Source organism: Nesoenas mayeri (genome assembly GCF_963082525.1).
Source record: "Nesoenas mayeri genome assembly, chromosome: 5".
Taxonomy (NCBI): Eukaryota; Metazoa; Chordata; class Aves; order Columbiformes; family Columbidae; genus Nesoenas; species Nesoenas mayeri.
Window position 1 is genome coordinate 8119270 of NC_137548.1, and position 70380 is coordinate 8189649.

The window sequence follows — 70380 nt, forward strand, 5'->3', positions numbered from 1 at the left end:
GGACTTAATTGTCTTAACCATAGGGTTTTTGTAGCATACATTATCTTTGAAAGTCTTGTACGCTGCATATTTCTGTTTGCCATACTGAATTTTATACCCTGCTTTTCACACCATGGGAGAAATGGCTGTGCTGAGGAACTGCACCCATGTCATTTAACAGAGGGAGCAAGGAGGAATCTCCTTTGCTTCTGGTCTCCCTCCAGAAGCGCTTACCTTGTCTTTTGCTGTAAACTATTCCTACAGGCACCTGAGCCACATCAAATTTCCCTTCTACAAAGCCCAGCTGTGACTACCATGTTCTACTGCTGATGGAAATCCAACCCCTGGATATTCTGTAGGGTCTGGATCTCTGGCTTCTGCCACATGTCTTTTGAACCATTTTATGCTAAACAATAAGCACAGTTAAACTGTTGACGAGCCTTGTTTCCTAAGGTACCTTTTTGCTGAACAGAGGCAACATAAATAGTGATCAAGTGACTTGTAGCAGGTTTTGTCCGCAGGCCAAAAAATCATTTTGTAACATAAAAATATCATTGCTGCCAATTTTTTAACTAATACAAATAAACTGGTAAATACTTCAACTGCTTTTGGGGCTTTAATGTATGCACTGAGATTATTGAAGTAGAACTTATTTCTGTGATTAGAGGTACACAGCAGCAATCCTTGTATTGACAAGTACAAGTGATTATTGCAGTAATAAGTTCCCTGCAATGCACCACTGTGTGTGTGTGTGTGTGTGTGTGTGTGTGTGTGTGTGTTTAATCTTGTTTCCTTCCCTAAATGATGTGTGTCATCCATAGGAAATAAACTACCTGAATTATTCCATGAATTTTAGATACTCACAGCTGACTGCGAAAGATCTGAGTTGAGACTTGCAGAGCCCATCTGCTTGCATCGGAACTGAATCTAAAAACATCCCGATTTGGGTGAGAACTGAGAGAATCAGGCTGTAGGTGTGCACCAATGTAAGGGCGCATCTGTAGTACACAGATCCTGTGTATATTTATGGAGATATCTGCATCACTCAAGTTATTCAAGAGGGGAGAATAATTGTATAAAAACTACCTGGTTGTCACAGGAGCAGACAGAACAGCTTAAATCATCATAAGAGCATTTGAGATGCATTCACAGCCTGTTAAAATTCTCTTTTCCGTGGTGTTCAGCTGAGGAGTTACTGGCCACTTGGAAGGGGTCAGTGTGCTCCCCAGTTGCTGCCTCAGACCCTGTGCCCAGCTGAAAGCACCTTGTCACCTGTGTCACCTTGTCCCAGCCTCCCCGTGGAGCACGTTGCCAGAGCTGCCGCTGCCAAGTCTGCTGTCAGCTCCTACGTTTCATCTTCCCTGCCACGCTGCTTTCCTGCGAGCGCTCTGTGTTCCACCTTCGTTTTATGCTTATGAAAGATGGGATAAGTGCAAATTTATGCTAAGATTAGCCTCCTTTTAGTTTAGCATGAGCTCATCGACATGTGCTTGAGAGAGATGGTTCAAGAGGTCGCTCGTCCACCTCCTGCAGTGAGGCAAAGCAGCGGCTCGCTATGCACAGCGGGACTGGTGGTGACAAAGCATAAGGGCCATAAACCAGCCCCAAGGGTACTAGAGCTTAGTGGGGATGCTTTCCTAACCTCCCCTTTCAACCTAGGGGGATGTGAGCTCTCCAGCAACCCTACTTTGGTCTTCTGATACATAAACAGGTTGTTTTTTTCTTGATTCTCTCCTTTGCAACTAAGTATGCTGGCTAGTTCTTGCCCTATCAAATAGGACACAAATGACACTTCGTTTCTTCTAACTAAATATAGGAAGGTTGTCTTCTCTTCTGTTGCCTAGAGAAAAAACTAATTATGCGCCAATTTGTTCTCTGTGGGCTGTTTGTGGGCCCAGAGATGTTACGGACATCCGTTCCGCCAGCTGTGCTGTAATGAGAGTCCTGCATCACGTCATACAAGAAACAAATCTGTGTTTTCAACTAGTGATAGGGACAAAAGGAAAAGGAGAAATTGTTGCTTGGCTGGCTTGCTGGATGTCGCCAGCACTTCAGTGTGGGCCCAGAAAGAAAACCAGAGCCTATGGCTGGGCCAGGGTGGGCCTACATTGAATCACAGAATCACAGAATGTCAGGGATTGGAAGGGACCTTGAAAGCTCATCCAGTCCAATCCCCCTGCTGGAGCAGAAACACCCAGATGAGGTTACACAGGAAGGTGTCCAGGCGGGTTTGAATGTCTCCAGAGTAGAAGACTCCACAGCCTCCTTGGGCAGCCTGGGCCAGTGTCTGTCACCCTCACTGAGAAGAAGTTTCTTCTCAAATTTAAGTGGAACCTCTTGTGTTCCAGTTTAAACCCATTACCCCTTGTCCTATAATTGGTTGTTACCGAGAAGAGCCTGGCTCCATCCTCCTGACACTCACCCTTTATATATTTATAAACATGAATGAGGTCACCCCACAGTCTTCTCCAAGCTAAAGAGCTCCCTCAGCCTTTCCTCACAGGGGAGATGCTCCACTCCCTTCAGCATCTCCGTTACCCTGCGCTGGACTCTCTCCAGCAGTTCCCTGTCCTTCTGGAACTAAGGGCCCAGAACTGGACACAATATTCCAGATGGGGTCTCACCAGGGCACAGTAGAGGGGAAGGAGAACCTCTCTTGACCTACTAACCACCCCCCTTCTAATACACCCCAGGTACCATTGGCCTTCCTGACCACAAGGGCACAGTGCTGGCTCATGGTCATCCTGCTGTCCACCAGGACCCCCAGGTCCCTTTCCCCTACACTGCTCTCTAATAGGTCATTCCCCAACTTATACTGGAACCTGCAGTTGTTCCTACCCAGATGCAATACTCTACACTTTCCCTCGTTATATTTCATTAAATTTTTCCCCGCCCAACTCTCCAGCCTGTCCAGGTCTCTGGATGGCAGCACAGCCTTCTGGCGTGTCAGCCACTCCTCCCAGCTTCTTTCAGGCTTATCCATCTTCCAAGCAGATCCTCTGCTTGCTACAGACCCTATCATGTATTTCCCTTGCGCCACAGCCTTTGGTGCTGCCATCTTCCCCTGGAGCAGCAGGAGTAATTGAATTCCGTGCCAGGCGTTTCAGAAGGGGGTTGATGAGGCCTGCCGCCCTCACGTCGCCCCCAAGGCAGCACACTGCCCATCCTCGCATTCACCATCCTCTTTAGCCATCCTCGTTACCGCTGCCCGCTTTCCTGCCTCCAGCTGCCACGAGGGACAATCTCCTCTTGCTGAGGGGCCTTGCTCAGCTTTAGTGGAGAACCGGATCGTAATTATAACCACTGCCCACCCCGAGAGAGAAGCCATTTCTAGATGAAGATTATTACCCTGAGTGAACATGAGCAGACACATAGAGGAGCTTTTTTAAAAAGTGATTCCTTATTGTTGCTTGATCCACATTTCAGCCCAACAAACCCATTTTGTACCTTTTTTTCCACAATGAAACTAGAGCGGGAGGCCATGTGTATATTTCTAAGGCTGGTGTGCACTGGAAAGCACTTGCAGGTTCGAGTGTGCTGCTTGCCTGATTTCTTACGTGCAAACACGCTGTGAAGTAGTTAACGTCCTTAAAACGTTTGTGGGTGTCAGTCAGCTCCCCGTGGAGATGAATGGGGACATTCAGGCATCTCAAACTATAGCTCCATGTAGCTCAGCAGCTGTACTCGGCAGTCCTTTTTCCAGAGGCCCTCCCATCAATCATAACAGCTGGAGATGCAATTTTTTAAAGTCAGATCTCAGCTGCTATGGAGGAAAAAAAAAGGCCTATATGAAAGTGGTACTTTCTCTGGTGTGTTGGACGAAGATTAGCTTAAACCCAAGAACTGGCTGTCCTTGCCACCAGCTCTGAAGGTGTAGCTCCTGTGGTGACCCACACTGTGTGTGTTTAAAGCTACAAAGGTATTGGGTAGGACAAAACAAAAACAGCTGCCAAGAGCGAGACCCCTCGGTTCCCCCACAGCCAGGCAATTGCCGGATTCTCAAATGCCAGCGGTCCCTCTGGAGCGTGCGTGGGGATCCAAAGTGAAAACCACAGCTCAGTCCCTGGAAGACCTTTTGCCTCATGTGTGTTTTTTGTGTGTGCTGCTGCTGTGCACAGCCTGGGAGGGGAGGAAAGGTTCTTCTGCGAGAGGGAGAGGGATCCTGCCCCACAAGCACAGAAAGATCATAGAATCATTTTGGTTGCAAGAGACCCTCAGGATCATCGAGTGCAACCATCACCTAACTCTAGTACTAAACCATGTCCCTAAGAATCTCGTCTAAACACCTTTTAAACCCCTCCAGGGATGGCGACGCCACTGCTTCCCTGGGCAGCTGTTCAGTAATGCTGCCTTGCAAAGAGGGCTCCTGCCCCACAAGCAGAGAAAGACGCTGCCTTGCACAGAGGGGTGCTGCCCCGCCAGAAGTGGGGGTGCTGTCCCATTCGAGGGCGGGACGCCACCTTGCACAAAGCACGGGATGCTGCCCTGCAAACGAGGAGAGACGCTTCCCTGCAGGAGGACGGGGGATGCCCCCCATGCGGAGCCGGGGTCCCGGGCGGCCCTTCCTTCCCCAGCCCCGCTGCTCTCCGGAGCTGCGAGCAGCTTCCCGCAGCACCGCCCGGTGCCGGGGGGCGGGCCGGGGGCTGGCGGCGGAGGGCGGGGGGCTGCCGGCAGCGCCCTCCCCGCCGGCCCGGGGGGCGCGGCTGCGGCGGGAGGCGGTGGCGGCGGTGCGGTGCGGAGCGGTGCGGAGCGGAGCGGAGCCGCAGGTGAGGGCGCGGGGAAGGCGAGGGGCGCGGCGGGGGCGGGCAGCGCCTCGGGATTCCGCGGGGGAGGTGACACGCGTGGGGTTCCCGGCCCGGGCCCTGCAGCCGCGGTCGCTGCCCGAAGAGCCCCCCCCACTCACCAGCACCCCCCGGGAGGGGTTCGGCTTTCGGGGGTGCCCGTTGCCCGGGGCGGGGGGGACTCATGGGGCGGCTCCCGCGGACGCCCCCGGAACTTCCCGGGCTGGGGGCTCCGCTCGGGGCAGCTCCGGCTTCTCTCCCTCACACCCGCCTCTGTCAGCTCATTTTCCCCCCGCTCCGCGGGGGAGCACGCCCCGCCGGAGCCCCCTTTTTAATCATCTTACTACTTGAAAGCAGAGTACAAAACCCTGCGTAAAGATTTGCCTAGAGTCACTGAGCCAGTCCCAGAGAAGTTGGACTGTTTGCAGTAACACGTTTTTGCATCTTTATATCAAAAAAGGTTCCGATGATATTTAAGGCAGCGCTTTTTTTTTTTAAAGGTGACATATATCTTACAATGTCATTTGTTTGATGAACACATGCAGTGTTAATTGAGGTTGCCATGGAAGGCATGCACGTAGTATCAATAAGCTCCCTTCTTGCCATGTGATTTCGCTTTTGTATTCCACAAGCCTCCTTTTTGTATTCTGTGTTTTTGCATATTGTCATATGGTGCATTAAAGATAAAAATATCTGCTGTCTCAGGGTGTAATTTCCCTAGCTGGAACTATGAGTGCATATGGAACAGTGGGGAAAAGATTGAGCTAACTGTACAAGAAAATATATGCATTTGTGTGTATAATATATGTTAGCCATAACATGGGCAGTTAAAAAAAAAAAAGTCCCCTTTTACCACACAAAATAGCAAAATAGCATTTTTTTTTCTGTGGAACATCACTGAGCATCTTGGTGGCCTTATTTTGCCTTTGGATAATGATGCTAATTAGTGGAAAAAACTGCCATGGTGCATCCAGGCGTAGAACTGCTTTTCCAGCCCTGGTCTGCCTCCCAAAATGAAATATTTTTAAAAAGAACTTATTAATACTTTAAAAAAAAAAATGCTCTGCAGGTCTTATCATTTGTTCATTGTGTTACAGATAAGAGATGGAAGTGTCGGCCACGCTTCGCAGCAAACCTCACACAGCCTGCGAGGGGAACTGAAGCAGAGAGCAAAGCCGAGACTAAGCAGCGTCTGACCTTGTCACTGAGGGGCAGAAAACAGCCACTGGCTGCCGCTGGTTTTACTGGTGCTTCAATCAAGCTCCCTGTGCAATGTGGAATTACAGATAGCTGAGAAAGTGCAAGTTCTTTCCAGGTCCGTGGGGTGAATAAAAACTGTTACTCTTGGCTTGATTTGTCATCCTTTGGGGAACAAAAAAACCCAACAATAATGTCAGACTGGCAATTAAATAGTTGTGTTGTTAGACCAAGCTCAAGTTAAGTGGATTGTCCTGGAGGTGAGAGTGACTCTGGCCAGCAAAGCCAAGGAGAAGCAGGTTCAGCTTCACATCTACCCAGGATTCCTTGGAGAAGTGATAAAGTGAGTAATAAGACAAAGTGGGAGTTACAAAGTGGATGCAATAGCTTCAGCAGAACTTCTCTTCACTGCCACATCCGCTCGTTAAAAAGCAACTAACATTGTTTTGGAAACAATTTTGGGGAAACAAAATGCAGTTTGAGCGTCTCTGCAGTTCCTGTGTCTGATGCACTAATCAAGAAAATCGGTGATATAACACAAACAAAGGAGAGGAGTGAATATGGCGAAGGCAGCTAAGGAAATTCAAATGGAGAACCCAAGAGAGGTAGAGACTCACAGCACAGGGGCAACGTGTTCCCCGTCAGAGGAACGGACAGAAAAACCCTCCATGCTCTGTTTTAAGAAGCGGAAGAAGTCGTGTAAGAAAGGGCAGAGCGTGAAGGATGCGTGTGAAGAAGCCTCGGAAGAGAAAAGCCAATGTATCAGCACCGACCAAGGGGAGGCCACAGTTTCTAATCAATCGCGATCCTCCAGAGGAGCCTGGGCAGCCATCAAAAACCTCGCAAGACCTCGGAGAAGGCAAAAATCCTCCTCGCGGAAGAAGGTGCCCTCCGATTCCCGAGTGCAGCTGGAGGTGGATGCTGAGGACGGCCGCGCACAAGGCGTCCCAAAGAAACGGGTCAGCTCTGGAGTGAAGATGCCCTGTGTACGGTTCTCCAGAAGCAAGAAAAAGCTCAGCCCCTCTGAAGCCGTGGAGGATTCGGAGGGCAGCGTGCAAGCAAATGAGGTGATGGGCATTTCGAATAAAGCTAGTGAAGAGACGGAGGATTTGGCCCCGCCGGATAAGTCTGAATCCTTCAGTCCAGTCTCTGCGGAGGAGGACCAGGAGACGGTGAAGGAAAGCGCCAACTCTGTTGGGAAGAGCGAGCCCGTAGAGCCCACACCCGATGCAGAGGAACATACAGAGTGCCCGGCTCAGTCAGAGGTAACTGAGGCAGAGACAGTTAATGAAACAGCCCGGGAGGCACCACCGGAGGGGACCCTGCCCCAAAACACAGTCCATGCGGAATGTGGGGAAGCTGCTCCCGAAGCGCCTGTTTGCAAGGGTCAACCCGACAGCACCCCTGAAACCACGGAGCTGCAGGAAATCCCTGATGCCTGCAAAGAGCTGCCTGAAGGGGATGAATCAGAAAAGAGTGTAAATCTTCCCGAGGAGTGCAAAGCCGAAGAAACTGTAATGGATTTCAGTCAGTCGGCATTTAAAGATGATGTGAGCGTGCAGGGCTGCTCCAGCCAGCAGGTGAGTTTAGCAGCAAGCATGGGCACTGGAGTTGGCATTGTCATCACTGTCACCGAAGCCGAGGACTCTGACAACACTGACTCTGACCAGGCCTACGAGCCATCCCCGCTTTTGCACCGCAAGAAGCAAAGAGGGAATAAAAAATCAAGCGAGAGCTTTGATTTTGGTACAAAAGAGGGCCCTGAGGCTGGTGGTGGTCCCCAGGCAGAGGAGAAAGGTCCAGGTGACCATGGGCACAGAACTGGGGAGCAGTACGAATTGCTCCTCATTGAAACGGCATCTTCCCTCGTGAAGGCGGCCATTCAGTCATCCATCGAGCAGCTAGTCAGCGAAATGGCTCTGGAACAGAATAAACACAACAGTTTTCTGTGATGGCAGTGATGACCCCAAAATAAAGAGTACAGGGAGTGATTTAAAACTCCATTTGGCCTGGGGGGGAGAAAGCTTGAAGGGCTCCCGGGGCCGAGGTGTAGTTAATTCTGCATGCCAGTTCAGTTGTGTGTCTATGTGAAATGGATCCTGGGCTGTGGGACGGACCCTGCTACGCACAGCCTGTCCCCTGGGGCTGGGGCTTCAGGCAGTGCCATCAGCCGCAGCTGCGGGAAAATGAAGGTGTTGCAGCAACTGTGTTTTCATCTAGTGGTGTTTTTAAATTAAGGCCACGTCTCTGCCACCATCCATGCCAGGTATCCCTGCTGTTCATGCTGTAGATCTGTATGCACCATGTGTTTAGCAAAAGGTCTCGAGAGGTGCTGAGCACCCAACCTGCTGCTGGGCTGGATTCGGGGCACGTTGGACAGGGCTGGAGGTTTGCCCTGGGCTTCGGTGGAGACGAGGGAGGATGAAGTGACTGCAATGTTAACACAAAAACATCAATGCCTGACATGCTCAGGCCAGTGTTTAGTATTGCAAACAGGTACTTGCTACGTACAGATGCCAGAAGCTGCGTCACCCCTGCTGTCACGTCGCATGAAGCTGGATGGTTGCAGCGAGCGACGTTTTCCATTTGTCCTCTTCCCCTGTCACAAGCAGCCTGTGCATTACCAGACACGTTAAGGCACAGCATCAGCCGCTCGCCTTGCTGACCCCAAGCTGCGCGAATGCCAAGAAAACGACATCGCTTCGTTTGCTGGGGGCTCGTTCTCGCACCATTAAACTCAATGGGCAGAATTCCCAGCGGCATTGGTGGTGCGGGCTGGGCAGGAACGTGCCTGCTGCAGCCAGCCCCTCTGCATCCTTCGCCTCGCTCCACCCCAGTCACGATGTCGTGGTGAAGCTCTCCTTGGATGGAGCATATTTTTGATATAAGGCATGTGATATAAATAGCAGTGAGCTGCATGCATGTTAGCAGTCAGCTAGGCTGAGAGATTGGGGTTGTTCAGTCTGAAGAAGAAAAGGCTCCAGGGAGACCTTATTGTGGCCTTTCCATACTTAAAAGGGGCTGATGAGAAAGGTGGGGACAGACCTTTTAGCAGGGCCTGTTGCAATAGGACAAGGGGTGATGGTTTTAAAATAAAAGAGGGGAGATTCAGGCTAAGAACGAGGAATAGATTTTTTATGAGAGGATGGTGAGAGCCTGGCCCAGGTTGGCCAGAGAGGTGGTGGATGCCCCATCCCTGGAGACATCCCAGGCCAGGCTGGACGGGGCTCTGAGCAACCTGATCTGGGTGAAGATGTCCCTGCTCATGGCAGGGAGGTTTGACTAGATGAGCTTTGAAGGTCCCTTCCAACCCAAACTGTTCTATGATTCTGTGATTCTATGATTCTCTTGCCTCCGTGTTTACATAGTCTGGGTAGCTGTGATGTTCTGCTGGCGCTGGGATGGCTGTGAGTGGGGAGGAGAGTTGGTCTGAGCACTGCCAGTGTCCCTGGGTGCTGGGGGCAGCCTGTTCCGCAAGGCTCCCCCCGCACAGCAAAGCCCACTCGGCTTCAGTGAGTCCGCGCATCCCCTGGGAAATGTGCATTGCTCCAGCGGGCTCCGGCTGGCTCCGGCACGCCATGTAGCTTGCTCTGAAACACGCAGGGAAATGCCAGAGAGATCTTACCAAAGTCCTCAGGGAAAACATCTAGATGTGAGAGCCTGGGGACACGGCTGTAAACTGCCTAGACAGGCCAATTGCCATCAAAAACCCACCAAATACCCTTCTCTGACGGGGTTTGCACCAGCATAGTGTGTGTGTGTGTGTGAGCGTCGCCTCTAACTACCAGCTCTCCAAGAGAAAAGAGCCTTTTAATAATTTTGGATTGCATCTGAGCAGCTGGGATTTATGTACAGCTGCAGGCAAGTCAGCCTGTTCTGAGAAAATTCTCCTGTGTATTTCTCAGCCGATACAGAAATAGCAGCCTCGCTTGGCAATTGCTCACTGACCATAGGCGGTTCACTGAGATTTCCCTTCCCAGCCTAGGATTTGGATTTCTGTTCAAATACAAGGGCTGTAAACTTTCCTGGTACCTGGTGCGCAACCACATTTTAAAGTTTGATAAAGCCTCTCTGTTGTTACGAGAGGACTGCGAGCAGTGAGTGCCACGGCTTGTTTCTGTGCAAGTAAAACTTAAGGAAAAATCAGAGGATGTAGAAAAAACAACAACAACAAAAGGTTTCTTCTTCTGTGAATTTATTTGATAATTTATCAGATATTGATACTTCAGTGTGTACAATTTTCATGGCTCCGTACTTCACACTGGTTCTTCCAAGTATTTTGCCGTGGTTTTGAGAGGCACTCTCTGAGGACCTTGGTATGTACTCTGGAGCTGCCGCAGCACTGTGGAAGAGCCGTGCTGGTGCTGGAGGCTGCTGACGGGATTGCACGGGATCACACCGGGCACCGCGGCCAGTTGGTGCCAAGCAAAGGGCTGCAGCATCTCTGTGGGACCCCGCTGGTGTCAGCTGCGGAGGACAATGTCTGGGGTTCTGGTGAAGAAACCCAAAATGACCCCGCGGGGCCAGGCTGTCATCTTCTGTCAGCCCGCTAAGCAGTTTTGAGATTTCTTGTATTTCAGTATTGCCTTTTAGGAGAAACATGTCTTCAAAAGTAGGAGAAGGGCAGAAATGCTTTGGTCCAGCGTGGCCCCTGCGCCTGTTGCTCTGTATCCAGGGTTGTGTTTGCACCCTTTCTGTAGCTGTTTTTTCCCCTCGGTTATAGCTGTACATATAACTGATGATTATTTCATTAAAGCTGAATGTACCTGTTGTTTTCTTGCCTTGTGATTGAGTGGGCAGCTCTGGAGAGATTTTATATATGAAAGGATAAACTTACAGTGGTGCTCTGATGTGCCCAGCTTTTCAGGCAGCCGTTCGGTGAGCAGAAAGAAATCTTAAAGCTGGTAGCAGACCTGAATTGTTTGGACGCTTGCTCCTCCTATGCTCCTTTTATAAGGTTTCCTTTTGTTTGCTGGTCAGTAATTTCCACCGCAGATTCCTGCCTGCCCAGGGACTGCTATAAGGTATTTGTGAAGGATCACAGATCTCCAGTGGCCAAGAAAAGCCGTCCTGCTGCCCAACAGTTCAATGCCCTATTGCACACCCTGGAAAGCGTTGAGGCTCTGCAGACAGACCAGGATCAAACCCCGCTGCACGTGGAGTGACACAGGTCTTGCCCATCCCACGGGGTTGGGTTGGGTTGGGTTGGGTTTTCTCCACAAGCTGCTGGTTCAGGCTTTCTGCTCCCAAGGCTCCAGGTTGCTATTCCCAGATGTGGTTTGGTGGTGAGCGGGACCGCGGTGGGGCCAGCACCTCGGGATGGGGAGCAGCGAGTTCGGTGCTTTGGCACGTTCTGTTACAGCGCAAAAAGATCCCACAACCTATTTATTTTTTTTTCGTAACATCTTTCACTTTATAACATACAGAAAAAAAAACATATACTTTTTTAGTAGTATTAATACTATTTGTTCTTTCAGGTCTACAGAACAAAATACAGACTCATAACAGCGGCTAATTACTTAATTAAGACTGTCTACTCCTTCATTATGATTAGAGAGTTGAGCATTAATAAAACATTTATTCTTTCAGAGGACGAATGATAAATTTACTATCGCAAGGGAGTATTAGGCCAGGAAACCTGTGAGAACACGAGTGATTGTGCCAGAGCACCAAAGGGTGACCTGGCTTTAGGACATTCCTCACCAACAGCTGAAAGAAACTGGAATAATACATGAACTTGGTTTCTTATAACCTCATTCAGACTGCTTTTGGGGCACCTGGCTCCTCGTCCAGGAGTTCTTTGCTTGCTGCCCCTTGACATTATGGAAGTGGTTGCTTTGCAGCAGCATCTTAAATTATTTGGTTCTTCTGCTCACCCCACGGCCTGTGCTGCTGCTTTTCTCCCAGATGTTTCCATCACCCTCCTCGGCAGGGACAATCCAGCTTTATATTCAGCAAGTCCCTTATCCCTGCTTTGCCGTGTCATTCAATATTTTCATTTCCCACAGCTGTTTTATATTAGTAGCAAAGAAAAGAGTGTTTAAATAGTATAACTTGTGCCCAGGGAGGCTTCCAGGGAGATAAAAAGCTTTCCTGTTATGTCAACACTGAGCGCAGCAGAAAACAAGTGTATCCCCTGAAAAGTTCCTTGTGGAAATTGCTGGTAGACAATGGTGGCATGAACAAATACTGCATTCTCTTTCCTGCCCTGGGACGCCAAAAATGCATTAAAAATGTGCAGACCGCTTAGGGCCAGATCTCCAGCTGCTGAAGGTCACGGCAGCTCCGTAGACTTCAAAGGACCAAATCCACAGCAGCCAGGAATCCAGCGTTTGAGTTGAATGTGCTGTCTCTGCATAAACGATGAGCATTTTCTTATGTGTGATTCTGTATAAAAATTAAAATATAATATTTTGGTGGGGTTTTTTGTTTGTTTGCTTTGTTTTGTCTTCACAAATGCGTATAAGAAATTGAGTAGGTTTGTGAAATACACAGGAACCCCGTTCTGTGCTTGGGATGGGTGGATGGAAGCCGGACCCTGCTGATTACCCCATGTGTTAGGAGCAGCAAAGCCCTAACATTGCCTGTCTTATACATGCAGAGTTTCAACATGAATGACTCAAAATGAAGAAATGCTCCCAGAGAACAGATTGATTTAAATAATTTGCTTTAATATTGTTCTACATCTACAGTTTTATTTGCCAGAGAAATGGTTCTCGTTAGCCCTTGTTGGGTGGTATTAGAGTCATGAAATACTTCCGTTTGCAACCAGATAAAATCTTTATATAATATTAAATATGATTTAAAAAAACATATAATCAGAGGATGTTATTTCTTATACAGTTATTTCCGCAACAATATAGGTTAACTATTTTAGCAGGCACAACTTTCACGTTTCTTTTTCTTTGCAGAGAGTTGTGACGGGTGCAGTTCTGTGCCAAATGACGGGATTTTCTTGCAATGGGGTGAAAGTCCATTTAGCTGGAAAGTGGATTTCAGCAAGAATACCCAAACCCAGCATTTTAAAATAGGTTTTGTTACATAAAAACTGACAAACAGGCTGGATACAAAAGGGAGGGAGACGTTAAGTAAACACGTTTTGCAATTCAGATTGCTGAGATGAAAGTATCATCTGTCGCTAGAGCTGACTGGCAGTCACCCCATCAGCCCATGAGTTACATTTAGCTGAGATCACCCTTTCTAATCTCTTTATTCTGGAAGAGGAGACACCCCCTTGCTAAGGTGGGTGACCCAGCAGAGTCCCTTCTGCAGGTGCCGGTGTCCTTTTGGGTGGTGCCCTCCCAGCTCCAAGTCCTTTCCAGTGCATGGACACCCCGAGAATCACTTTGCCATTGTCCCAGAGGGCAAATTTTAATCTTGAGAGGCATGTCACCTCCACGAGCTAACGACAGTCATTCGTGTCACGTTTGCTCTCACTGTTTGCCATTTTAACGAAGACACGAGACCGATGTACCGATGCGTCAAGGCTCAGTGCCGTGACAGCTCTGCACGATGTGCGACTGGTGCGATGGCAGCTGGGTGGGAAGCGCAAGAACTCCGACTCCTACGGTGCTTCTGAGCATCCCCAGCGGGGAGGAGGAGCGATGCGTCCCCGTGCTCCTGCCAGCAGCCTCTCCGCCTGCCAAAACCTCCCCAGACTGCCGCTGCGCAAAGGCGCCGGGCGTTCTCCTTGCAGCGCGGGCGGATGCTGAACAGCGCTTCATTGCAGCCCAGCCAGCCTGCAGCTGAATTTGCATTTAGTTTGCGAGCCAGAGCAAAGCAGGGAAGGCCAAAGTGCTGAAAGTCTCTCGTCCCGAGTCTCCCTGAAGTTTGTAGAGCAGCTGTGAGCCCGCGGGCATGACACCGCAGGCTGGTGGACCGGCTGGCTCTGCCATGCGGGGCCGGCAGGCGTGTGCAACAGGCACAACAGGAATGCACACCTGCACCCTGCGCATCAAAGCGATGAGTAAGCGGCTCACAACCGCACCGTCGGGGTAAACAGAGGCTGGTAGGGGATGCTTGGCCCCTAATGACAGGTTTGGTGCCTGCTCTGCTGGGTCTGGTGTTGCTGCGGGGTGGTGGAGGCGATGGTTGCCGGAGCGTGTCCCTCCTAGGATGGCTGTGGGTTAAGGGAGGTGACACTGAGCATCAGCCTCCACCCCCGGCACAGCGGCACTTTCAGCTGGAGCTTGGCAGGGCTGCACCCCCAGTGCTGGCACCATAGGGAGGCCTAGCTCAATGGGTGACACTGTGGTTGTCCTTGTCATAACGCCTCTCCCCTGCATCACCCTGGTGGTTTGTGGCCCTGGTTTGCCTGTCCCGGTGCCTACAGCCAGCTTTACAATGACAGAACCCGAGGGAATGGCAGGAAGATGTCCCAGGGGAGGTTTAGATTGGACATTAGGAAAGGTTGTTCACCCAGAGGGTGCTGGACACTGGAACAGGCTCCCCAGGGAGGTGTCACGGCCCCAAACCTGACAGTGTTCAAGAAGAGACTGGACGACACCCTCAGACACACGGTGTGACCTGTGGGGTTGTCCCATGCAGGGACAGGAGTTGGACTCGATGATGCTTGTGGTTCCCTTCCAACTCAGGACATTCCATGATTCTATGATTCTACATCTTCCTAGGGGTGAGTGGCAAATCCAGCACCAGGAGGGACAGAGGGCTTTATAGTACATTTTATGCTGTTTGTCCCAGTAACAGGTGGGTTAGCACAGACTAGAATCCACCTGATTGCTGCTGGAAGCCTTTAGCAGCATTGGCCTCTGCATCCTGGGAGGGTAAAGCTACGCATGGGCTGCCCCGAGCTCTGCAAAGCTTCCCAGGGTGGCTCAGCTTGGGTCAAAACCAACCTAATTCAGCAGACGAGGTTTTGAGCGTTGCTCTGCCTTTGTTCTGAGGGTTCAGTGTCTTATTTAGAATAGTTAGTGGAAATATTTCCTCTCTTAAGCTGCTTTTGAAGTCATGTCATTATTTTTTCTTAATGAAATATGCAAATCTGATAAATGCTGCAATTGCAACTCAAGGAATTCAGTCCTGACACAACCCTGGTTGTAAATATCTAACTGGCATGTAATTTAGGGCAGATCCATCCTCTTTACCTTTTTTCTCCCAGTTTCTTATTGCTCAGAATATATTTGCTGGGGAACCCACTCGGTAGCAGTCCTTGGCATACAAGAGGGGAAAGAAAAGGCTGGGTTTTACGAAACAGCAAAGCTGAAGGTGATCACAGCAGAATGGCACGACCTGCAGATTGCCATGGGAGGGTTTTGACAAGCCAAGAAAAAAGCCTCCCATCCTGGCCACTGATAGTTCGTGGTCCCATTCAATGATGCTGAGTGGCGTCTGCTGAGATCACTTGTCACCACACTTCCGAGGGCTTTGCTTACGTGGGATTTATACCTTTTGCCTCCAAAACAGTAGAAAACTATTCAGTATCAGAATTACACTCTTTCTGGAAAGGTTATGATAGCAGTATTTCATGGGTTTATTTTTAGCTGCAATGCTCACAGCTTCAGGTTTACATCCTCGCAGCAAATTTATTTTGCTTTTTTAACCTTTTATTGTGCAGAGCTGTCCCAGATCCCTCTGGTGAGGGGCACTGCACCCATGGACAGGATGTGACAGCCCTTCTGCACCCCCATGGCCCCACCACCCCATTTCACAGTGATTTGGCAGACACCATGCAAGCAAAGAGCCTGCTTGAGTGGCTGGTGTAGCCAGATGTCTGAAGACACGTGTGGTAACCACAGCTGGTGCAGAAGATAAAATGGGCTGAAAGGGGATTTTTTATCCTGTATAGAGATGGGGTGAGCACGGCCCGGCCCTCAGCATCACCTCCTGGGCAGCCAGCACTGCTCTCCCCCAGCTGCCCAAGAATTCAGGGTGGAAGGGGTAAGATCTATCAATTTGCAGGTGAACACTGACGGGACAGGTTACCATTTAGGGATGACTTGTGCAAGCAACAGGCATTGAGGTTTCAGTGCTTTGGCACTGGTAATGCAGGAGAACTTCAGTCTCAGGCTTTCATTGCACAAGTGCTACCAAATGGCACCTCCAGCCAGCACTGCAGGTGGTTAAAAGCAAATTTCTCAGTAAAAATAGCCCCATACTAGAAGGGGAGATAAAGACCCTTCATTCTACACACTTTACTGCACCCTAAGCAGCCCAGGAACTGTGGCCCCTGTTAGGCCCAGACTGTTCAGCATCAGAGAACTAAAAATGTTTCAAAATGCCTATCTCTAAATTGTTTAGCGTGCTTTGGTTGAGAAGCCACCTGTCCTACAGGTGGCATGTTCAGGCCAATACCCAGATACATATGAAAGTGATGGCAGCTGCTGTAGCACTTACTGGCGTTTCAGAGGTTACCTTGAGCTGGCCCAGGAGTCTGCTTATGCTACAGGGCTTTGACAGGGGTCTGAGCCCCAAATCTTCCCATGTTTTGACAAAACATGAGCTGCAGAGCCCACAGACAAGGCACTGCAATGCCTGTGGTTTGACAGCTTCATGTCCTTAATGCCAGGACCACTTTGCAGCACAAAGGCAAAGCTCTGAGGTCCCCCAGAGCTTTGAGAGACTTTCAGCCTTCAAGAAGCAGCACCCTGGGTCTTTCTTTCCCTACGGCCATGTGCATTTATCAACCAATCGCAGATATCTGCAAGGTATTACCAGTATCAGTATTCTGCATGCTGTGATGAATTATTTTATATTTTCATTAAAAATAGACACAAGAAATGAATATTTGCCAAGCCCAGCTGTGCAAGTCAGGCAGACTTTCAAGCACACACCAGCATAAAGGTGAAGCACGTTGTAATTCAAGTGTCTTCTACATACAGTAATAAAACTTCTTATGATGTATCCAGGAGCAGCTGCTGCCCTTGCTTAGCAAATGTAGCTGTCTTCTAAAATAGTTTTCTATTCACAAGACTTAAAGAGAATTATGTTTTTGAGTTAACATAACTCAGAGCTGATGACTTTGGTCTTGCAAGCTCTTTCTTGCTTTAATTATAACAGCACCTTAATGCTTGCAGTAGAAAACTGCTGAAAATGCATTTATTTTATTGCAAATGGTGCAAAACCCGCCTTTGTCAGATGTTTGATGTCACAGGTGTTCAGTACTGCAAAGCTTAATCAAAGTACACCCTAAAAAGGAGTATAACAATAGGAAAAAAATTGCTTACGCTCGTAAATTTTCGAAGACATACTAAACACGTCCATGAACACAGTGCTGATTGCAGTCTGATGTCAGCTTTACTATTTGCAGTCAGTATAACACAGTCACTCCTACAACACATATATGCACATGTAGTTTATACACATTTGGCTCGTCTACCTGACTTCTGAGTTTTTATTAAAGCTCCCTTCTAATGGCCAAAAAGTGAAGAAAACAATCCCACAAACCCAAAGACAAGCAGCGTGTCCCAGTGGTGCCTTTGGGCACTGCTACTTCTGGCCCCCCTGCTGTCCCCAATACTCTATTACCACTGCTCGGTTATCTCTGCAGAGACATGGAGGGTCGTTTGATTTTCAGTATCAATTAGTTCAGGCAAGTTACACATCTAGATGAAGTTACCAAGATGCCCATCTCCCACTGAATAGTCTAAAAGCTCATTTTTAGCTCTTCGCTTCCGCTATGCCCCAACCCAGCAGATGCTCTAGCAGGGCTTAAAATTAAACGCAGGAACCCGAGCAAAGCAAGCAGCACCCAGAGAAGTCAGCCTACTGGGTAAAGTGTCACACAGAAATAGGGAATGACTATAAAATACCTTTTTTTTTAACCATCATGTAGAAATAGAGGCCAGTGGAAGCCAGAGGCCATTTGTTCCAGTTAAAAGCAGCCTGTGCTGGACGTGATTTAGCTGATGCTATCAGCCCAGGAGACCCAGAAGGCTCTCTTCTAGGAAATGCTCCGTGAGAATTGCTCTGTGCTCAGACACAGTATCTGCAGGCCTGGATATCCGCAGGGTTTTGTTTGTTTCCTTGTTTTAAAGAAAGGCTTTTTAAGCACAGTTAAAATGCCTTCACACCAGGGCAGCTTTAACGGGCGCACACAGCGAGAGGAGCGCTCAGCCTAGCAGGCAAGCACACCCCAAACCGCAATGTGCATTTCGTAACATCATCCAGGCAGGCTCAGAGGCTGTTTGTTTTTTCCCTTTGTCTTAAAACACAATTTGGCAGCCCTCAGTGGCCCATCCATTCCCTGGAGTGTGCAGCTCCCTGCCCAGGAGTAGCAGCAGCCACCCTTACAAAGACCTCAGATGGTCTTTTAATTCAGCAGCGATTTAATTGCAGCTCTTGCTCCAGGACAGTTTCAAAGAAGAACAGCTCAAGGGTCCTGACTACAAAGAGCTTTGGAGCGGGCGTTTTGACAGTGAACTGTTCTCACCATTGTTCAGGCTCCCCTTTCCGAAGGCAATGACTCAACTCCACCGGGACTGGCAGGGAGCCTCCAGCTTCTCAAAAACTGGGTAATGAGATTACGGGAACAGCTTGCAAGGCTTTTGCTCTTCGCTGCGAAAGAAACCTCTGCGCTGTAAGAACGCTGTGTGGCTCTTCAGGGCCTTCTGGTCAAGAGCATCTCTCGAGGGATGGGTTGGAGCCCATCTGGTAGGAAGCCTGGGGTATCTCAGCTGGAAAACTACATAGGGACAAAATATGACTCCAAGAGGAATACATACAGTTTTAAACCTCTCTCGGGTAAGTTATTACTCTTTGGATATTAAGTAATGATAAATGAAAGGCAAAAAGCTTACATTTTACCATTTTATGGTGGTTCTGCAAGCACAGCAGAAATAACACATTATATGCTTGCTCTTAGTAAATATACAGAATGTAATATTTAAGAATGTGCTTGCTTCAAGTACAGAGTCAGAAATCATTTTCACCAAGAAAATCCATGCGTGATTTTTAATCTTGTAAAGACTTAGGTTAGGATGTGCCTCCTCTCCGAGAGGAGAGGACATCTCCTTCTTTGCAGCTCCTTGCAGAGAAGATGGACAGTAATGGGACATGTCCTAGAGTGGCATCAAAACTTGTCTCTGCTCACACAGGAGCAGTTGATGAGGGAGGAATAGGAATGAAGAGAAAGTCTGAAAGTGAATTTAAAACATTGTACTGATGAGGACTCCAGGTCTTGTCAAAGTAAAGGCTTCCACCCTTACATCAACACCACCAGTGCCCTTGAAAAGACCAGCCTTATGGCTCCCACATGTATTTTATGCAGAGATTTATTAACTGCAGTTACACAACACAAACATCAAGATTCATCTCCTTGAGATGCTTATTTTAATTGAAAACAAACTATTTGGGAAACACAATACATATTTCCCTCTACATTTCCCTCCATCTAGTTTCAGAAGAGCAATTCTATGGGATACAAACAGTACTAGGCACCTCGCAGCTTATTAGACAATGTTTAAACCTCACACCCAGGAATAGAGTCTTAACTCTGGTAAAGCAGAGTAGGAGTAAGTTCACATTTACGAAAAATAAGTTACATGGAGCTTCCAAGGACTTAGATGGGAATTAGCTTAATAGTTAGAGAACTAAAAAAGCAAGTACACAAATCAAAGTAAGCAGTTCTTCACAGTTATCTTGGAGGTGATGGGAATGGTGGCTGAGGAAAATCAGCTGCAGGGAGGAGCTGCTGACTAGGTGGAAAATGCCAAAATATCCAGAGTTTCAGCATCTGAAGGCTACACAGGGGCAGAACTACTCTACCAGGATCGTATCGACGCTTTCTTGGACGAGATCCGACTCCAGTATACATTCATCTAAGTGTTCCTGGGATAAACTGGAGCTCTTCCCCACGCTCTCGCTGTCACAGTAAGGATGAAACCTGGGCGTCGCGGGGCTCTCCAGCCGCTGGCAGCGGCCGTACTTGTGCTGCTTCCCTCTGTGCATGTACATGTGTTCCAGCAGCTGGCTCTTCCGGAAGAACGTGCGGCCGCAGACAGTGCAACTGATTTTTCTCTTCCTTGAGAAAGAAAAGTTACAGTTCAACTCCACCGGTTCGTGGTCCTTGGAGATGAGGGAGAGCTGGCCGATCTGCAGAGGCTCCAGGTCGCTGCAGCTCGGATGCTCCAGCTGAAGCTCGTCCTCCTTGAGGAGGAAGGCCCCGAGCCGGGGGCCATCCCCAGCCTCCCTGTCCTCAGCCAGGGGCTGCACCTCGCCCAGGTCGCTGCTCTCCAGGATGGAGGCCGGCACGCCGAAGGGCAGCGAGCCCGACACGTGGGTGTGCAAGTGCTGCCGCAGCCCAACCCGGGAGTCAAAACGCTCCCCGCAGTAGTGACACAGGTGCACCTTGAGGCTGCCCTTAGCGAAAACGGGGCTTGCTACCTCCGGGGAAGGAGGGCTGCAGCTCTGGGACACCACAGGCTCCGAGTCACACCTCTCCTGCTTTATGGAGACCGACAGCTTCGGACGCTCTTCTGCCGGCTTGGCGAGAGCGGCGGGCTGAGCAGAGGGGCGAGCGCCCTGCTGGTCGAGGGAGCTGTCGTCCAGGCCGATGGCCAGAGAGAGCTGCAGCTGCGGGTGCTCGCCCTGGGCAGTGGCCCTGCCGCCCGCCTTGGGCAGGCTCTCCTTCGCTCCCACGCGTTCCTTCACCGGTTTGTGCGCGGTCGAGATCTGGATCCCGTACAAGTTGGAAGACTGGACCGGCTCTGGGGAGAACACTTGGTTCATCTCGACGGCGATATGGGAGAGGTGGTCTGCGTGGAGAAAGCGGATGCCCTCCTCCAGCCGGCTCTGGCTGACCATCTGCTTTGGCCCTTTCCCAGTGTACATGATATGCAACAAGTAACTAAATATGTCAGGCTGGATGTCTGCAGGCTGAATCTTTATGCATTCGCTGAAACAAGACAGATGATTAAATACATACGGGGCTACAAATCACAATCCTGATCCGTTACCTGCCCCTTCATTTGCTCTGTGTGCTGTCAGAGCGTGTGCGCTGCTGCCGGCCTGTGATTCACAACAAGCAGCGCTCCCTGCCAAGACCTGCAAAAGTGCATGTGTCCCGTTTGCACAGCAAAGCGCCCCAGCCTGTATTTACCCCTGTGATTACAAAGGCTGTGAGCATAACCGCAGCCAGGGAAGAGCAAGTGGCCTGGTCACCCCATCACTCACAGGCACAACTGCCACTGCACGGCACTGCAGCGATGCCATGCGAGCTACACATCCCCTGTGTGTGCCGCTCCAGTAATACAAGGCAAGGAATATTTGTGTGTTTAAGTAATAAATTCAGCTGCTAATACTGTGTAATCTTTATGAGCTTTGCACTTAAGTGTCAGTAAACAATTTATATTGGAATGGAAGTTCACTGATCTCCTCACTTCCAGCCGAAGGGTTACACAGCCCATGGCTAATGATGATCTTGCAAAAGTGCTGAGGGGCACGACCCTCAAAAAGGAAGGAGACTGGAGAAGGGTTTAACTAATTACGAGCAGCAAGCGCCAGCGCAGAGGTGAGATTAGACCTTGGCACCGCTGTTGTTATACCTGCTGAACCACTCCTGACCTGTCTGGGTGAAGCATCTGAACAACAGCTTGAAAGAAATCGATGATCTCAGTCTCGGCCCTTATCTTCAAGAGTCTGAAGCGCAGAACTGTGATAAGGCTTCTTGATTGCTTCAAGCCCACGGATCCTGCCAGAAGGGACAGTCCGACCCAGCAAGCTTGCCTACAAGCTAATGCAAAATAGTGGACACGCTGCGTATGGGCAGGAGGTACCTGAACATCCCTAGACTGTCAACTTGGGAAGTCTCACTGCAGGAGGACTGTGGTACTTATGTGTTTATTTTCTCTGATCATGCAAAAGTCTCATCTTCAAAATGCAGGACCTGATGTTGGCATATGCTGACTAAGAGGGCGAGTTTAAAGGACAGCACATTCTGGACTAGGGATGTTTATAGAGCCGGGGTGTGTGCTGGGTTAGGAAAATAATCTCAGGCCATCTGACATCCCCACTTACACGTTTAGACGGTTACACCTTTAGGAAGGGGAAAAAGCAGAAAGCTGAACAGAGTGGTTAAAAGGTGAGAGCTGTGTGTCCTTACCTTGTCTGATGAATAAATATCATCTTAAAATAGTTCGAAAAAGCAGCGAGCACCGCTCTGTGGGCTTTGAAGTAAACATCTCCAATGGCAACTGTGCAGTCACACAGAAAGCCAAACTCCCGCTGCATGTTCAGCTGCTGGAGGAGGAGGACGCTGTGGCCGATGGTATCCATGGCGTGTCTGAGAGCAAGAGAGCAAGATGTTCACCTCTTAAAGAATTCACAGAGCTCCCAAAGCCTCAAGCGTGGGTTTCTCACCACCCTTAATGCAGAGAGCATGGCCTCGCAGAGCCCCTTCCCTCCTCCAGATGGTCCCTACACCCTGATTTAATAACCTCTCCTACGGATACCGGTGCCCAAACCCACGTTCAATGAGCTCAAAACCTACCCGGGACTTTTCGACGTGCCAGATACAAGCAGAGCTCGTTCTCCTACAAATTAACAACGCTCCGCGGTGCATCGGCACTAACTTTTGCTCTGAGCTCGGTCCATGCTTTCCACCGCTCCGCTCCCCAGCCGCGGAGCCGCCGCAGCGGAGGCGCGGGGAGCGGCGGGGACCGGGCGGCTGCCGCTCACAGCGGGAGCCCTGTGCCGCCCGACAAAGCCCCTATTGTGCCGGGCTGAGCCGCCCGCCCTCGCCAGCGGCCCCTTCGCAAATAAACGCTGATATTTGCTATTGTTTCCGCTGAAAATTATTGCGCGGGAGGGTGGGGGAACAGCAGGGGGAGGCGCTCAGCGCAGCCTCCCCTGGGAGCGTAACCAGCGCCCTCCCCCCCCGCCCCTCCCCCGCCGCGGCTCCTCCGCGCCCGCGCAGCCGCTTACCCGCGCGGAAGCGCAGCGCTGGCCCCGCTGCGGCGCCGCCCGCCCCCGCTGCCAGCCCGGCGGATGGGGTGGGCGCTGCCCCCCCGCGCTTCCTGCCGCCGCCCCCGCCGCGCCGCTCTGCCTGGAAAAAGTGACCGCGGCCCTGTGCGCGGCTGCTGCGCGGCCCCGGCGGTGGGATGGGCGCGGCGCTGCGCGGCGCGCAGGGGGGAGAGCGCGGGCTCCCCCGGGAGGGGTTTCTGCGGGGGGGGGGGTTTCCTCTGGGCTGCGGAGGCGCTTCCAAGAGGCCTCGCCCTGGGCTGGGGGACTTCGCTGCTTCAGGCGCCCCGTGACAGTATCATGTGCTGAGCTCCTTAGCTCTTGATATGAGTGTTTCTTTTTTTGTTTGGTTGGTTGAGTTTGTTTGCTTTTGTTTGGTTGTTTTTTTTGTTTTCTATTTTTTGCTTTTTTGTTTTTGTTTTGTTTTGTTTTGTTTTTTTTTCTAACATAGAAAGCCCCTCTGTTACAGGCACCTCCCCGGGTTGCATGAAAATGGACGTGAAGATACGATCTGGCTTTTCACCCATGTCTGTGGCCCAAGTGCTTTGTTTAACCACCGGTGAGTCCTGTGGACGCACCATTTCTCTCTCAGGCCTCCTCCAATCTCTTATTAATGTATAAACCAAGGGTTATTTTGGGTGAGAGCAGCCATGCTGGATCGGGCCCCAGGCGGGTGCAGCGGCGCCTGGCACAGGGGGCTGCAGGCAGTGCCACCCCTACCCTGATCTCCAGCCGCCCCCCAGCTCCTCCTGGAGCATCGCCCTGAGCCACAGCCCGCGCTTTGGTGCGCAACACAATCTTGGAGGCATCTTTCCCATGAATTTTATCGTGCAACGCAATCTTGGAGTCATCTTTCCCATGAATTTTATCAAATTGCTTTTTGAACCTGTTTAAACTTCCAGTCCTCATGGTGTCCTGCTGCCACCAGGTTAATTCTCTTTGGGGTGGGAAAGGCAGTGAAAATTGCTGATTGTATGCCTTCCCCATGTTTTTGGGTGCAGTTTCATAGATCTGGTAACACCTACCTCTTCAGTGGCATCTCTCTTGGCTTGGGCCCTCTGCAGAAGATGTTCGGTGCCTTGGATCATCCTTCACGGTTTTCTCTCATCCTTTGCTGCTTTGCAGCTCATGTTCCTATTGCATTCCTGTAATGGCCATTTTTTTTAAATTGGGTTGTTCCCAAAACTTTAGGGCAAATAGTGCCCCCAGCTCCCCAAATCCAGCAGTTTATGGGGCTGTTTCCAGCAGCGCCTCAAGGTAAGATGAGAGATGGGCTGAGAAGATGAAGTGTAGGCTCCAAAGTGTTTAGTTCCATGCAGTTTTCTGCTTATCCCACTGGCCAGAACAGCTTTCTCTTTTCCATCAGTCTTTGTATTATTTATTCTATTTTAAATAGAAAACTCACTGGGCTCAAGGACTGTTTTTCCCTCCTATGTTTGTGCAGCAGCAAGATTGACAGTCAACGGCGCTATAATCCTGCTGCTCCTATAAATATCAGTAGCTGCATTTCTTCCCCAAAAAGGCTGGCAGTAAGTGGCTCAAGGTTTTGTACTCCATTCCGAGTTATTGAATGTACCTATTAACCCATGTACAGAGTGAGTCACTATTTGTAGATAGCATGTTATTTATTTAAATGATTAATTATTTACATATTATTTTGTTGACTGTGGTCCAAAGAGGACTTTGAAGAGCTTCAGCAAAACTGAAGCCAAAATGATGGAAGCAACAGTGAGAGATGAAATTCGATGTTTCACTGTCAAACACAGGTGATGATAACGTACACCTCAGCAGATATCAACTGATACAGCCTACGCCGCTGGGTCAGATAAGAGAGCAGGACGTAATCACAGCTCTCTTGATGAGCACTTCTGCTCGCTCCTCCTCTGTGGTCAGAAAGTGATAATAAAATAAAGAAATTAGAAAGGCAAGTGTAGTAGGAGGGTGCTGGGAGAATGGGGACAGTGTGAAATACAGGGACTGGCCTGTGCCCCATCTTGCAGGAGGTGGCAGAAGCTGCCGGTGACACTCAAGGGAGGGCCGGGACGGAGCGGGAGGCTGCACAAGCCCCGCATGGATGGTCTTTGCTTGTGTTGCCCTGAGATAGGTGAGGAACTGGAGAGAAAAAGCCCACTGAACCATGAAAAAAAACCCCTTTCAGTGTGATTTGAAACTCACAACCACGTCAGCATATGGAGGCCATTTATTTAACTTCCTATAAAACAGGAAAACTTACAAAGAAGAAGTTGTACGGTGGGGGTCCCTCCACCTTTTGTGGGGACTGGTGCCTTACAGCCACAGAGGTTTTCTCCTTCGGCGCTGCTACAGGCATCGCACCCCTGAGCCAAGGGGGTGAAAAGAGGGGATTTTTGAGACACATTTTGAAAGCTCCACTTTTATTCAGCAGCAGTCAGAAAATCCCCAGAATGATCCAGAAGGAAGGGGAGATGTCCCATTTAGAAACTAGAATTCTATTAATTGGGTTTGTCCCATTTGCTTTCACAATGGAGGGATGCCTAGGAAAACCCTGAGGGTCATTGAAGCGGGAATTGATGCTGGTACATTTAAACACCATGGCTTTTTTGTTGTTACTTTTGTAATTTTCAAATTTGTAAGAAAATCTTTTAACTTTGGTACCATTAAATTTTTCCCTTCAGCTTGTCTGGAGCTAAGAGGGATCTTGGATTGTTGAGGGAAACAAAAATGATGGTATCTCTAGAATCTGCATCCAAATGAAGGAGCTGTGCAGATTAAACACTTCCGATGCTTGTGCTGAATGACAAATGTCACTTTGGGGTGGAAAAGTCAAGTGGTAAGACCGGGAGGTAAGCTGGACATGGCAGATGTTTTCTCGCAGCCCCATGGCAGGTAGCAGAGGGGCTGCTTGCAGCATCAGGAAATCCTATTTGCTCACATGGGCCAGTTCAAGAGGAGCTGGATGTTGTTAGACGTGAGAGGTCCAGAAAGTGATGGGAAGAGGGCCTGGGAAACCTCCTAGGAAAAAAGAGCTGTCCTCGGGATCTGTGATAAAGCACGGCAGCGGCTGCCCTGCATCATTGTCAAACTCCAAGAGGAAAGGTGGTGATATTAACGCGTGAAATTGCAGGAAAAGCCTTTCTCACGCAACTTGCGGTTGTTCTTTTCGCGATTGAAGTCACACGGAGCAGGCCGTGAGGCTGCGAGTGCCAACGGCACACTCTGGACACGCATACGCGTTAGCAAGACTCCCCCGTTACCGCCAGGCACGGCTGGTTTGAGGGAAAAGGAGAGGACGGTCTCCCCCTGCGCCCCGAGGGTTTGTTGCGGGGGGGAGCGGAGCGGCGGCCGGGCTTGCGGCACATGGGGAGGGGGCGCCGCCGGCGCCCCCTCCCCATGTGCCGCAAGCCCGGCCGCCTCCCCGGCGGCATGGGAGGAGAGGGGAGCGCGGCAGGGAGCCGCCCGCCGGGCCCCGGCATTGGCGGCGGCGCAGCAGCGCTGGCAGCGGCGGGGCCGGGAGCCGCCGGCCGCCGAGGGGAGGGGTCCGGCTCCGTGCGGTCGCGGCGGAGCCGGCGCTGCGGCAGCAGCAGGCGCGGCGGGGCGGAAGTCCTTTGTTGCAGCCGCGGCAGCAGCAGCAGCGGCGCGGGCAGCTCCTCTTCGGCGGCCGCCGCTTCTCCCCGCGCCGCGGGTAAGCGGGGCCGTGCGCCCCCTCCGTGCCCGTCCCCGGGGGCCGCCGCCGGGCGCTGGGGAAGGGGGGGAAGGCGGGAGGCGGTGCGCGGCGGCCGCAGCTCCGCCGGCGGCGGGAGGTGGGAAGTGCCGAGCGGCGCCGGCCGCGGCATGGCCCGGCCCGCCATGGTGGGGCGGGGGGAGCGGCGCTGCCAGGTAGGGGCTTTCCAGCCGTGGCCGTTCCCCGGCGAGCGGACGCCGGGGTGACCTTGCGCCCGGCGGCCTGGCACGGCGCGGCACGGCACGGCGCGCCCGGGGTGCGCGGGGGCCGAGCGGCGGCGCCGCGACGGCGGCGGGTCCGGCGCGGTTCTCCCGGGGCGCTGCGCGGGGGCCGCGCTCCACCTGCGGGGCGGGCGGCGGAGACGGGGCCCGGCGGAAGCGGGCGCGGCGCGGGCGATGCTGCGCCGCTCGGCGGGGCTGGGGAGCGGGAAGCGGCCTAGAGAGGTGCAGCGGCGTGAGGCGGGGAAGGGCACCGCGCTGCCCTATTTACTCTGGCGCTTGGAGTCACGTTAAACATCTCGAGTGCCGTTGTCGCCGCCCGGCCGTCTCCTTCCCGCCAGCAGGCCAGCGCTGCCCTCTCGTTCTTTTTTTTTCTTTAAAAAAAAACCTACAAAAACTTCGAGTGAGTTGCAGTAGTTCAGCGAAAAACGGAGCGGAGCTGCAGCCCGGCGGGAATGCTCCACCCTGCCAGGCTGGAGACTTGGGTTTCACTGGGCTGGCAGCGCACAGATCGCCTCCGAGGCGGCTGGGAAGGAAGGGGAATCGTTTTGTCACATTAAAACAAGCCCTGTGTTGCTCTCTGAGCGGTGTTGAAAGTCTCGCTCCTCAAAGGACTCCTCGGATAGAAAGGTAGTAAAAAGAGTAGAGGAAAGGGGAATGAAAACACTGTGGGTTTGGGGCTGAGGTTTGATTCCATTGCTTTCATGTTTTTTCGTTGCGCGGAGTTTCAACTTTGGCATATTTGTTGGCCGATAGACTAGTGCTGGTTCCTTTTGACACGTAGGCATTGGTAAATGGAGAGCATGGGCTGGATGCTGTCTAATATTTGGATATTTACTGCCAGATCTTGTCACTTGCTTGCGTTATTCCCCTTGCTCTAGAGTATCACAAGGTACAGCACATACTGCAAAACTGTCCGGGACTGCAACAGTGAGCGTGGTGTTCCTTAGGTATTTAATTACATTAAACAAACATTCCTTTAATTAAAGGTGTTTGTTTAACATTCCTCATTACAGCTCTTGGAAAAACCCACATAGCAGCCGTGAGCAGGGGGGATGCGGGCTTCTCATTTTTGCTGAATTACAACTTAAGCTTTTGTGGCGAGCGGGGGAGAGGCGTTGGGACCATATGGCCGTGGGGAAAACCGGCCAAACGCGAACGGTTGCAGCGCTGGCAGAGATTTTCCTAGTCAGCAGCGTAGCGAGTTGACAAGATTGTGGAGAGATTTTTGGATGACTGGCCAGAAAATCCGAGGGGTAACAAGCTGTGTTCGTTGCGCTCTGTTGCTGTTCGAGGCAGCAGGGGACCAGCAGGCACCAGGGGGCTTGCAGGGATGAGCGGGGGCTGCAGGAGGATGTAGGGAATGAAGACGTGGGTTGGTGCAGCGTGGGAAGCTCAGAGGAGTAATAGAAGCCCCTTCTTCCTGGTAGCCGCAAAGTTTTGTGTGCAATAAGATCACAGACTTAACAGATGCTTCATCCTGCTTGCACAAGGCATCTCTTCGTGCCGTGTCACTGGCACAGGAATTTGCAGCAATTATGTTGAGAGTACTCAACCAGTGATTTGGGTTTTTAGATGCTTTCTTACTTGAAAGTATGAGGTTAATTTCTTCTTTCATAGATTTCCGTTGCTGCTGACAGCAGAGAGCCCTGAAAGCTGGTGACTGACAAAGCCTTACTAGTTATTTATTCTGCTGTATGGAAACAGAATCACTGCTCAGAATTGAGATAATGGAAGTTTCCTGATAAAAATCATGGTGTCCTTTCTGTACCTCTCACTAGAGTCCTCCTGGACCTCACGCACTTAGCGTGAGAAGCCCCATGTGCGTTTCTCAGTTTGACCGGTGGCTCCCCAGCGGCTGGGTTCTCCTGCCCTGCCTCTGCTTGGGCACGGTAAAACTGTCACCCAAGGAGTTCTGCGGCAGCCACAGCATGTGGGCACAGCAGCTGACATTATTTATATGAAGACCATTTATATCCTCGAATTTGTCTGGTATTTCTTTTCTTTGTGCATGTTCTGCCATTGCAAAACTCTCTAGAATTAGCTGGCTGTTGCCTTTTCCCCCCCATATTAAACCTGTTTCATTGGTTGGAGGCCTTAGTGGCTTTATTTATTTATTTTTTTAATATGCTGCAAGTAAAATGTGAAGCGTTTAAGTGCAGAAAGAGTAAACAAAATCTGTAGTCTGATCTGTGTGTCACAAGTTTCATTTGTGTGCACCCAGCAAGTTGTTAAGCCAAAGTACAACTTGCATTTAGCCAAAGATGCTTTCAAGGAAGGCAAAGGTGCATTCATTTGAGAGTCTCAAGAGATGGCTAAGCCATCAAGATCTCTCTTGAAGTTGAGAGTTAGGGTAACTAGGAGAGCATAGATTAAAACATTCATCTTTCTGCTACAAGGCATAAATGGGCATCATATTTTTTTTCACCACTAATTGCTTCTCTTAAATTTATTATTTACCATGTTGCCTGACAACTTTTTACAACTGTAAAGGTGTCTGATAAAAGATAACTGTGACTTGCTAGAGTAATCCTTTGTGGCTAGCAAGTTATTTTAAAGGACAGTGTAAGCTCCCTCCACTACTTTTACTCCATAGATCTGATCTAAAGTTTGAAGTTGAGATCAGGCTTTACAGTAAACTCAGTTTTCTTAATGTATTCCCTTACGCTTTTCTGACACCTTATTCCTTGTCTTCCAAGGAGTGGTCTTACCTAAGAACATGTAATACATCTTAACTAATTCTCAGGTAGCAGCTGAGAATCATAACTTGGTAAATTTTGATGCCTGTTCTTCATTTGTGGACGTGGATGCTGATCAGTGGAGAACTGCTGAGGAGGGATTGGATGGCTCCAGCATCTCATGATTGGGGGCTTTGGAGCATCTTACCTTTCCCTGGTTCAGATCTTGCCCAGGTGTCAGCTGAAACCTGTTTCTATGTGTTAGCCACGAGTTTGTTTAAAATGAGTTGATTCAGCCATCAGGATGTGTCTGAAGATGAGTATCTACATCACTGGAAATGGCTTCACAGCTAGCACGCCTGAAGGCAGCTGATTGGAAGGCCTATGGGAGGAGGATAAATTATACCTTCGGTTCATTGTAGCCTGAGTAATGGCGCTTAATTAGATTTTACCTGGCAGTACATGGAATTCCCGTAATTGTTTTCATTTATGATCGAGGCTACACTTGCAATGCAAACTGCATCTTATCCATACCTGCTGTTGAGGTGGATGGTGGTCACCTGGCCCCAAGTTCTTCGCTGTTTTCACTATGTTTGTGTAAACTGAGGCACCTTCGTGGACTCTATAGTACCAGAGAAATCTTGGTGGCTTCCTCCTGAGTACGTCTAGATAAAAGCTGTAGCCTGTCAGCAGCTCTGTGGTCAGTGCATCGGCTGAACGTGTGCAGTTCTTGGGCATCATGCAGAGAATTCAGACATATCACGTAGGATTTTCTCCTGAGCATCTAGATGTTGTCATTTAGGAAATCCAGATTCTTTGGTGTGTCTGACCCACAGAGACAAAATAACTCTCCAGGGAGGAGAGCTCTTGGGAACCCATGCCAGGGTGGGATATGGTGTCAGACTGGGATGGGGAATTTGCTTTCTGCTGCCCACGCGCTTGTTTCTTTGGATAACTGGGCGTTGTTTTCTTGAGGTTTTCCAGCCTCATTTTCTATTAGCACCAAATTCTCCACTCTGTTATGCTTTTGTCCAGCCCGCTCTTGGTTTCCAAAGAAAAGCAGCCAGTAACTGAGCATGTAAGCACTCTGGTTTTGCCTGCTCAGCACTGGAAATGCTGGGTTTTGAAAACCACCTACTAATTTTAGGAGCTGAAAGGCTCCTGAATTCTGAACCTTGTGGTACATCTTTTTTAAAGACAGACAAGTTAGCAAAAGAACTTTGCCAGTTTTGTGCTTGAGGACTTTTTTTTTTATGTCTTTAGTTGTTTTAAAACATTACAGGAAATTTTAAATGTGAGGAAATGACAAAAAGCGTGTAGCTATAGTAAATATCTGTTCTTTCTTGTTAGCAGACTTACAAAAAACGTATTTGGTTAGTGTAATAGTGTAACTTACCTTGTTCATGGTAATGTCAGAATAGTAATAGTACCTGAGTGGTGACTTAAATCTGGTAGCAGACGAGCAGCTTGAATCAAAGCATGGCACTGTAAAACCAAACATTTACTGGGAAAATAAGATGCATTTAGAGACTTTGAATTTGCAAATTGGAGTGAAATTACCTGACTCAAGTATCTTCACTTTTCCTTTTCATGTCAGGTACTTTGCTAGCATATTTTTTTCAGAACACCACTGCATCATTCAGTATTGCTTATGGTGTGGCCTCTTGCTGTTTACTGCACAAATTGGTCATTGCTGGAGATGGAGTTACTTGTATTCCTTGTGGACTTTCAAGCGATGGTTGTGACTACAGTATTTGTGTGCTCTACAAAGTCAGCGTGCTAGTCTGTCCAGAATATGCCTGGCTTTCCTCCTCTTCTTGAAATAGAAAAGGGTCAGAGGGCATCAGAAATACTGAAAAAAATTTGATTGACAAACTTGCCTGCATAAAACTTTAATCTTCCCAAGATACTTGGGGTTTAATACATACAGAAAACAGCTCCCATTGGCCTTAGTTGCTGCTGATAGTGTCCCCCTGTGTGAAGAAATTGGACATCCAAAAAATGCAAGCCAGACTTAAAAGAAAAAAGCTTGAACTGATGGCGAGGGAATGCAGATCTCCAAGGCAGTGTTTGTTGCTTTGACGTTCTCCTTTTTGTCCGCTGGTCTCGTTCTCATCCCCTAAATGCTGTGCTGAATGAGCAGGGATCTTGTGTTGTTGCTGCTTAGATCCATCCCTGGGCAGATCCCAGGATGTGCTGAGTAAGGAAGGGAAGTAAGAGGGAGGCTGGAAGAATGTACTGCAATACATACAGAAATGGCAGCTGAATTACTCCTGCATTAATGATGGCATTTTGCGTATACACTTAACTTTGATACCTTGTTTTTTTTGTAAAAAGGACTCATTTTTATTCTGTTGCCTGTTTTTGTTTTTCAAAACAAACTTCAAAAATAGTTTGCAGCACTGAGCCGCCCACGTGAGTGATAAATTCAGATCTCTGCCATTTTAGCAATTAAAATCACAAAATAATGGTAAATTATCGTTTTCTGAGAGCTTGCTCTTCATGGGAAGGAGTTTGTCAGCAAGCCTGTGATATTTGGTGATGGGCAAAGGGATGGCGAAATTGGGAATTCAGGGTTCAATTTCACCTGTTTTCCACCCATTCCCCAGCAAAAACATATGTGGCCCTTGAAACTTGGCTCTTTCCAGCCCCCTGCCCAAGAACCTTCCCTCCACCATTTTAGACCCTCATTGCACCCATTTTTAATTCCTTCTGCTGCGTCCAAATCTAAGTCCCCTCCTCTCAGCTCAGCACTCCACTCCCAGCCTGTCTTTCCCTGCCCTCCCGATTTCCAGAGGTTTTCCCTCTTACAGTTCCCAATCTCCCCGTGTTTGCACTAAATCCTCTTCTGGATCTGGCTTTCATCAGCCAGCACCAGGCGTCTCCATCCAGCTACAAGGAGGGCCTCTGAAACCCAGTGGTGAGTTGTGGCGTGGAGCCATCTCCCGCTGCTGGTTTGTGACTTTCTGGAGGTGGCACATAGAATTATAGCATAGTTTGGGTTGGAAGGGACCTCCTAAGCTCATCCAGTGCAACCCCTGCCATGAGCAGGGACATCTTCACCAGCTCAAGTTGCTCAGAGCCCCGTCCAGCCTGGCCTGGGATGTCTCCAGAGATGGGACATCCACCACCTCTCCGGGCAAACTGGGACAGTGCAAAGGAGCTGCAGGAGGATGAAGTGTTCTCAGCAAGGCTGTAATCTGAGATTTTGGGCTCAGGACAGTTCAAAAATTATTCCAAGAGTGAGATTAAGACACAAATGAGGTCAGATGCTGCTAAACCATCTTATTTTTATGCCTAAAGACAGAATAAATATTTTTCATTTTCACATCTAAACCCAAAGCAACAAAGGAAAAGAGGGGGAGAAATTAGGAGGAAAGTTAAGCAGGCATGCAAGAAGATAAGCAAGAGATATTCACTGCCAGGGATCCAAACGCCGTCTCCTGTTGGGCAGCTCACAGGCTTCAGGCCTCGGTAGCGCTGGCAGGTTGCAGGGCAGGTCTCAGGTCCCGGTAACGCTTGTCAGTTTGCAGATCTCGGGTCCTGCTGGTATTGGGATCCAGGTCCCGGTATCAGAGTCCAGGTCCCAGCAGCGCTCGGGTCTCGGGTCCACCGGTCCCAGGTGACAGGTTTGGTCCCGGTGGTGGATGGCCACACTTGCAAGTCGTCACCTGGTCATTTGATGGCCGTTGGTGGCGGGTGTTGCCTGGGCACACTGCAGGCCTGGGCGCAGGCGTTGGTGGCTGGTACTGCTGGAGCTTCGCTTGAGTTTACACAGGCTTCAAGCATTCTTTGAGTTTTAGCAATTCACAGTGATCATGCATTTTGCACTTTAATTCGCTGCATTTAGGCCTTTACAGCGGGCCCAATTCAGCAAGCAGCACGAACAAGCATTTTTCTGTAACAAGCAGGCCTCAAGCATATTATTTTAGCAAGCAAGCTTTGAGACAAATAATTGACAATATCTCAGCCTTCCACACTTATGCCGTGTGTTAAGGACCACCGTGTTTCACACACACTCAAACGGTATGCTGAGAGCCATCGTCTCTCACACTAGCAAAAGTCTTTAAGTGTGAACAAACTGATAATTTTTATCTTTTTCTCCCTGTCAAGCTGATAGCTTGGCCAAATTCAGGCAGATTTTTGTATTATGATAACATATCCAAGACATAGCACTTTCTCCCTTATGAAGTCTGTCTTCAAAGATTTTGGGAGAGAAACTTTTTTGTTTTCTTTTTAAAAGAAAAAGTAATAATCTGTATATAATAAAGCTTTTTTTTTAGCCTCATTTTTGGAACCATTTTGGCTGTGGAGGGAAAAAAACCAAATCAGTCCAAAGCAGACAATTCAGAAGAAAAGCTTTACCTTTGCAGGTTGAAATGTGTCAAAGTTTTAAATAGCCCAACATAGGCTTTCATTGTGAGAAGTTTTGGTAGCTGCAAATACATACATACAGCAGGTCAATTCAGAATCTAGAGGGAGGATGTCAGTACTTTCATTAACTTTAAACACTCCCTATTTTAATGCCTACATACCATGACAGAGGCCAGATTGGTACCTGAGCACCTCGCCATCCTGGTGAAGTGACCTCATGTTGGCCCCTTTTTTTCCAGAGTGGTGGTAGGAGGTTGGCGTTGCCAGTAGGTCATTGTTGTGTATCAGGACAGTGCTAGAAGCTCTGCAAGAGGATCCTGTCTGCTGTCTCTGAGGAGACCTTATAGCAGCGTTCCAGTACCTAAACGGAACCTACAAGAAAGCTGGAAAGGGACTTTTTACAAGGGCATGTAGTGATAGGACAAGGAGTGATGGCTTTAAACTGAAACAGGGTAGATTTAGTTTAGATATAAGGAAGAAATTCTTCACCCTGAGGGTGGTGAGGCAGAGGAACAGGCTGTCCAGAGGAGCTGTGGATGCCCCATCCCTGGGAGTGTTCGAGGCCAGGCTGGACGGGGCTCTGAGCAACCTGGGCTAGTGGAAGGTGTCGCTGCCCATGGCAGGGGGTTGGAACTAGATGATCTCTAAGGTCTCTTCCAACCCAAACTGTTCTATCATTCTACGAGAAGGGGAAATATATTTCATCTTTTCAAAAAAAGAAGGAAGCTTTGAAACTATGACTTTGTGTGCTGCCACTCCAGTGGCTGCCAGGTCATTCCCACCGGGTGGAAATGCCCCAGTCTGTGGGTGTGTGCAGATGGTTTGTGATCTTCTTTTTCGGTACAGGCTTGCTGCTTGGACTGCTCTTCTGCTACTGGAAGATGCAATGGAGTACTTCTAGTATACAAAAAAATTTAAATGAAAAAATTAAAACTTGCCACTTTATGAAGATGAGATTAAAACCAGCTGTCTTCAGCCTTTTCTTGTCTCGATGGCAGTTCACACCAAGAGGCCAGTGGTGCCTTAGACTGAATCTTCTCACTTTCTTGTTGGTTTTCACTCTTGCAGTGAGGAAGTTGAAGTCAATTCTTTGTCACCATACAGCTGCTGTTTTTAATACTTGATCCCAGTATACTGAATTATGTTTAAGTGTCTACTAAATTACCTCAAATCCAAAACACTTTAGCACTTGGAAGAAAATGAAGTGCCCTTTCATTATTATTTGATGTTGAGAGCTTTGCTGTTTTTCACAGAAACATCTAAACTCACCCAGTGACTTAGACAATAATCAGTCTTCTGCAGAAAAGACATTAAGTTGTTCCAGAGATTTTCCTACTTTCAAAACCACCCTTTTGCAAGTTAGTAAAAAATGCTTCAATTTCATGTCATGAGTTGTATTTCTAAGTGGACATTGCTGGGCCAAACTAGCCAGAGAATTATTACAGCAGGGTGCTGTCCTTGAGTTTTGGGTTTGGAGGACTGGGTTGAGCGGGGAGGAGCATCTGCCATTCAGTGTACTTCAACCCAAATCACAAGGTTCCTGTTGCCAGACAAGGTTTTGTGCTGGTGAGGATCCATAGGTACTGCTATAGCAGCTGGCAGTAGGAAATATTGCTGGGTGGGGTACACATATTCTTGTCTCGAGAGTTTGTGTTTCACCCTGGCAGCCCTTCCTGAAATGGAGGAGGACTGTGACTAATGTTAGGTTTGCTTCTTAAGGGGCCAGGCAACACCTATGACTTGTGAATTCAATAGTAATTGTGGAATTCAATTTCTCTGCCCATTTCCCAGCCTCAGGGAGATGATGGGTGGGAATGAGAATAAATCAGGGAGCATTCTTGTGTGTATTTTGTTTAGATATTAGACACTTGAAAGAATGGTTGCAAATCGATCCATGCATTTCATCGAGTCCTAAAATGCCTTTTAATATATGTTGTTCTCTAACCTGTACTTTATTTGTACAGATCTCTTAAGTTACTTGCGTTGTTTGCAATAACCTTTCAAAATGCTTGTTATTGCTTTAGGTTTTTCATTTCAGTTAGGGCGTTCTTTATACCTTATTTTGGTTTCTTACCATCCTCCCTGTGCAGTTGGTTACAGGTAATGTGTATCAGTAACGGTTTTCCAAAGTGAGTAGTGACTAGCTGTTGGATCTGGCCGTATTTGGTTATCTTCTGTAAATCAGATGCATGCCTCCTATGTAAAATACTTTTTTTTTAATGTTTTTGTTAACATAAATAATTCTTTTCTTCCTTTTTGCTCTTTAAGACAAACTTATCCTTTCACTTACAGCAACTTTCAGCGCTCTCAGACTTTTCTCTGTAGTCTTTGTCAAGTCTTTATTTCACCGTGGCTCCAGTTCTGGCTTTTGCAGCTCTCTGTTGCCGAGTTTTTTCTTTGTCCAGTCTCCCATCTACATGTTTTGGTTGTGCTGCAGCGCTCTGAACGCGTGGTTTTGGAGCGGTTGGCGGCACGGCGTGCACCACTTCCTGCCTCGCTGCAGCCTTAGCCTGGTCACCATCTGCAGCAGCGGGCTTGTACGTGGGACGTGCCATCGCAGCTGTCCTGTGCTTCTGAGAATGCACTTGAGTTTGCAGTTCCTGGTTTGCAAGATGCCTTGCAGATAAGGTTGAGACTCTCCCTGAGCTGCCCTGAAGAGTAAAAAGCGTGTGGATGTAGCTTGTGTGGATGTTCCACTGATGTATCTTCTTGGTTTCCTTTAATGGGGAGCGAAAGACCAGTTTGAGCCTGGCCCGGTTGCCAGTATGTGTTGCATCATGTGTCCGTTGGACTGACAGGTGAAGAAGGCAAGTTGAGACTGAAGAGTGGTTTCTTGCAGTCAGCTTACCTTGTATATAGATGTTGTCCTGGGGCCATCTGACAGAAGTCTACCCTGTGAAGTTTTTGAAGTTCTGCATTCAGAATTCATATCTGAAAATCTTGCCTGTAGGACTTTGAGATGTATTTGCTAATTTATATTCTAGAAGCATTTCTCTGATTGACGTGTGTGGTTGTTAAGTTTATTAGTTTACTGGTCTTGTAAGTCTGGTGGTGAGAACATGGAATTATGGATGTTTTCACTGGCGTCAATATTCGTAGCAGTTACCAGCAAAGATCTCCAGACGGGAAGCTGTACCACAAACAGTCTGAGAATAGGAAGATCTAGAGAAGAAAACAATGGCAGCTCCTCCCTACGTTTAAGTGTGTTTTGCTTGTTGTGCTCGAGATTTAACAGATGTCTTCTTCTTTATGCAGGGCTGTAACTGAAGTACAAGATGGCAAGAACCAGCCACAGCAACTATGTCCTTCAGCAGCTAAACAACCAAAGAGAGTGGGGCTTTCTGTGCGACTGCTGTATCGCTATCGATGATATTTATTTCCAAGCACATAAAGCAGTTCTTGCTGCTTGCAGCTCCTATTTTAGGATGTTTTTTATGAACCATCAACACACTACAGCCCAGCTGAATCTAAGCAACATGAAGATAAGCGCTGAATGCTTTGATCTTATTTTACAGTTCATGTATTTAGGAAAAATTATGACAGCCCCTGCCAATTTTGAGCAATTTAAAGTGGCCATGAACTATTTACAGCTATACAACGTACCTGAATGTCTAGAAGATATACAGGATACAGACTCATCTAGTTTAAAATGTTCATCTTCTGCTTCTAGCACCCAGAATAGTAAAATGATATTTGGCGTGAGAATGTATGAAGACACACTTGCTAGAAATGGCAGCGAAGCAAACAGGTGGGCCATGGAGCCGCCAAGTTCAACAGTAAATACATCCCATAACAAAGAGCCTGACGAAGAAGCTTTGCAGCTGAACAGCTTCCCCGAACAACTGTTTGATGTCTGCAAAAAAACCACCACGTCCAAATTCTCTCACACAAAAGAGCGCGTGTCCCACTCACGGCGCTTTGGAAGAAGCTTCACCTGCGACAGCTGTGGGTTTAGTTTTAGCTGTGAAAAGCTACTGGATGAGCACGTGTTAACGTGCACTAACAGGCATTCTTACCAAAGTGCCAGGTACTACAGCGCTGAAAAAATAGACTTTAACGAAAAGGACTCTATTTCTAAAATAATCTCCGCACAAACTGAAAAGTACAAAGGGGACTCGAGCCAAACTGCAGATGGTTCTTCCTCTCCCGCATCAAACGTCACAAGCAGAAAAAGCAGCACGGTTGCCTCCGAGACATCAGGTGAAGAAGGAAGTAGAGCCTCTGAGAGGAAGAGGATTATCATCAAGATGGAACCAGAGGACAATCCTGCAGATGAGCTGAAGGATTTTAATATTATTAAGGTGACAGATAAAGACTGCAATGAGTCTTCCGACAACGACGACCTAGATGATGAACAGGAAGAGCCGCTTTACAGGTACTATGTTGAAGAAGAGATCAGAGAGAAGAGAAATGGTCGGAAGGCTTTAAAACCCCGTTTATCCATGGATGAGGATGAAAGAAAATGTTTGAAAAGTCCGCGGCACCTTAACAGGAAGGCTCCTTCAGTGCAGGAAGATGTGGAGAACGCTCCCTGTGAACTTTGTGGGCTAACGATCACCGAGGAAGATTTGTCCTCTCATTATTTATCCAAACACATAGAAAATATATGTGCTTGTGGCAAGTGTGGTCAAATACTGGTCAAAGGCAAGCAGTTACAGGATCATGCGCAGACCTGTGGAGAGCCCCAGGATCTGACCATGAATGGTATCAGAAATGCTGAGGAGAAAATGGACTTAGAAGAGAACCCGGAGGAGCAGTCGGAAATAAGGGACATGATGTTTGCAGAGATGCTAGAGGACTTCAGGGACAGTCATTTCCAAATGAACAGCCTTCAAAAAAAACAATTATACAAGCATTCTGCCTGTCCTTTCCGATGCCCTAATTGCGGTCAGCGTTTTGAAACTGAAAACCTAGTGGTTGAACATATGTCAAACTGCCTGGAGCAAGATCTGTTCAAGAACTCCATGATGGAAGAGAACGAGAGGGATCACAGACGTAAGCATTTCTGCAATCTTTGTGGGAAAGGATTTTATCAGCGTTGCCACTTGCGGGAACACTATACTGTTCATACCAAGGAAAAACAGTTTGTTTGTCAGACATGTGGGAAGCAGTTCTTAAGAGAGCGCCAGTTGCGGCTCCACAATGATATGCACAAAGGCATGGCCAGGTATGTCTGTTCCATTTGTGATCAAGGAAACTTCCGAAAACATGACCATGTACGGCATATGATATCTCATTTATCAGCTGGAGAGACTATATGCCAGGTCTGCTTTCAGATATTCCCAAATAATGAGCAACTGGAGCAGCACATGGATGTTCATCTGTATACATGTGGAGTATGTGGAGCAAAATTTAATTTGAGGAAAGATATGAGATCTCACTATAATGCCAAGCATTTGAAAAGAACGTAAGCGTAAACATACTGTTAAAGCATTAAGTTGGCAGCAGAAAGAACACCAAAGCAAGGCATACAGTGTAGTAGACAAAAATTGAAAAGACAAAATTGAAATTAAGTCTCTTTTTTATTATTTTTTTTAAGACCCTCCTAACTGTAGGTGTCTATTTAGGCTCATTAAGTATATAGCTTTGAAGAGCATCATGTGTTTATTATTACATTTTCACTGTTTCCTAATATCAGTTTCTGTTCTTAATTTTATTGTTTTACTAAGTAGATATACAAATCATTATTTTTAAACTGTAGATTAAAAGCACAATGTTACCCCTTCACTGACTGCTATTAAACAGTTCTCGGATCCACATCCGTAAGATGAGTGCTTTAATATTTCCATGTGTTGTTTCTTCATGTGAAAATTTTAGATCACAGTGATTAATGTGCAAGAGCATAATTGTTCATAATCCCCAAAATTAATTTTCAAAATGAAAAACAAAAAAGCAAAACAACTCCAAAACAAAGAAACAATGCCAAGAAATAATCCTGACTCTGCTGTAAGGGCAGAGCTGGCTGTCTTGGTGCTCTGCTTCTTGGCTTTGCTGGAACGTGCATCCCAGGGGTGAGAGCACGTAGGCTCAGTTAAACCCGGCAGCCTTGGACTGGTGTGCGCAAGAGAAAGGGAGTTAATTAATGACTCTTTGGAAAACCAAGGGGTTCCCGGCAGAGCGGTCATTTCCCAGACTTGAAGTCCTAGCAGAACTGTTCAACTGACGTTTATCTGTACCTACGTGGGTATATATAACCTGCTTTTCCTAATATACACGGGACGAGTGGCTGTGGTGGATTGCTAGGGACGCAGAATGGCGATGGGTGCTGAAGAGGGTGTTTTTCAGCTTAGCTGTAAATGGTGCCTTGCTGCTTGTGTTGGAAAGTTAGAAGCGGGATGGGTGTGCAGATACAGTCCCGTTGCTGGGACGGGGAGGGGAAGGGGGAGTCTGGCTCATGTGAACCTCAGTTTGTTTCTTGTTTTCATGGTACTTTCTGAATGTTCTGTTTTTTCAACAATATAACAAGAAAAGACTGCAGAGTTTGCTTAATAAATGTAAAGACATTTTATGCCTTAAGATTTCTTTCTGATTCTAGTATAGCCCTAATCTCTGTAGCTTGTCTCTTAATTTAATTGAATTTTAAAATCCTACTAAGTGTCAGCTGACATGATTTGGCCTTTGAGAGAACAACTGGCTTTGACTCTTAGGCACCAGCTGTCTAAACGTTTGTTAAGTGCATGATTTTTGATGGGGGGAGGAAAGGATCCTAATCTGTAATGGTGGAGGAAACTATTAAAAAATAAAACCTAGCAGTACTTTCTCCCAGATTTCAATTTTATCAATGCAATTTCCCACTGAGCTGTGGAGGGAGGAAGGCAATTTAGATCAGAAATTAAGGCAGTCGGAACTAGGTGATCACTGTAGGTCCCTTTTAACTAAAATACTCTTATCACCTCGCATGCCAGTGGTGGGGTTGAGGAATAGAAACCAGGAACTGAGGGTCTAGTCCATGGATTTCACATACATGTTGCTGTCGGAGTTTAGTTTTGATCCCTTGTTGTTTCTTGGGGATTACAAGGGGAATCGAGCTTTCATGTTAGACTCTTTAGAGAAATGGATACAGTTCAGGATTTCCACTATAACTATTAAAATTAGTAGGAGTTGCCTTGAATTTATTCAGTTTGAAATGTGCATTAGAAGTTCTCTTGGTTGTTAGATGTGTGTGTCTCTTCAGTGATGGAGAAGGACCCACCACCAGACTGTGGTCCTGAGCTGGCAGTTGGCTCCCTGGGCACCGGCTGCTTCAAGTGCAGTTTGCGCCATTAGCGTTTTGCCATAACTGCTCAGTGCGACATTTTCCTGTGTGATGCTGAAGCCAACTAAGTCCTGAAGAACACTGGGGCCAAAAAGCCCACAGACATGAGTGCACTCCAGCATTTCAGTTAATTCAGAGTTTCCCCCTTCTTAGGATTTATTCCATGTTCCCCATCCTAACCCAGACTGAAGCTCAATGTGTAAGCGTTCAAAGAATAAGCAGGATGGGTATTTAAAACAGTTTTTAGCACAACGATAAGGCGATTATAAGACTCTTCAAATGATTGCCTTAGAGGTGAAGTAGTTTAAGTGCTGTAGTGGAAGAGTTGCAGGGGTTAATACACCGCACAGCAATTCTCCAACATGCAGATTAGTCCTTCCAGTGTTGGCTATGGCTGAACTGGGAAAAGCAGCCAAGGGAAGTGAGGGAGAACTGGAGGGCACTGGGGGAGTTGGCAAAAGAGTCTTGTGGTGCTGAGGAGGCAGGAAGGCTGAGTTGGAGAGGAGGCATGGATGAAGGTTGGGAGGGCAGGGTTAGAGCTGTGCAGTGGGAAGCAAATTCCGAAGGTGGCACAGAGGGGGAGGCTGGAGGAGTGGATAAAATGTCCTGTAGACGCCTGTGAGACCGGTATGAGAATGACTCAGCTTGGCTGGGAGAGCTGCGGGGATGAGCTCACTGTGGCACAGCCGGGGAGCTGGGACTGCGCACGGAGTACAGCCAGCCTGCGCTGGAAGGGCTGCAGGGCCACGGCAGAGCTTAGATTAGTACCTTCTTGAAAAGGAGGAGGTGACCTCTGCAAACCAGGAGACTCCTGCAAAGGGTCAGGAGCCCGTTTTTACAATGTGTTGGTCTGAACTTGACCCCAAAAAAAGTTTCACAAAAAAAGGTACGTCCTAGTGTAAGCAGACCTGCCAACTACAGAAGTTAAATGGAGGAACTGGGAATGAGGGGTTTTATGTGTACTATCTAACTTTATAAACGCTCTGGAGTATCTTTGGTTTTCAATTACAAGCTGTATTGTAGTAGCCTCTGAAAGGAAAGTTTGTTAAACCTTTCCAACTGAACTTGAATTAATGTTTTTTCCTGTTCTTGCGAAACAAACCCTACTGTCTTGGAGTTCACGTGTATGAATGTCCAGACTGAAGCTCAAAATGAGCATGAATTGCACTGCAGGGGAGATTAAGAGTGGATCTACTTGTATGTAGGCAGAGAAAACCAGAATGATTAAAGTAGCCTGAAAAGTGATCAAGGAGAGTATAGGAGAACAAATCAAAGGTACTAAGGCATGAACAAGACAGCCTGGCTTGAGAGCAGATGGCAAGAGTGTTTATGGTGACATGTAAAAGCGTGCAGGGAACAGCATGGGACTGTTGAAGAAAAGGCCTGGAGTGACAGGAGAGATTTGGCTGCTCTGAATGGGGAGAAGGGGGGTGCTGAGGCAGCCTGGGGCTGGTCAGTCCTGTGGACAGGGCTGTTCTCCCCAGAATGGGACAACATCCACAAGAGAGTGAAATGATGCCGTTTCAGCCCTCCTGCCATGATAAAATTATTTACTGTGGAGACAGAATGAAAGCAGGCCTGAAAAAAAAGCAATTGCAGTTATGATATTCTATAAGTCTTGCTGTTACTTGAAAGATAGTCAAGGTGAAGCAAAAATACTTCATTTAGAGTTCTCTTTCCTCTAACAAAGAGGAAAGAGTGCTCAGTCATCATAACATAGTTGCTTTGCATCTCCTTCTTGCGCCACACGGACTGTTAGAGTATAAAACCCTTAAAGCACTTAAGGATCCTTGAGAGAGGAGGTGTAATTGTGTCACATTGCACAGGGCGTAGCCAGAAAGAAAAAGATGAGCTGGATGCTCTGACTTATATTTTTAAATGATTTGCTATTCTTATTTTTGGAGGACCTCTCTCTTTTCTGTTGTTTTCCTCATTTTGGCGGTGGTGTGGGCTGCGACCCTGAAAATAATTTATAAGTAGGCAGCCTAGCTGTTAGCTTTTAGGATTTGCTGAAAGTTAAATAGAGGGAATTCACGAGGACCCGGAATAAGCTTTAAAATGCCACAAAAACTATAAAGCTTCTTTTTCAGTTTCAGAGGAGACGTTTCAAATATCAAAATATATATATACACACTTGTAAATGCTTATTGGCAACTTGTTAATTCAAAGAGTATCTGCATATGTGTATAATGATATTTATAGCCAACGGGTCCATGGAGAAATCTGGATTTGAATAGATTAAATATAACAGAATTCTAAGAATTTATGCTTTTATTAGGGGACTTTTCCAATTTTTGCAGTTTATGGAGAAAATACAATTCAGCTTTTTTTTTTTTTCCCCCCCCCAAAGCTTAATACAGAAAATATACTTCCCTGGAGAATATATTAAAAAATATATTGTTATAAAAGTGAATACCTTGGCTACAGTATTGTATTTGAACACACTAGTGCTAAATCATCAAGAGTATCTCAGCTATTGGTGAGGACGTAAGTTTGCTCCTCGAGGCAGTGCCACCTCCAGCCCTGGCAGCCCCTTCCTCCTCCCCACCAAGTGTCAGCTCTCGTATCCCACGCGTGCCACCCTCTCCACTGTCAAGCACATATTTATGTAGCTTTACAATGAACTGAATCAAACAACAGCCTTTTTTTTTATTCCCCCTGTGGGGCTATTTTTTGGCTGGATCAGTTTCCCGCTGTGTTTCCCTCTCCAGCTCTGTGTCAAATCTTGTGCTAGCACAATAGAAGGGGTGGCACGAGGGGAGAACTGAGTAGCTGTGGGGAGCTCCTTTGGTTACACAGGCTGTGCCAGGACTCAAGCAACTTAGTTCAATGGCCTGAGCTTAACTCAGTCTCTGTCTTCCCCAAGTATCCTTGTGGAAGTTGAACTCTTATGTTCCACTCCTGTTTACTGATAAGAAGAAAAGGCAGCCCAGCCTCTTAGGTACAAATGAGACATGTCTATGCTATCTGTGCCCTTTGTGAGAACTGAAAACCTTCCTCTGTTCAGCTCCCCCCTCAAATATGCTCTGGAACTTTCTTAGTCTTTCTTAAAACATACTATGTAGCACCCCAGGCCACTGGGTTTGTGTGGTTGGCCTGGCCTGAGGCCAGGAATGAGCTGAGCCCCTTGCCTGACCAAACACCAGGAATGGCTCCCACCTTCTCCGGTCTTCATGCCCTCCAGCTGTGGGTCCAGCTGTGCTGCCCACATGCTCAACAGCTGGGCCCCGCTCCCCTGCTGCCCTCTGCCTCTTGCCACACACTACGTGTGCTTGTTTGGGTGTTGTGACAATGGGAAACAGTCGTCTCATTTTTGATCTAACACCGAAAGCTCGGGATAATTCCTTGTGTAAGGGAAGGAGATGCTGGCGCTCTTTGTTAGTGTCCCCATGTTCCTGCTTCTGGCTTTTATGTGCTTCCTAATCTGAAAGGGTTAAAAGTCAAATATTCTCACTTCCCTAATTCTCGTTTTGATGCTTGCCACAGACTTAAAGACCTACAAGATGAAGCATGACTAATTTAACTTTATAAAAGTCTGCTGAAGGCTAGAAATTAGGAACATGTTTTTAAAAGTTGACATTTCTGTAGTTCTCGGCTATAAATCAGTTGTTTGTATTTTGTTCCAACTTCCAAAAAGCTCCTAAAATATTGCTGTGCAGGGTATTCTTGAGACATGTTAGTAGGCTGAGATTTTGAAGGGGGAACATGGCAAAAAACAGGACACATTTTATAAATCAAGTGTCTTCTTCCACTTTTATAGTCACTTCTACAACTCTGGAATTAATTGTGATTTTATTTTATTTTTTCATGCAGAAAAACAAATCTTAATTTGTTGCAGGGCAACAGAGCTCATGACTTGGGAGTCAGTTCATCATGACTATAAGTGTTCAGCCCTGAAACAAACAACCCATGTTCCTTTTCATATACTTGAATGACTAGTGCCAGCTTTAATAGAGAAATGCTCTCGGATCTTTTTATTGGGTCATTTTTACCTCTACCTGTCTTGTAGGTTGTTTTTTATTATTATTTAAGTCATAGGAAAACATCATGCTTTCAGAGAAACTATTTCCAGTAATTTCTGCACATTCCATGTATAAAAGTAGTTGAAAATATATTTTTAAGTTTCATATTAATGTATTCAAGGGAACGTAACAGAATTATGAAATCAGAAATCAGCAGGTAGTCCAGGACCAGATTTTAACTGTCCATTGGTTTTGCATAGCTAGTGAGGCACACCTTACCCCAAGAACCTAGAATTTCAGAAGTGGTCAGTATCTTTGATTCTCTTGCAAGAAAACAAAAAGGTTTAATCCTTTCCTGTGCCTTCTGGCATACTAAAATTATAGTAAATCTTCTTGCAGCTGCAACCACAAAAACAATGCTGCATCTAGAATTTCCTATGGGAGAAAGAAAAATATCCCTTTCAGAGCTGTTTAAGAATGACCCTCTCTGACAAAGTCCTGACGCTGCTATTGTTTTTACTCAAACTCAGCTGTGATTTGCATCCGTGAGATTTTGGGGTGTACTTTATTTTTGGTTGCAGAAAAGAGATGACCTCAGATAAGTATGTCTTGTGGTTCTCTAGACATCCCAAGACTCCTGACAATGAATGAGAAGAGGGCATTCCTTAAAGGCCTCTGAATCCTGGAAATCATGTGGATTGTGGGAAATCCACTGGAAATCAGGACTGTCTGCAATTCTTTGGTTTCTCAACCTGTCAGGCAAAGTGCCACCAGTGTCAGCAATTCCCAGGGTCTCCGCAGCAGCAGCGCTGCCAACATGAAAGATGCAAAAATCAGTCTTTCCCCATATCTTGTCCCCCATCTTCTCTTGTGACAAGGTTGCTATTTTAAAAATTCATCCTTTTGGCTCTCCTGTTTGCCTCTTGTTTTTTGAAATGGGAAGATACACTTTCTTCCTGTTTTAAAGCAATGACAAGGGCTAGGAACATGCCTCTTTTAATACTTCTCACATGCTCAGCTGAACCTACACAACTTGGTAATACTAATTATCTCCTTTTTTAGGTAACCATCCCACTACATTGGGGGTGGTCACCAGAGGGACTTCTGCCTCTGACTCCTCAGAAAACAAAGGGGAGAAATAATATAATGTCCTTCTCTCAGTGGAAAAAGCTCCAAACCCATGAAAGTTTGTGGAAACACAGATACACTGACTAAAAATAGAGTTTGCTGAACACCATAGGTTACTTTTGGTTTTGCAAATAGATACCCCAGACTTCTGGTATAGGTTATTCCTCTTCCTTTTATACAAGTCATCGTTAGAGCATTTATTCAGGATTCTAAAGATGGTGCCTGTTTCGTCCCTGCTTATGGGCTTCCTATTGGTACCTGCTGGCAGAGAGTTCCAGTTACCAAACTACTGAGGTTCTGGTTTCTAGCCATTGATATTTTATTATTTATACAAAGTGGAAACATTTTAAGAGATGAAATCTAGAATATCCCTCCTTCAGGAAAAGGATAGGTACAGTAGTATTGCAGAAGGAGGAGATGCAGGGTAGATTCCCTTGGAACTGATAAAGAAAATGTCTTAATATATCCCACAGCCCAGGAGAGAGCTCATATCTCTGAGCTGCATTGTTATCAGATGGATTAAATATAATGTAATTTGTGTACACTTACATATGCTGTAAAACATGACACTGGCACAGTCGGCATGCCTGGAAGTATTGAGGGTTAGCCCCACCTAGTCTGCTTTCAGACAGGGTTGTGTTTCTCTTTGATTTACTGGCTGGTGCTAACATGGTTAGGTGTGCTAGAGAAGACACACGTGCTGATGAACAGTAAGTTAAAAACTGAAAAATAAGTCAAGACACAAGGAATCTCACAGTAATTGTTACGGTTCTTTGAGCTTTAGTTTGCTGGGCAAATGAAGAGTTAAATAGTTCAAAGGCAGTTTCCTTTGGAGAATGTTTATTTGATCAGGCTCAGTGTGGCTTAGACCCCAAATAGAAATATTAACTTCAAACAGAGGATTACTATGAAAGTAGGAATAGTCTGTGGCCTTCCAGACCTCACAAGCTATGTGGGTTTGTTACTCAGAGTCAAAACAAAGACGTCCCTTAAAACACATACACATTAACTCAGTGTATTTCACACACCACGATGTTTTATCTCAGACCTGCTTTTCTTCCCAGTAACTGAGGCTGCTACAAAGTCACTGGGATCCTGAATGAACTGTGGACTTCTCAGTAAAAAACATCTATGGTCTGCTTGGACCATCCAAGCTACGTAGATCATTAGAGAACAAGTTTTGAGTGTTACGGTTCCTATTTATTAAGCTTGAAGCACAAAATCCTTCAGATTTTGGAACAGTGCTTATCTTTGCTTCTAGAGTCCCCTTACATTGCAGAAAGCAGGGTGAGGAAGAACCCAGTGGGTGCTTCTCTTTTAAATGGACCCTGGAAGATCTTACTAGCTCGAGGGGGTGCTGTTATTTTGTTTTTGTTTTTTCAGGTCCTTAGCTGCATGAATCTTCAGACTTCTAACAAATGCTCTAAGCATTAAAAAAGCATTATTAATACTTGATGAGTTACACCGAGTTCAACCACTTAATCTAACAGTCAAACCCATGCAGATGCTATTAGTACAGGAACCTGATCTCATGCCAAATCTGGAGAATTATCTTTGATCTGTCTCCAGATCCTCCTTTCATTTGTAAACATCCAGCTAATCACAGACTTCCTCTGACTTTTATGAAGTGGAAAAAAACCTGCATCCTTTCTAACATCTCTGAAGTGCTTTAACTCTGCAGATGTTCATGGGTGGATTTGTGTGCTGGGGGGGTATGAGCTCCATCTGGTGGCTAGCTGGAAAAAATACGTATTTCTATTTTAAAAGCTCCAACGTTTCTACAGTTGAGCAGAGTTTACTGTGTGAAGAGTGAAGCAGATCCCCTTGCAGCTGTGTATTCCAAAAACAACTTCTGATTTTAGGGTAGCTAGGGGATTTTAGAGTCTGGGAGGAGGGCACAACATTTTTACCTCTTATCTAGCTTACTGTGGGCTAAAAGCTATTAGCAATGCTGGCAGTTCTCTGGTGTTCAGAGTTCTGCATGTACGACACCACCACAGTTGGCACTGATGAACAGTATTTTTGCAGTCTCATCAGAAATATCTGATTTAATACTCACAGGCAACCCACCTTCCCACACTCAGGTGGTCCCACGCAGTGTAGTCGGTGTATTTGAGGGGGGTGGTGTAAAGATGCTCAGTCATTCCACATAACCTGTGTATAATCTGCAAATAGCAGAGATCTTTGACTGCAAAATGCAGGCTGGCATCTTAATAAACACCAATGTTAAACACTGATGTTGCCTGGGGAAAAATAATGTTCACATGTATACTGTAGTTAGAGTACCTTTTTTTCTCCTTTTTTAGTTTACAAATAAAAATAGCCCTTTCCTGACCTTTGAGCTTGTCATATAAGAGCTGCTTTGAGATAACAGCATCAGTCCAATGAATTCCCCTCCAAGATTCGCAGAGCATATTAAGTAGATACATGGACCATGTGTGTACTTGCTGCCAGAACCAGCAGCACTTTGAAGCCAGCAGTTTGCCCAAGACCTTCTTCACCATGTTCACATCGCCCTTCTGGCATGAAACAAAAGCCGTTTGTCATTTGTCCCAGATTGCTTTTTTTTTTTTCTCTTTTTGCCCACCGTCAAGTATGTGACTTGTGGCACAGAGGGCAGACACAATATGCAAACAATTCTGGGCCTGGCCTGTGCTGTGAGGGCCTGGCCGCGTGTCACGTGGAGCGCCCTGTAATGCTCACTGAAGTGTGGAGCACAGCTCCCAAGGCTTTCTGCTCAACGGTGTGCCAGGAAATTGAGCCCTGAGCTGAGCTTGAGGATGCTCTAGCAGGTAAGTAATGCAGACGGCTGATCAACCTGGCTTCACGTGCAGCCTTTAAACCTTTCCTGCTCTGCCATGTAGACACAACCACTCGGTCCAGGGCTGCCTTGGTGTACATAGGAACTTCAAGTGTAGATTAGCCAGAATCAGGACAATCATATACTTTGCACAATGTGATTTACATATCCAGAGTAAGAAGTCAGCGTACTAAGAAAAAAAAACCCTGAAGATTGTCTTTAAAAGTTACATCCACATATTTCCAGTTTTTTGACTGTCTGTATCAGATACAAAGCTGTTCATATTTGTCATAAATCAGTTTCATTGGAAGAGACTCACAGAAATTGTAAATACTTTTATACTTTATCTGCATTTAACCTAAAATAAGAATTTGGTGAGTGGGGTTAAGTAAATGTATAACAGTTACCTCTGAGTTAGGCAAGGAAAAAAATATTTTTTTTAAAAAAAGAGGCAAATATGAAGCAGTAAGAAACAGTGTTCCAGGATGGGGGGTGTTCCAAACTGTGAGAAATCTAGGCTGAGGGAAAATAATACTCGTGCAATTTTTTGAGCATCCACTAAGCCAAGCTATAAACCTCTGCTGGAAAGTAACACATAGAGTATCGAAAATAACTTGTGAGAGGCTTGGGAAGTGGAGGGTTTTTTTCAGCAAATCTTTAGCTGTTTTGAAAATGGAAGGCAAAGGAGAAAGAAACAAAAGTTTCTGAAACAAGATCAAAACATTGTTTAAGGTTGCGTGTTGATGGGGTAGGGGTGGAAGGAAATGTACTGTATGACGTTTAAATAGAGTTCCTGACTGTGGCGGGTGCTCTGAATATAACTGAAGGCTGGGTATTTAGAGCAAAACCACACCATAGTGAGGTGGGAGGGACCACATCATGCTAGCAAATATAGTACTGGACTGTGGGCTTCTGACTTTTAATATTTTTCTTGCATTTCTTTTCTGCATGGCAGTAGTGAAATAGGGACTTCTAAGCTTCTGAACAACTGAGAGAACCAGGTTTGAAGAAGACATGAGGAAGAACTGGTCGGCAAAAGATTTCATAAAAACTCAGAACCGCGTGTGCCAGATCTGAATTGGCACCACCTTTGCTTTTTTGACATACTGCAGCAGTCGCAAAAGGCACCAAAGCAGTCAAATTAGAACACGCAGTAAAAGTTCATTTTGGACTCTTCTCTGTATTATAAAACTTATTCCCTTGTGACTACTACTTACACCTGTTAAAAATAAATTTGAAGTCTTCATTCGCAGAGCAGACAGCCAAAAGAGGCACATGCCAGGTGTTAAGGGCTGCACTGAAAGGAGTTTGCAGGATTTGCTGTTCATGTGCTGGAGTGCTCCTTTTCTGCAATGAGGCTTCTTAGAGCTTCTGTCAAAGACTGTTTAGATTTTTTAGTTCAAACATTAGAAGTGTGTACTCATGAACTAAACCCATGTATTTTCAGACAGTTACAATGCTAAACTATGAAGAGCTTAAGAAAAAAAAAAATTAAAAAAAGAGTACAAGGTGAAAAAAATCTTAAAAAAACTGAGGACAGAGGGTCCCTGAGGAAGGACAGGAGGTGAGAAAGATCCAGCTGACCTGATATTCCCTCTGCTGCCATGATCATCATTTGCAAACTGAAGAGGACCTTCCATGGAGCACAGTGCTTGTATGTGGCGAGTAAGGAAATGGTGCTCTGGTTTTATTACAAGAATGGTGAAAAATTTTGACCAACAAGGAGATGAGTAAATGCGAACTAATCTTCACAGGGCACAGCGTGCACCTTGTTCTGGATCTAAGCCTTGCAAAAGCTGGCTTGAAGAGGAGAATCAGGCATTCATGTTCAGATTTGAGCATTTTAGGAATCCTAAAGTCTCCAGCTGAAATAATGGGGAAAAGACCCTAATGAAAAACAGACAAAAACACCAAAAAACCCCACAAAAACCCCCAAACAAACAAACAATCACAACAAAAAACCCAGAAACAAACAAACAAAGCAGTAAATGTTTCAAAATAGGGCCAGCGTAGATTAAAACAATATTGATTTCTTTTGCTTCTCCCAGACAACAGTTGCTTAGATTGAGACATGTAAGCAGACTAAAAATGCTGATCTATATTCTGCTCTAGTTACGCATCTTACTAATTCTACTCATGACGATAAAAGGATGTTTCGTTGTTCAGTATAACTGTTATCTCAAGAAGACTCTGTCTATAATTTTACTTATAATTGGCATAATTTTCATTACTGTTGTTATGAAGTGTGTAAAGTATTGTCTGTATTGCAGCTTGTATAGGGCATGTGTCTGTGCTTGCTTTACTCATTTTTTGAGTTTATAAAGTTGCTAAACAAATGCAAGAAAAGATGTTCAGGTATCTTTGAATGTGGTTGCTTAATCTAATTACATAGCTCCAAACATTTCAGCATATAGATGTTGAAGGTACCAGCTCTATTAACACATAATATCTTAAACATTAATATAGGCATTTTAAAAGCCTTCTGTGCAACACCAGAATGCCAGCGCTTCTGTCCCAGTGGCTGTGCTGGAGCAAAGGGGAAGAGAGGGAATATCTGGACAAAGCCAAATACCGCTGGGGACTCCTCAGGGAGAAGGTACAATATAGCTGGGAAATCTAACAGAAAATGGGATGTCTTTTCTGTAGAGAACAGGTAGGACTGGCACGAAGCAGAGGAGAGAAGGGAAATATGTTTATGGCATTGCCTATCTTTAAGCCTTCAACAGTATACTTGAGCGTAGGACATCTAGAACAGGCTGTCACTGTTCTGTAAGTTAGCAATTATTTGTAGCTTATGTAGAGTTATAAGTGAAGACATTCCAGGTTAGTTTTCATCATCTTTAAAGCTTATTCTGTGCTTTGATACAGTATCTTTAATAAAATATTCTTACAAATCTGCTTATTATTCTCATTTAATTCCATTTTATACCTGAATTAATGCCAGTCCCACCAACAGGGTGAAGTTCCAGTTACTACTTGCTTCATCTGCTCCTGCGTGTTTCCCATTCACCTGCTGAGAACAACAAGGAGGAAAACTGAGATGAGTAAAAATCAAATAATCATAGGAATGAGAAAATAAGCGTTTAAGTGCATGTGAGAGATTAGTCAAATTATATTGATCTCTGAGTATAAAGTATTGGTCTTTCCCTGTGTTTACAGTACACCATTTCCCTTGTTTAAGACTCATAATTTTCCAGCTTTACAGTTACTGGCAATAATTACAGTGTGTTGTTTAACCCCATTCACAGCAGTTCTAAACAAAATTATCTGTTTTCATTTATTCACCCCTCTAATACCTTGAAACAAGACCAAGCACAGTTTGACTTCAAGTATATTAGAAGATAAGATTAGACTTCAAAATAATCCTGGCAAGGTGCAGACATGATGTGGAAACATATGATGTTATTTAACAGGAACAAGTGCAAGCAGGAATCATTAGCTGTGCAAGTAAAGGAATGGCTGCTGTCACGGAGGCACCCCAAAAGTCAGTTTAGGCAGGCAACAGGCTCCAGACAGACCTTATTATAGCCAGAACTGTTTAGCAAAGAAACCAACTAAAAATGGGGTTTATCCAAAATCATTCTGCACTCCAGGAGCACTATAAAACATGGATTCAGATACCACTTGAGGATATTATTACTGTACGACCACACAAGAATAATGACCCACAGCGTGTATGCATTCACCCACAAAAACAAGAGGCCTCTTTCACTCAAGGTTACCCAGAAAAAAAACATTGCTCGCCCAGGATGGGCAAGCGCTCACTCAAAGATATATCCAGAAGAAAATCCTCCACCGAGGAGAAGGTGAGGGCTCTCAGTCCTGAGAATTCTCCTTTGACAGAGTCCCTGATCTCAGGGGAGGGCTCGGTTTACAGACCCGCTGCTCCTAAAAGGCCACCCATAAAAGGTCTTTGATGGTATCCCGTTTTATAGCCTGGTCAGATCTGGTTGTGGTCATTACGAGCTGGTTCAGAAGCTTCCCAGCTTCTCTGGGCCTGGGCACCTCCTTGGCTGAGGACCCTGCCTATTGAACAAGGGTCCTGCCCCCTCCTGCCCCCCAGCCGGGGAGGGGGGTGAATGTGAGGAGTCACCATGCCCCAGGGTGGGGGGACATGACTGTCACTGACCAAGGTGTGTGTGTGAGGACAGGGACAGTGGGGCACAGAAGGTGCTGAAGAGCCATCAACTGCCCTATTGCAAGCTCTGGATCTCATTTGGGCGAGGGGAGGAGGCAAGGAAGAGGTGTGTGAATCCATGTGTTATTTTGGTTCAAATTCTGAAAATGAGTCTGCAACAACATGCCGTTGCAAATAAAGGTAAATACTGAACTGAACTGAACTTAAACTGGAGTATAATCTGCTCCTTCAGAACTGCTAAGGTGTGAGCTTGTAATGTCTCCAGTTTTGATCATAGCACTTGAAAAACAAGATAGAAGTTGCCTGCAGAGAATCCAGGAGAAAGCAATGAGAATGTCTGGAAGCTGAGAAAACTTTGCCTTTGAGCACAGATTGAATGATTTTAGGTCATCTTACAGAAGAGATGGTAGTGAGGAAGCACAATTTTCATATATATAAAAGCTGGTTGCAAAGAAAAATGGAATAAGGTATTTTTCTCATATCCACAATCGATGGGAGTAGAAATAATTGCCTTAAATTGCAAGAAAGGAAATTTTGGTTAGACACAAAATGAGACTAAATGACCTATTGAGGTCCTTTTCTGATATGATTTTATGCTTGCTTGCAAACTATCTGCTTTAAAGTCCCTTACTTATTAGTGTCAGTGGAGCTAGCACTGGCTGCAAGAAAAGGAAACTGCAGTTATAGGAAAGTAAAGAACTGACTGCCTAAAACACACAGCACACCAGTTTATCTAGTTAGCACTTGTGATACTAACCTCAGCTTTTAATCATGCCTCAGCAAACCATCAGAAGTCTATGTAAATAAATGCACTTGAAATCCACTTAATTATTCCTTGAAATATCAAGCATTAGTTTAATCAGTGCTGACAACTTCCATGATTTTATTGAGTTTAATCAATCTGAGGCAGTCTGGTTTTAGTTGTGAGATGGTATAATCAGCTATTTTATTTATTAAAAAACAAAACAAAACAAAACAAACAGCTCTGCAAATTACATGGAAAATCCTAAAAGTGTAATCTGAGCATATGCTAAAGATTAAAAAGCCAGAAGGTGCACAAAACCGCATGTGTTGTTTAAGTTTATAATTTTAAACTAGGTTTATAATTTAAAGATATCTGACTCATTATTTTTGAAATTCTGGTTTGGCAATACCAAATTACTGTGCCCTATATTCTGCTATTCTGAACATTTCCATATTACTGATCATGCATTTGCATAATTTGCTGAAACACGTTATACTGATTTGCCGAACTTTATTTTGTCATTTGCAATAAAAAAGGAATGCTTATTTTAAAAAGATCAGGTATTATGGTTGCCTTTCAAATAACAAGGAGCATCTAAGTACAAAAAGTGGAAGTATATAAAAACAAAGTAACACCAAAAAGTTACATAGTTTCTCCCGCATACACTACAATTGTTAACAGCACCTTGTCGGAAGATCTGTTGTCATTTCACAGACTGGCAGTTCTTGTCTGAATTCCAATTACTAGACATATGTTCACGAATATAAATGAGATTAAGAATTTCAGTGATGAAAAGGTATTATTTGTTCTTAGAATAATTGTTGCTTAGACTTTTCTAAACAGATTGCTCTATTATAAAATATTTAATTTACCCCCACTAATACAACCTGATTTATGCAATTTGCTGGATAGTTTTACTAGGGAAATGGATACGGGGGAAATGGATCCCAGAATTTAAGGTCTCAGGTCTTCTGATCATCAAACCTGAACAGACCATTTCATTTCAACTTCATCATTGTAATGATCCATGTGGCTGATGTTTGACTGAACTGTAAACTTGTGTTCACTCCTATTTTTATACTACCTTGCCTTACGAAATATGTGGGGGAAGAAATCTTCCTTTTATCAAGATAAAGATAAGGGTTGAGTTCCCAGTTCTGCTTCAGATACTGAGCTCTTGCTTCACTAAAGAAATCTAAATATCATCTTCAGTTCTGGCTGGGTGGTGTAATGGAGAATAGCCTACAGCATATTACATAAGGCTGCCCAACAGGAGACGTGGGATCATCAATCCAAAACATGAATAAATAGATCAGAAAGAGGCCTGCTACTGTAAGAAGTACCAACCTGCTGTTCTGGAAGTTACTATGAAGTACGGCTTACAGATTCAGGATGACGGAATAACAGCGAACGTCTTGTTAAAGGGAAAACCAGAGTTGTGCCAAGGCCCTCACCATAATGCTCAGTCTTTAATTTCTGAACCAGTCTGTTTGGCTCACCAAGTACATGACTGCGTATGAAGCAACATAAAAGAAAATCATGTGGCTCTTCTCATATGAGAGGATGACTGCATAGATGAGCTAGTCCAGAAATTGTGCTGCAAGTCTTAGAGAACTGCTGACAAAAAGCAGGCTCGTAATAGCTCTGCTGAGGAGAGAGAATAAGTCTAATGAGGTTTTAGAGGTGGCTCCCTCTAGTTAGACTGAACATTGGTAAAAGATGAGAGATTATGGCAGAAACATAATGTGAACCTCTGACTAGGAGCAAAAGCTTAAAAAGCAGCTCAGACCTATACATATTGCTGTGCAAGAAGAAAACAGCACTTGCATGCTCAACTGGAATGGAAATATTTCTGCAACACACTAAATATTTGGTAGCTTGAGTCTACAGACCTTTTGATTTTTCCTGAGAATGGCCACGAGTGTGTAATTTACACCATTACCATTAAAATGGCATGCTCATACATTCCCCCAAGATCTTTTCCCAAAATTTACTACAGCAAAACAACAATTCAAATGATGAAATAAATACAACTGAGGGAGTAATATCAGGGTAAGCAGCAATCCAGTCAATGCAAACACCTCTTTAGCAGGTTATCAGCACATCTGGGTATCAGCACAACCATACCAGGGCCTTACTAGGCCAAGGAAACCCCAAACAAGTTTTGTCTGGAGTTGTAAATATTTTGTGCCTGGGCTGATAAAAATATATGACTAAAAGCTCTGGGCCAAAGTAATGAAATGTTGCTTCTAAATTTGATAAAACCTGTTTGACTACAGATACACTTAGATGAGATATCAAATTAATTTTGCTGCAAACGCTTATTGTGTTAATGAATTTTGTTGTGCTATTTGTCAGTCTATTTGTTTTCTCCATCTCTTGTTTCTGTACATACATTTTTGAGGAAGGAATCTTCTTTTTACTCTGAAATAACAGGGTCTGAGTTTGTACCGCAGCTACCAAAACAGGGTTCTTGTACATGACTAGTGCTCCTAAGGGACAACCCTCACAAGAATACAAATAATAAATAACATCAACTTTTCAGCTGAAACTGAATTTATCAACCAACTTTCTTTGTATTGCTTTGGCATTTCTCCCTGCTCTATATAACACAATCAACTGAATGAAGTAGTAGTGAATTACAGGAAGAGCTAGTTCAGTGATGAATCAGTTACTGGTCTAACTACAAGAGAAACCGACACCCTTCCCATTAAAGAAATATGCATACGGCATATACAGAACAGCTCCTGGTGGCAGCGGGGAGAGCTGACGGTTTCCATTTTCCATTGACTTCTTTCCGATTTCTCCAAAGTCAGAGCCCATGTGAAAAAGTACCAGGATCTGTAAAAGAATAATAGTTATTTAAGCATGTACAATATTCATCATCAGAAATTGAAGCTCTTCCATCTCAAAACTACAGGCACACATACTACACAAAAGGGGTGGAATCCTCATGTCCTGTAAAAAGGCTTTGGAAAATAAACTAATTGAAACAAGGGAGGTTTCGAATGGGAGTTAAGAGTATCTGTAATAACAGCATGAACACAGATCAGCCTGGGAAAAGCTGTAACACACTTTCTGTGAGGGCTGCTGTAGCACAATGCTGAAGGCTGGAGACAAAACTAATGAAAGATGATTTAAATATACAGTGGTTTTAATCCTTCTCTCACATAACACGGATGGTCCATGGGTAGCAGACTTTCAGCCACACTTTTAAAGTAGCTATCGAAAAGGAGCTACTCGCTAAGCCTCCAAGGAAAAAAATACCTCAGTATTTTGCTGTTCTCACTACAACTGGAATACTTTGAAGTATTTGTCCCAAAGTAAGGAGGAATAATTTGGAGGAACCGCAGCAGATTTTCATGTTTAATATATTTCCATCAAAGCGCTTGCCTAGCTCCGAGTCAATAGCTTCGTAGCTTTCGCTAAATTTAGGCGTGACGACATTTTACATTAGCACAACAGAGAAAAATTTTGGAGGCGTTTCAAGAATGGTCACCGGGCAGAAAACAGGCGGCACCAGAGCTCCCCAAACCCCGACTTTGGGGGGGGGAAAGCCGGGCGCCGTTCCCTGCCTCCTCACCCGGGCCGGGCTCCCTCACCGCGGGTTCCCGGCGCTCGGGGCGGCTGCTGAGGGCGGCCGGGCGAGGGGGGCTGGCAGCCCGCCAACTTCAGCCGAAATAAGGCTAAAAACGGCCTCCGCGAGCGCGGAACTCCCCCTCTGCCACAGCGGGGCGGTGCGAAGGGCCCTCGCCGCGGAGGGTTTTGCCTCACGGGGGTCGCGGCGGCGGGTTCGCCGTGAGGAGACTGGGGGAGGCTGGAAGGAGAGGGGGCGGGAACGGGGGTTTGTGTGTGTGAGAGTTGAATTTCTGCCGCCTTGCGACCAAATAAGGGTAAATTCCCCGGCAGCTGGCGGCCGGCTGCGGGATAACACGCAGCGCCGAGCTGAACTTTCAGGAATCACAAACACTTGAGCAGCCCCGCTCCCCCTCCCGCCTCAACGCCCGCGCCCCTCAGGGGGTGACGGAACCGGGGGAGGAGGGAGGGGCGCGCGACCCAGCCCCGATCGGGGCTGCCCGATCGCCATTGGGTAACGCTGACGTCGATCCCCTAACGTCCACTGGAAGTTTCCAGCAGCGTTTCGGGGAGGGGGCGGGGCGAATGCGAAAGACGAGCGCTGATTGGGCGGGGGTGGTGGCGCAGATTGCAAGCCGAGACGACTCGAGAAAAAGCCAGGAAGAAGTACGGCCTGCCCGCCGTGCAGAGGGGAGGGTTGGGCTTGACGGGTGGGTGCCACGCTTCTAATTGGCTAGGAACCTGGGGGCGGGCACTGCTCGCCGACTCACGGCCGCGATTGGTCAGTGGTTGGTAGGCGGGCGTCTAGATTGGCCAGCAGGGTTCTGGCAGGTTCCAGAAGACGGCTGAGCGGGCTATAAAGCGGGCGGGAGCGACGCGGTCCCGGCACATCGCGCCGCGGCGGGAGCGAGAGCGGGTGGCGGGACAGCGAGTGAGCAGCCGAGCAGAGAAAACCCGTCACCATGTCTGGCAAAGGGCCGGCGATCGGCATCGACCTGGGCACCACGTACTCCTGCGTGGGCGTCTTCCAGCATGGCAAAGTGGAGATCATCGCCAACGACCAGGGCAACCGCACCACGCCCAGCTATGTGGCCTTCACTGATACCGAGCGCCTCATCGGGGACGCTGCCAAGAACCAGGTGGCGATGAACCCCACCAACACCATCTTTGATGCCAAGCGTCTCATTGGCCGCAAGTATGACGACCCCACGGTGCAGGCTGACATGAAGCATTGGCCCTTCCGCGTGGTCAACGAGGGTGGCAAGCCCAAGGTGCAGGTGGAGTACAAGGGCGAGATGAAGACCTTCTTCCCAGAGGAGATCAGCTCCATGGTGCTTACCAAGATGAAGGAGATTGCAGAGGCCTATCTGGGGCGCAAGGTACAGAATGCTGTCATCACAGTGCCTGCTTACTTCAATGACTCCCAGCGCCAGGCCACCAAAGATGCTGGCACCATCACTGGCCTTAATGTGATGCGTATTATCAACGAGCCCACAGCAGCTGCTATAGCCTATGGCTTGGACAAGAAAGGTACCCGGGCTGGTGAGAAGAATGTGCTCATCTTTGACTTGGGAGGGGGTACTTTTGATGTGTCCATCCTTACCATTGAGGATGGCATCTTTGAGGTGAAGTCCACAGCTGGTGACACCCATCTGGGTGGGGAGGACTTTGACAACCGCATGGTGAACCATTTTGTGGAAGAATTCAAGCGTAAGCACAAGCGTGACATTGCTGGCAACAAGCGAGCGGTGAGGCGGCTGCGTACGGCTTGTGAGAGGGCGAAGCGCACCCTCAGCTCTTCCACACAAGCTAGCATTGAGATTGACTCCCTCTACGAGGGCATTGACTTCTACACCTCCATTACTCGTGCCCGCTTTGAGGAGCTCAATGCCGATCTCTTCCGTGGCACCCTGGAGCCGGTGGAGAAGGCCCTGCGTGATGCCAAGCTAGACAAGGGCCAGATCCAGGAGATCGTGCTGGTGGGTGGCTCCACTCGTATCCCAAAGATCCAAAAACTGCTACAGGACTTCTTCAATGGTAAAGAGCTCAACAAGAGCATCAATCCCGATGAGGCTGTTGCTTATGGCGCTGCTGTACAAGCTGCTATCCTTATGGGAGACAAGTCTGAGAATGTGCAGGATCTGCTCCTGTTGGATGTCACCCCTCTGTCCCTGGGCATTGAGACGGCTGGGGGAGTGATGACAGCTCTCATCAAGCGCAACACCACCATTCCCACCAAACAAACCCAGACCTTCACCACCTACTCAGACAACCAGAGCAGCGTCCTGGTCCAGGTGTACGAGGGTGAGAGGGCTATGACAAAAGACAACAACTTGCTCGGCAAGTTCGACCTAACGGGCATCCCCCCAGCACCCCGTGGGGTCCCCCAGATCGAGGTCACTTTTGACATCGATGCCAATGGTATCCTGAATGTCAGTGCTGTGGACAAGAGCACGGGTAAGGAGAACAAGATCACCATCACCAATGACAAGGGTCGCCTTAGCAAGGATGACATTGACCGTATGGTGCAAGAAGCAGAGAAATACAAAGCAGAGGATGAAGCTAACAGAGATCGGGTGTCAGCCAAGAACTCCCTTGAGTCCTACACGTACAACATGAAGCAGACGGTGGAGGATGAAAAACTGAAGGGAAAGATCAGCGACCAGGACAAGCAGAAAGTGCTCGACAAGTGCCGGGAGGTGGTTTCTTGGCTTGATCGCAACCAGATGGCGGAGAAGGAAGAGTATGAGCACAAGCAGAAAGAGCTGGAGAAACTCTGCAACCCGATCGTCACAAAATTGTACCAGGGAGCTGGAGGGGCCGGGGCAGGTGGCTCCGGTGGCCCAACCATTGAAGAAGTAGATTAAAGAGGACTGAAGTATAGACTGGTTTATGGACAGTCACTCCATTCTTTGCTTTGTATTTTTTTTTTTCTAACGTTTAAGGAAAACGTCCTTGCCGATAACAGAGTTTATTCTGTTGGGTGTGTATAAAGGCAGATCTGTCAGCTTGGTTTTGATAAAAGGGAAAGCACGTCCTGCTTTATAAGGTTAGTAATAGACAAGTTTTGTTAATTCAGATACAGCTGTTTGTACTCTGGATGTTTGTCTCTATTCAAGTGTCTCTTCTAAAGTAACCACTTGACTGTTGCAGTTGACAAGTTTCAATTTATGCATGAAAATCTTTACAGATTAAAAAAATGCCACATTTGGCTTCTGGAAATTTTGGTAATAAATAAAACATTTAAAGCATAAACCTATACTCCTCTCTGTGAAGGGGCAGTAGTGGGGTGGGGGTGGGGGGGCAGAGAATGAGGGAAACCTTCCTTGCGCTGTCCGTGGCCCCTGAGCTCTGGTTTTTTTTCCCCCTGAGGTGGGTGCCTGTGGCCGGTGGGCACAACCCCTGGCACGCTTGCTGGGGAAAAGTTTTCCTGAGCTGGTGGTGTTTGTTTTTGGGCAGGACCTGCTTTTTGCCCAAAACTCGTGGCTTGGGCTGTGGTGCCCAGCTCAGCCGCTCCGGCAGTGGAAATGTGTGTGTGGGGGGGGGGGTTGTTGTGTTCACGTCACTGAAATAAAACAGCGGGGAAATGAGAACAACAAAAACAGTCCTTCTTGGCAGGCAGCTGGGCTCGATAAAATAGAGACTGGTTGTGGCCAGCTATATTAACTGCTGAGTTATTCTTGGGTTGCTAGTGAGCAAGCTGAGCTTTCAATATTTTACTGAATGTATTGGTTTTCCCCTCCTAAGAGATCAAAAGTACAGCTGCCAAGGTCCCTGAGAGCTGGGAGTGCTGAACGAGGAGCTAGGATGCTGAACTTGACAGAACCGGCAAAATTTGTAGCAGTTAAACTTCTCTGGTTTTACTACATACTGTCTCCGGAGCTCTTAATTTGTTTCAGAGGGCAAAAAAGAGCAGAGTTGAGAGTCTGAGGAGCTGCAGATTAATTAGCTCTAATGGAGGAGGCTGATGACATGCACATTTTGGACTGGCTTGTCCTTTAAGGGAAAAAACCGCAGAGCAGTGGGCAGCTGAAGGAACCGTCCGCTGTGTTGTTGTTTGGTTGTTCGTTAGTGAGTGGGTGTGTTGGTGAGCTGGAAATAGGGCAGGCGCTGCCCTCCTGCCTCTCCGTCCTGCAAAGAACTTCCATGACGTTCCTTAAGCTTGTAGGTGATTGTATATTAAAAAAACTATAAAAATATTCTGTGATGAGAGAGCAGACAAAAAGAAACTTATTTAGTATTTAATGATCAGTGGAGATAAAGACTCCAGTTTACTACATGGATTTCTCTTGGCTGGTTTGCCAGGGGAATGAGAGGCTTGTAAAAAGACTCTTTGATCAGCTGTTGTCGCAAATGATTCAAAACCACTGCGAGTTTATTGAACGGTTCGTCAGTAAGTGGTGATGCTGTCACAGGGAGACTGGGGAAGTGAGTTACAGCACCTGCTGGGGGCTCCCCTGAAATCTGGGGTGCTGGAATCAGGCTGGGTATGGTTGGTGTTTATATACACAGCATCTTCCTGGCTATCAGCTGCTTGATTTCCAGGCTGTAATGTATATAGGACCCCCTGAGAATGAGAAAATAACCGTGACTAAATATTTTTTTTCCTTGGAGCTAATAGGTAAATATGTTTATGAATATCAGTAGATTATCTGTAAGTGAAAAGTTGTTGCTGCAAAGTGTAATATTTTGGCAGAAACACTCTTCCTAATCAAAATCCCACTACTATGGGACGACCATAAGTCTTAGGCAGCACCCCACTCAAATGTTCTTTTATTAAGTGACTGGTAATTGCCCATGCCACATAGTTTCCTTTACGTTTGAGCCCTTGGTGTGCATTCCTCAGCATCGCTTCCCAGTTATTAAACACATTTTTTTGTTGTTTTCCCCAAACGTCTGTTAAAGTGTGTTGTAGAGCTAATGTAGCCAGACATGTGCAGCAGTTTGTCACACACTTGTGCTGTCACCTGTCCTTTCCCCCACCTCAGGCGCTGCTGCTCTGAGCCTGTTTCAGCAGTGGGGCAGAAGTGGGGTCCCCATTCCGATGGTTAAAATACCCCAGGGGCTGAGGACACTAACAGGTTAACACTGGAGTAATTGTATTTTTCTTTTTCCTAGGAAAGGGTTATTTTTTTCTTAGTATGGACGCACACAGACTGTGTGTGGGATATGTAAAGAACAAGAAACTGCTGCTGACTTAGAGGACTGGAAAAATATTTGAAGTCTCAAGGTGCAAAGTAGCCTTTAAAATATGTGAACAACCCCCCAAAATGCAAGAGGCAGAAAACTTGAAGGGCTCAGAGCTAGATTCCTTGCATTCATTCACTTAGTTTATAAAACAAAGAATAACTTCACGTTGTTTTTCAGTATTTTGTACTTACTTTAGAGAAAAACTCTGATCCTGTTTCAATTAGTGGAAACGTGCCACTGATTCCAGTGGGTCTACATATTTTCCCTTGGTTTCTTAAAGTAAATGTCAGAGGGAAAAATGCTGCTTCTTGTTTGTAAATAGGTGTATTTGGTGTGTGCATGTAGTTCTGCGAAGCAGTTGCACGTTTCAAATGAATTTGGCAAAGGCAGGAAAATAATCTTGTCTAAAATCTGCAATTTTGTTGCTTCCGCAACTCAGCGTCTCTCCTCCTTTGCCCTGTCGTGACTCACAGGGAAAGCCATCTCCTTCTGTCAAAATTCTGGGCTTCTGAGCTTTGCTTATTCTTAAAACAGGGCTGCATGAAAGACCAAGCCCATAGGAAGGATATAAAGTGGTTATAACTTCGTAGCACTTATATAACTACAGTATTAGCTTTTGGCAGCTCCTTGTATTTGCTGATTGAGTTTATATGAATGGTACTATTTTATATAGAGGAACACCCATGGCATTAATACTGGATAATTTAATCACCCAAATTAAAACCATTAAGCACCTTGGCACCTCACTCCTGGTGCAGCAACGCAAAGCAATCCCTCCCATGTGCAATGCAGGTCGCCTTGCAATTCTGACCATTGCTTTGCAGCAGAGAGGGAAGAGCCTAAAAAAGACAAAGCCGAAAGCATGACTGAAATAATGTGACATGTGAGAGCCCTCGGAGGGAACTGAGGACAAGAGAGCTGTTTGAGGGCAACCCGCTCAGGAGCTGGAAAGCTGAGATGTGCTCGCACTGGCTGTGTCCACCCAGCCAGCCCCTGAACCTCCGGAGCGTCTGTTTGAAGTTCTGCACACAGGACTTAGCAGACAGGCTGCAGCCCTTGCGATACCATCTTAAAGGCAGGAATGAATATATCCCGGCAGCCTTCCTTTTATCTCTCAGGAGACAGTGCGTAGAGCCCTGCAGGCTGGGCAGCCTTTGTCCTGGGAGCTGCCTGTCATGTATTTGAAAGGTTCTCCTTGAAGGTTTGGGACACCGTGGGGTGCAGCCAAGGGGAGACGGCTCTGAGGGAGATGTGGCATTTCAGGACTGCACCATAAATGTTGTCTTCCCCATTGTGAGCCACTCCCGTGCGTGCCAGGAACAGGAAGAAAAGGGAAAAATCTTAAGGGAATTCACGTTTCCAGTCTTGGCAGTCACTTGGTGCTTGGTTAAATGCAAAGCATCGTGTTATAAAGCATGCATGCACTTACACCCAGCATGCATAAGTAATTTTAAAGTTCCTTTTTTCAGTCTCGTCAGTGCACTGCAATGTAATAGCATTTCAAGCTCTACTTATTTAAAAGGTGTTCCATATTTCTCCTCCTTTGCCCTGTGTCTGCCATGTGTTTCCCTTACTGCGTCCCTTTAGAAAGCACACAGTGGTCTAATCTCTACCAACCTCAGGGACACTGTACCTTGGCACATGGGAATCCTGTGATATTAAACCAACAAAGCATGTGGATGCTCTTACGGCAGCAAAATTATGTTCTGTAGTTGTTCATCACAGGAAAGTTATCACCCCTCCCTACCCCAAAGCGAAACAAGTTATGCTAGTAAAGCTTCTTTAGCACACCTATGTGGGTCAGGTATCACATCTCTCCACCACTCTCATCCGCGTATTTATGCAGGCAGAAGCCTGTAGCGCAGACCTGCCTCTAAAGTAGATTTTGCTTGCAGCAGCGTGGTGATTATATAGTTGGGCAGGCCAGCATTTCCAGGTGCAACAACATATTTCACTTCCACACATGAAACAGCAGTATTAAAAACCCCTGATCCACCCTTGCATGACCCATTTGCTTTTACTCTCTCCTGCATCAGTAGGGTGGAGACATGGACAAGCCGGTTCCTCTTGCTATCCCAGTAACAGTACCAGACAGCAATTTTAGAGAGGGGATACATTTCCCTCTAAGAGCCAGCTCTTCCCTAGTCTTTCTTTTAAGGAAACTCAAGAGCAGTATAGGAAATTCTTGTTGCTTTTCCATTGCTGCAGACACTCTCGCCCACCATTCAGGAGCTGGTTTTGTGTGTTGACGTGTGCAAAAGTTGATGGATCACTGTTGCATCCTGAAGCAAGAAGTGTGAGGTCATTGTTGCTTGTGCTTAGGTAGCAGTTAGCAACACCTGTACCCTGTCTCTTGGAGAAGTTCGAAATATCACTGCTCCAAATGATTGCAGCTCAGCAGTTAAAAATCTATTCTGAATAGCATTAAGGAGATAAAAACACTTCCAGAAATGCCAGTGCTATGTATTTAAGGCAGTACTCTATAAAAGACCCCATGGGTTTAGGGGTCTTGTTTGCCTTGTTGTTGGCTGGCAAGCGTCATGAAATATTTTCTGTCAGTCCCCTGGTAAGAGCTGCTGCATGGTTGAACTGACAGTCTAGCAATCCCATGTCATAGCTGAAAGCAGCATTTCTTTTTGCCAGGCTGTATCTAAAAACATAAACATTTCTTTCAAAACCACGTTTATTTCTCATTTGGCAGACTCCCTGTTTTTCTGCAGACCTCTTTCACAACATATTGGCAGATGTACTAACACAGCCTGGTTAAAGACAGCTGATGCTACCGAGTCCTTAGACCTATCCTCAGCACTACAGATAACTAAACTAAAAATTATAATAAGCTATAAAGTGTAATGAACTAAAAACTAAAAATAAATTATCTGCAGTAATTACCTTCAAAGCTCACACAGTTGAATAGAGATCTTGTCTATAGTACATCTATATTAAATTTTCATTTTTTTTTTTTCCTTCTAATTCTATAGCAGGAAGACAGTTGTTATATCCTACAGAAGAACTAGAAACTAGGCTATGACATTTTTGTTAAGCTCCATAGATTTCTGAGCATCTCAGAATACAGAATCAAAGTAAAAAAAATTGAAAATACCTATTGAGTGTGAGGGTTTCATTTAAATACTTCTTCCTTTCTGTTAGAGGCACGTTAGTAACAAAAGGTTGATTGTTAGGAGCACAAGGCAAATGCCTAGCTGCGTGAAAATAGCTGACAACTGCTGATGCTCAGTAATCTCATCTGATAAAACCAGGCAGAGGGAGTGATTGCAGAAGGATTTCAGTAAAACAACATGCAGCTGGTTTTTCTGGCTTTCCAAAAGCAACCCAGGTTCCCGTAAGCAGCGCTGGGCAACCATCGCCTCCTGATTTCCCTGAGACCTTCTGTCTGGACTCAGGAGCTAATTCTGCCTTTGCCACTCAAACACTTATTGGTAGTTTGCCTCTGTGGATGTAGTTGCCACCAAACATGTCAGGTAGTCAGGCCACAGGGCTCTGAATCTGGGGCAAGACTGGTGCTGGTGTCCCAGGAAGGTGAGGATGTGAGGTGGACATCTCTCCAGTTACAATGCAGCTGTTGTGGCAGGTGCACACCTCCATAATGAGATTCTGGAGCTTGCAATAGCCTGGCTCTTCAGCATCTTTGGTGCCTCACTGTCCCTGCCCTCACCCACACCCTTGGTTGGTGTCAAAACTCACATCCCCCACCCTGGGGCACAGTGACTCCTCACATTCACCTTCCCATGGCTGGGAGGGCAGGAGGGGCAGGACCCTCAGTCAATACACAGGGTCCTCAGCCAAGGAGGTGCCCAGGCCCGGAGAAGCTGGGAAGCTTCTGGACCATCTCATAATGACCACAGCCAGATCTGACCAGGCTATAAAATGGGGTACCACCGAAGATCGCCTATGGGTCATCTTCTGGGAGCAGTGGGTCTGTAAACAGAGCCCTCCCCTGGTATCAGGGACACCATCTAAGGAGACTTCCCAGGTGTCCTCACCTTCTCCTCAATGAGGGATTTTCTTCTGGATATATCCTTGAGTGAGCCCTTGCCCATCCTGGGCAAGCGATTATTTTCTTCTGGATACCCTTGAGTGAAAGAGGCCTCTTGTTTTTGTGAGTGGATGCGTGCAGGCTGTGGATCCTCGTTCTCATGCAGTCGTATGGTTTCAATATCCCCAAGTGGTACACAGAACCTGCAGTTTATTAAATGTTGCCAGAGTGCTGAATAATTTTGGATAAACCCCGTTTCTTCTTGGGTCTTCGTTAAACAGTTCTAGTCAGAGTAAAGTCTGTTTGGAACTTATGTCCTGCCTAAATTGATTTCAGGGGTGTCTCTGCCTCCGTGACACTATTTAACCAGCCTTTGTTTTGGATGATCCCAGGAATGGAACTGAAATGCAGCAATGTTGGTATGTGAAAACAGTGTAAATTGCCAAAAACAAGGAATCAGAACGTTCAACTTTGCACAAATCTGAAGTGAAAACTCACGCCAGTGTTCATAGTATTAGGCCTGAGGACAGTATTTATTCCATTCATATAGCGTGATCCTGTTTATAATTAGCAGGCAGCAGCACTTGGCAGGTAAATGGTGTAGACATGGACTAAGTATTAGCTACTGTGAAACTGAATTCTGTACTTGTATGTCTAACACAAACAGTAGTGAGCACACACAGAGTCTAATATTCCCAGAGAAACCAGGGCTGACATTTAACTGCCCCTGGGAAGAGAGGAAATTAATATGGTGGGTATGGAAGACAGAGACTTCACATAGCAAGAAGAAACAAGAGGCAGCAAAGAGCTGAATGACTGGACGGTGAGTCAGTGATTTTTTTTTTGTTGAGTTTATGCATGTGTTTATTTTTTGGGTGTGATATCCAAACTAAACATTAGATATGCTTAAAGAATGGATACATATACATACTGTTGAATGTTCTCAGCTGCTGGGATGCACATGGACACACAAATACCACAAGCAACAACATTAAAAGAAGCCTATTAAGGCTGCAAGGTCAGTTGTTTGGAATTATGACCATCAGAGCAAGGTTATTTCTTCTGTCTTTATGCTTATACATCATAACCCAGTTTTAAATTACACAGTAACAGAGTTTTAAAATTTTTGTTCTTCTGTAGGGCAGCTGCCTCAGTTACTCTAAGAAAGTAGTATTTCCCAGTTCAATGTCCAGCCCCAGATCTAGAAAAGAATTCCCACTTAGAACATTGCCTGTGGAACTCATCACCATCACATCTTGAGTGCTTCACAATATTAACCATTTAGTTTTCACCCCTGAGATGTGTATAATTCCCACAGAAAGAAGGTGACAAAAGAAATTAGGAGAAGCCAAATGCCATCTGTCTGTCATGAGGTCTTACACTGGGAATGCAAGAGAACTGTTTATTCAGACATATTAGTATTATACACTTCTTGGACTGTTCAAAGTAGAGTTCCCATTGGCTTCAGTCACCGCTGTGGATACCGAGTCTTGCATTTTAGACTGCCATGAAGCCAGGCGGTTTGCTCAGAAAGCAAAAAGCATGCAAATCATGGTCATTAGGGTTGAATGTGGGCTGGAGTGATTTGCCTGGCATTCTGTGACTGAAGCCCATGTGGAAATTGATTTCCCATGTAACCTTCAACTGCTTCAACCATTACTCCTTAATTTCACTTCTTGTAATCTTCCGGCTCACTCATAGCTTCCAAGTCTTGCAATAGCTGAAGCAGGGATCCAACGGACAATAATTTCCTTTGCCACACAATGCCAAGCTTTTCTTTATTTGATTTTTTTTCCCAGACACCCATTTGTGCCATCAGCACGGGTAGGGTGTTTGGTGCTCACCTCTGCGCCTTTAGCTATGGAATACCTGGGCTGAGCTGATCTCTTCCAGCAAGCACTTGGTTAAGGGCAGTACTGTGCTGCATCTGAGTACACCCAGTCTTCTGCCCTGGTAACTCGGACAGCCTCAGGTTCCCTCTAACACTGTTGTCTGTCCTGGCCTCTGTGCTTGGCCAGAGCCAATTCTGTCTCACTCTCCACAAATCTCTTCCAGATTTGTCTTCATTTTCCCCTAGATCACCTGTCTGCACTTATTCCCAGGCCTTGCCTGCCTGCCCAGCCAGCTCTGTCTTCAGCTCTCAGTCCCAGTCTTCACATCCACAGTTGTTCTCCCTGTACGTAGTTATCAGTCTTAGTTTCTCCCCATCTTTTTTTCTGGGCTTTTTGTGGCAGTTTGCTCCCAACTCTAGTACAGGTGAAGGTAAGGTTTGTCTCCCCTGCCTCCTGCACCATGAACACTAATATAGGTAGCCACAAGTATCTGCAACATGTCCTTTACTTTTTCCAGTTCTTTTGGCACAACTTTTCCTGGAGCCAAGATGGGCCGTTGGTCTCCTGTGACTGATGGCAGCCTCTATGAAATGAGTTGGACCATAGGTTCCATGCTTCCCACTTGACCCTGATGGGCAGCCTATTTCTGTAGTGCTGCCTGGCTGCTGTGGGTGAGATCTGAGGTTGTTCCCAATCCTGCTTCTCTCATCCTCTTAAATATGTAACTTGGCTGCCAAGTCATAGATATGTACTTGGCAGCCTGCAATAGCAACTGGAAACACAACATACACAATATGATTGTCAGAAAAAAAAGCTGGCTGTAGAGAACAGAACCAGAGCTGAATTTTCAGAGTGATTTGAGATTCTTGCTTAGCTGTCCATGGACTGATTGTGTTTGCATGAATAAATCTTTAAAGAGTACCTACAGGAGAAAAGATGCAGTGCTTGGAAGGCTATGGAAATGGGGAGAAGTTAGGGGCAGGTCGTTATATGGAATTTTTCTTTTCCCACATTGTGTTGTCTGTTTCTTCTTCCACGTGGTCATGAGCATCTCAGTGTTGCTTTCAGGAGTATTTTCTCAAGTTAGAAACTATTGCAAAAATTAATGATGCCATCTTTAAGAGCTGAAAGCATAGGAAATGTTCCTTCTGTCCTACCGAACTGACCTGTGTGAAAGTCTTAGGTCAGGTATTCTCATCTTTTCAAAGTGCATACTGGCCTAGTGCAGCTATACTGGCAAAATTTTCCCACATTGTGGCTGTTTTTCACCTTATAGCTGACCTGGTCTCTTGAGAGGTGTGGTCCTCCCCCGTCTCCGTCCTCTTATCTTTACCTGCATCTCTGCTGGCCCTTCTCTGACTGCACCATAAACTCATGTAAAATGCTAACTCAACAGAAAGCTGCTCATTTATTTTTGCTGGATTACTATTTTTGACAGTTTAAGGAGCTTGCTGTGGGGAACAGAGAAGATAAAGAATCAACACAGAGATAAATGATGGTACAACTTTGATGGGAGCAAGAATGCCTCTTCCATCAACAACTAGCTATTAGGCTGGCTTAGCTGTAACATGAAACCTCACCCTTCATGGGGATTTGACTTGTATCGGCAAAAAGTGCTTTTGTCGATGTAATTTGTACCAATTTCAGGTGCAATCTAAGCAGTACTAGTTACACATGACACTGATCCACCTGTGAATGCCTAGTATGAGAGATTTCCTGCTTGCGAAAACAATGCTTCATGGTATCTCAACGGTCAAAATCCCTCCCTCAAAATCAGGCTCTTAAGTGAATTATTTCAAGGAGCAACTTGCAAATCTTGAGCTGGCTGCTTGCATAGGGACCTATGCCTCGTCACTGGAGGCTTGTAACCTGGTAGGTGTACATTTAAACTTGCTAAGTGCCACGCTAAAGTATGT

At 46.4% G+C, this 70380-nt stretch overlaps 4 protein-coding genes and 1 long non-coding RNA gene across 6 annotated transcripts; 3 read left to right on the plus strand and 2 right to left on the minus strand.

Moving 5' to 3' along the window:
- Positions 1–6517: 6517 nt before the first annotated feature.
- On the plus strand, positions 6518–7909 carry AKAP5 (A-kinase anchoring protein 5; the record flags this gene model as incomplete). Its single annotated transcript, XM_080345886.1, has 1 exon — positions 6518–7909. The coding sequence occupies one exon, from the start codon at positions 6518–6520 to the stop codon at positions 7907–7909; it is 1392 nt and encodes a 463-aa protein (XP_080202012.1).
- Positions 7910–19670: 11761 nt separating this feature from the next.
- Positions 19671–23765, minus strand: ZBTB25 (zinc finger and BTB domain containing 25; the record flags this gene model as incomplete). The annotated part of the gene is made up of 3 exons (XM_080344596.1): positions 22836–23765; positions 22015–22194; positions 19671–20808 (listed from the first exon to the last, which is right to left on the minus strand). The coding sequence occupies exons 2-3, from the start codon at positions 22185–22187 to the stop codon at positions 19671–19673; spliced, it is 1311 nt and encodes a 436-aa protein (XP_080200722.1). The 5' UTR covers positions 22188–22194; positions 22836–23765.
- Positions 23766–37116: 13351 nt separating this feature from the next.
- On the plus strand, positions 37117–50009 carry ZBTB1 (zinc finger and BTB domain containing 1; the record flags this gene model as incomplete). The annotated part of the gene is made up of 2 exons (XM_080344600.1): positions 37117–39008; positions 49942–50009. The coding sequence occupies 2 exons, from the start codon at positions 37117–37119 to the stop codon at positions 49976–49978; spliced, it is 1929 nt and encodes a 642-aa protein (XP_080200726.1). The 3' UTR covers positions 49979–50009.
- A 14-nt stretch (positions 50010–50023) lies between these two features.
- On the minus strand, positions 50024–57455 carry LOC308040532. Of its 2 annotated transcripts, none has more exons than XR_013922140.1 (4): positions 57137–57455; positions 56598–56710; positions 51916–51996; positions 50024–50851 (listed from the first exon to the last, which is right to left on the minus strand). It is a non-coding gene; the product is annotated as an uncharacterized lncRNA (long non-coding RNA). The 2 variants fall into 2 exon arrangements; XR_013922141.1 differs by having other exon boundaries at positions 50032–50851; positions 51916–51999.
- Positions 57456–58258: 803 nt separating this feature from the next.
- Positions 58259–60700, plus strand: HSPA2 (heat shock protein family A (Hsp70) member 2). The gene has a single exon (XM_080344899.1). It carries the CDS (start codon positions 58408–58410, stop codon positions 60310–60312), a length of 1905 nt encoding a protein of 634 aa, XP_080201025.1. The 5' UTR covers positions 58259–58407; the 3' UTR covers positions 60313–60700.
- The last annotated feature ends 9680 nt before the right edge of the window (positions 60701–70380 follow it).

What these genes read in the sequence shown, in the direction of transcription:
- HSPA2 (XM_080344899.1), top strand. Translation starts at nt 58,408, where the DNA reads ATGTCTGGCAAAGGGCCGGCGATCGGCATCGACCTGGGCACCACGTAC.